Here is a 72089-nt window from a genome sequence, read left to right on the forward strand (position 1 = left end):
TAATAGAATTGTAAAAGTTGCAGTAAAAGTTCACGGAGCGGTCTTGCAAAGGAGGGGTAGACAGGAGCAGAACTGCCGCAGCGGCTGCTGACGTCAGAACGACCGCGCTGGGATTAGACAGTGGGTCAGAAGTGTGGAACGCTCCGGATTGGTGCATTAGTGTGAAGTCGCGCTGGGATTGGAGAAGTACAGGGTGACGTAAACGCTCTTCATTGGTGCGTTAGTGTGAGTCGCGCTGGGATTAAAGGACTGAGACAGTGACGTAGACGCTCTTGATTGGTGCGTTAGCGTGAAGTTGTGCTGTGAGTGGACGAAATAGCGGTATAGTCGTAAGAGACTAGCGATACACAAAAAAACAAGAAAATGTATTACCAGCCACCAGATAGAGAAAAGAAATCCTGGTTTGGTAAAGTTAAAAGGTGGTTCAAGAAGGACAAGCAGGTCAAAACTAGGGAAGGACAGTTAATTCCTCCACCGAAAACCCCCGCAGCTCTAATGATTGCGAAGTATGGATATCATACTTGTATTTGGGTAGATAATTGGGTAAAATATACCAAGGACGATGGAGTCTTGTCATTTCCAGAACATGGATCTTTTAATTTGGCTGTTTTAAGCAACTTGCGCAAAAAAATGATGTACTTAGAACCAAGACCTAGACCGACACAGTTTGAGGCATTGACAGAGTGGGAAGACGAAGCACATGAGCGAGAAAAAAAGAAATGGTAGAGGTTACAGATATATGTTTGGCAGGTGATATGGACATGAAACGCATGATGATCGGATGAAAAGATGGAGGAATGCAAGTATGACTGAGGGTTTGTTTCCTGTAAGAGCAGTAGGAGAGAATGAAGGTAGAAAATGTGTGGAAAAGAGGAATAATGTGGAATCAAGAGGTTACGGAGCAAATGATTCAGATGATGATGTGTTGGATGATGTGTATTATAAAAATCCACCACCGTACCGACCAGAACCAGAAATGTTGACACCAAATGCCCCAATGAGAGAAACATTACGAATTATCAAGACAGAGACTATGTCACCAGATTTAGAAAAAAGAAATTCGATCAGAGAGGCAGAAAAGAGATTTGAGAATAAAATAGATAACGAAAATTCAACAGAATTGGCAAAAACCACTCTAGAATTAACAGAGAAAATAAGATAATTAACTAAGAATCTGGAAGCTGTAACAGTCCCAGTGACTATAGGTCCAGTAATGCCTGTTTTTGAGAAGCAAAAGGATAGCGAACATTGTTTAACAGTACCATACCGGAACAATAATGTGATCGAGAGCCCAGAACGGAGTCAAATTGAGAATCCATGGGGACCGACAGTAAATATGTTTGAACCACACGTTTCAAATAATCCCTTTATTAATCAGAATTATGCTAAAAGAAATAGAATGACAGTAGAAACTTTGTTAGAACCCCAAAGAAGTCCAGAACAGAGTAGTGTAGAGAACCCAGTAGGACCATCTGTGGAAGAACTGAGTGAATGGTTAAAGGGGTTGCAGAGACCAGATAAAGATTCTCAGTCGATAGATGTGGCAAAATTACGGATGGTATTGCAAGAATTGATTCTAGGGACTATTCCGGTAGAAAAATGTAAGTTTTATCAGGATAAGGAGCTGTTATTCCTGTGTAAAAGTGTGACATGGAGAGCAAGGAATCTGCATGAAAGACTAGGAGAAGTTGCGAATGAAATGGGTATAGATATTGATAAGGTAAAAGCCTTACAGAAACCCTATCGAGTTGATTTTACTGAAAAAGACATTGAAAATTTGAACACCACAGGACAGATAGGTCAGATTAAGGACATAATCATTGTTTTGAGAAAATGGGGAGATGTGGATAAATGGAGAAGTAAATGGTATAGAAAACGAAATGATGCCCCAGACAGAACAGTTTTGGCATTCCCTGTTAGAGAAAAAGAAAAGGTAGTGACTGAATACCCCATGAGAGAGATCCCAGGAGGAGGATATGTACATGTCCCATGGACAAGACAGGACATTTTGTCATTTACGAATGATTTCCCTCGACTACGCGAAAAGCCCATCGAGTGGTACAGACAGGTAGACAGATTTGTAAAATTATCAAAAGTATTGTGGATAGACTTAAATAGTCTATTCGACATAATAGTACCAGCAGATTTGTGGTCTGAGCGCAAGTTGATGATCAACTGGCCAACTCAGGAGTACCCTAGGCATCCTAAGACAGGAGCCCCAGACCCTGAAGTAATGAAAAAGTATGAACAGGTTATGGTATTTTTGAAAAACAAAGTGCCCCCTAAAGAGACAGATTGGGTAAATATTGATCGAACGCATCAGGAAGCAAAGGAATCAGTACATGCATACTATGAGAGACTAATTCAAGCCTTTAAACAGTTCAGTGGAGATGAGAACTTAAGTGATAAGGATTTGAGTCATTTCGTATACAGATTTGTATATAGTTTACGCCCAGAAATTGGTGACATGATAAAACAGCAGTACTCAAAGTAGTTCTGTCACAGACACCTTGTAGGTGTATTCATGAAGCCCTCACCCACCAACCTAGTTGGTGGCATGCTTCATCATCGGGCCCACCCAGTGACACCTAGTATGTCCCGGGTGTGCTACGACGCCTGATTACAGCGGAGCTGGTATATTGCTGAGAGTGCCGTGAGGTTGGGTGAATTGTGATTTAAAACGGCTTGGTGGTGGTCCCAGTACCCAAGGGTAAATTACATTTTAATAACTGGGCCGACACCAGCGGTTAAAAGTAAGGCTACAGGACGTGTAAGGGTGGAGAGTTACTGCCCCCTGCGTCCTTCAGATGGTCGACATGTTTCAGCCAGTGCCTTAGAGTATTCTGGCTTTCCTCAGGACCGTTTTTAAAAGGGTGTGGTGAAAATAAAACAGACTTAGTGTTGTGGTACAGACTATGTGATACACTCACTAAGGCGTTTTTCTATGTGTGAGAGGGGAATTCCCTTCTCATGCATACGCTTTGGGTTATTAGCCAAGGCTTCCTGGAGGGAAGCGGTAAGGGGATGACCAGTCTTTCTGGTCAGTGCCTGCCTTGTACCTGTTGTCCCGCCGTCGTCCTCCTGTAGACAAACGCCTTAGTGAGTGTATCACATAGTCTGTACCACAACACTAAGTCTGTTTTATTTTCACCACACCCTTTTAAAAACGGTCCCGAGGAAAGCCAGAATACTCTAAGGCACTGGCTGAAACATGTCGACCATCTGAAGGACGCAGGGGGCAGTAACTCTCCACCCTTACACGTCCTGTAGCCTTACTTTTAACCGCTGGTGTCGGCCCAGTTATTAAAATTTAATTTACCCTTGGGTACTGGGACCACCACCAAGCCGTTTTAAATCACAATTCACCCAACCTCACTGCACTCTCAGCAATATACCAGCTCCGCTGTAATCAGGCGTCGTAGCACACCCGGGACATACTAGGTGTCACTGGGTGGGCCCGATGATGAAGCATGCCACCAACTAGGTTGGTGGGTGAGGTCTTCATGAATACACCTACAAGGTGTCTGTGACAGAACTACTTTGAGTACTGCATCACTTTGGTCAACTTAAGCTAGTCTTCTTTGTTTAATCACATATAAATCCCTCGGGGACATGGACTAGCTTTCTAGTCCTCTCTCTCCCTCTTGTTACACGCATGATAAAACAGCATACAGTTGATTGGCAGAATAAGAAAATAGATGAAGTATTAAGACATGCTAAATATTTCATTGACGAAATTGAGGCTCAACAGCGAAAATTAAAAGAGAAGGCAATGTGGGCACAAGTAAAGGTAGCAGAAAGGCAGGAAGCACAAATGGTCAAACAAGCAAATAACCCAGGAACTAAACTGAGATTTGGCTCAGGAGAAGGGAAAGGTAATATAGAAGAAGCTAAAAAGAAGTTCCCATGCCATAATTGCGGTAGGTTAGGGCATTGGAAATCCGAGTGTAAATACCCTCCAAGTACTAATAATGAAAATGCATCATTGAATCCGCAGGTGCAGAATGAGGTGAGTGGTCAACTGCAGCAACAGCAGCAGGTGGTTACTTCACAGAATCAGGTGCCAAAACCACCTTTCCCGCAGAGCAGAAACACTCAGAAGTATAGTAATGAATCGGGATTCTACAATGAAGAAAAGGTAAATAAACCGCCGCAAGCTCGCGCCGTTTCACAGTATTGGCTGCAACGCGATGAGAGTGACTCAGAGGAAAGCTATTGACGGTGCCGAAAAGAGGAAGAAGAGTGCGTACTTGGCGCAACTCTAGAAGTAGACCAGACAGAACCATTTGTAGATGGGAAGGTTAATGATGAAAATATTACTTTCTTAGTGGATACCGGTGCTACTCGATCAACTGTTAGATCAGCTGATGTTAAGAATCTTCCTCTTTCGGATGAAACAATCCAAGTGGTTGGTGTGTCCAACAGACAGTTAAAAACATTTTTGACAGAACCAGTGAAAGTCAGTATAGGGAAATTTACAGAAATGCACCGCTTTGTGGTGTGTGACACCAGTCCAGTGAATTTATTAGGTAGGGACCTGTTGTGCAAGATGAATTGCACTATATTCTGTACTCCAGATGGAATAGCTTTTGAAACCCCAGATGAGGATGTGCTATATAAAATGACTATAGCTAATAGAGAAAATTAGGTAACTTAGACCTATGCAATATTCAACCCTGATGAATTACCTAAAGAATTAAAACAGTCAGTGAAGGCAGAAGTGTGGGATTTTACTGGAGAAGATGTAGGGTTAATGAGAAATGTAGATCCAGTCAGGATAACTGTAAAGGAAGGAATAAGTGATCCAAACGTCCCTCAGTACAGATTGACACCGGAGATAATTGAAGGGGTTACTCCAATAATTGAGAAAATGATCAAGCAAGGAATTTTGAGAGAGATTATGAGTAGTCCATGTAATTCACCGATAATGGGACTGAAAAAGCCTAATGGAAAATTCAGGATAGTGCAAGATTTGAGAAAGGCAAACAAAATTGTGGTATCATGCTGTCCTATTGTGCCGAACCCATCAGTAATTCTGTACCAGATTCCCCATGATGCGGAATGGTATACAGTAATTGATCTATGTCATGCATTTTTCTCTATCCCATTGCACCACGACAGTCAGCCAATTTTTGCATTTCGTTTTGGATAGTGGATTTTGGTATGGTGCCGAATCCCACAGGGGTATACAGAGAGCCCCTCAATATTCAATCAATTGTTGAAGAAATCGTTGGAAAGTCTGCAAATGCCTGAGAGTTCAGTACTAGTGCAGTATATCGACGACCTTTTGGTGGCGTCGAAAACACGTGAAGCTTGCGAGGTAGACACAATAGCACTATTGAATCATTTGGCAGACGGAGGGTTGAAAGTGTCACCAACAAAATTACAGTATTGCCAGAAAGAAGTGCTATATTTGGGACATAAAATTGAGAAAGGACTGAGAAAAATAACAATAGACAGAATCAGAATTATAAAAGGAATGAGAGCCCCCATGACCCAAAGAGAAGTGAGAATGTTTCTGGGAATGGTGGGGTATTGTCGTCAGTGGATTAGTAACTTTTCCCTGATTGCAAAGCCCTTAGTGCGATTAACAAGGAGTGATGTAAAAGATCCCCTTGAATTGAACAAGGAAGAATTGGCAGCATTCAAAAAATTAAAAGAGGGATTGTGTGAATCACCAGCACTGGGCATGCCTGACTATGAGAAAGAGTTCGAGTTGTATTGCAGTGAGAGAAATGGATGTGCACTCTCTGTGTTGATCCAGAAGCATGGAAGATTGAGGAGACCAATCGCATATTTTTCCTCAATGCTTAACCCAGTGGCTGCAGCTTTACCTGGGTGTCTGAAAGCAGTGGCTGCAACAGGTCGAAGTTTGGAGCAGAGTGAAGGTATTGTGATGGGGTATCCATTGAAAGTGTTTGTTCCTCATGATGTGGCGATTCTTTTAACAAGGAGTCATACTCAGTATATGACACATAGTCGGCTGACTAAGTATGAGAAGGTCATATTAGGTGCAACGAATGTGAGCCTTGCGAGATGTGTGAACGTGAATCCTGCAACGTTGTTACCTGACGCTGAGAATGTGGAAGTGAGAGATGAAGCAGATCATGACTGTTTGGATGTGCTTGAGTATTGCACAAAGCCATGACCAGATATAAAGGATGTACCACTGCCTGAGAGTGATTTTGTGTTGTTTGTTGATGGGTCATGTTTGAGAACAGATGAAGGAGTGCTAAGCGCAGCATATGCAGTATGCACGGTTGCAGCAGTGATGGAAGCATCTTATCTGAAAGGAGTGAGGTCAGCTCAAGTAGCTGAACTTGTTGCTTTGACCAAAGCATGTAAAATTGGGAAAAGTGTGAGAGTGACTGTGTTAACGGATAGCCAGGATTGCTTCGGGGTCGTCCATGATTTTGGCCAGCTTTGGCTGCAAAGAGGTTTCCTGACCTCAAGTGGAACCCCTATAAAGAATGCTGAAGTGGTTGGGAAGTTGATTGAGGCGATACAGCTGCCTAACCAATTGGCTGTGGTAAAATGTGCTGCCCATAGTTAGGGAAGCGATTACATCACTACTGGGAATAGGTATGCTAATGATATGGCACAATATTATGCACGGAACCAGAATTCAGTCAATCGGGCTAAGGAGAGAGAAATGTCTTCTTGCTCAATAATGTTTACTAACGCAGTAGGAACTTTGGAGGAAGTGAGACAATTGCAGGAAGAGTCAGGAGATGAGGAAATGAAACAATGGATAAAAGCAGGGTGTGCACCAAGAGAGAAGGACCGTGTGTGGGTCTATCGAGATGGAAGACCAGTAATGCCTGATGGCATGATGTCTACAATGGCACGTATGTATCATGGCCAGGGACATATAGGGAGAGACGCCATGATAAGGTCTTTTAAGCAGACATGGTACAATCCAAAATTCAGACTTGTAGCAGAAAGCCTGTGTCAGATGTCTGATATGTCAGCAATACAATCCTGGGAGAAAGACAGTGATGAGTCTAGGGACCATAGGACAGGAAGATGGACCTTTTACCAGAATGTAGGTTGACTTCATTGAAATGCCTCCGTGTAACAGACTTAGGTATGTCCTGGTTGTAGTTTACCTGTTCTCCAGGTGGGTGGAAGCATACCCAACAAGAAGAAATGATGGGTTGACAGTGGCAAAGCTACTTTTGAGAGATATCATCCCTAGGTTTGGGTTCCCAGTGACTCTTGAATCAGACAGAGGAGGACATTTTCATAACGAGATTGTAAAATTGATTAGCGAAGCATTGAATGTACAACAGAAACTACATTGTGCCTACCGGCCAGAGGCTTCTGGTGTAGTTGAACAGATGAATGGTACAATCAAAAACAGAATTGGAAAAATGTGTTTAGCCACTGGTATGAAATGGCCTGATGTCTTGCCTCTTGTTTTAATGACCATTAGAGCAACACCAGACAGAACCACAGGGTTAAGTCCTCATGAAATAATCATGGGACGAGAGATGAGGCATGTTTATATTCCAGTCAACAAGCTGATGACAATAACTGATGACATGGTGTTGGAATACTGTAAAGGCCTGGCTGACGCAGTTCATTCTGTGTTTCATCAGGTTGGAGCGGATGCCACCACCCTTCAAAGGAAGCCAGCCCATGATCTGAGCCCAGGAGACTGGGTAAGGATAAAAGTCCACAGAAGAAGAAACTGTTGGGTTCCAAGGTGGGGAAAACCAAGACAAGTTATTCTGACCACAACAACAGCTGTGAAGTGTGCTGGAGTGAAAAACTGGATCCATGCAAGCCATACTTTGAGGATACCAAATCCAGTTGACAGCAAAGGAAGAGAGTACTATGACGAATCAGAGTCAAGTACTGAATCAGATAACGAAGAGCAAAGAACACAAGAAAATCCTGAAAGGGGGGAAAAGGAACCTGATCAGATATTAGTCCCCAGAAGTAGCTCTCTGAGAAGACGATTGCAGATTTCTGATATCAGTTCAGATTCTGAAGACGAACAGGGAAGTCAAGGTCTCAGAAAATAACACAGAAAGGAGAAAGGAAAAGACAACCAAGAAGCAGTGAAAGAAATTCTAGAGAAGGAAGTTTCAGATGAAAAACCAAGAGAAATTCCACCCGAAATAATAGATCAAAGTGGAATAGGGACAGGTACAGAGAGAGAGGAACAGATTGCGGAAGACCCCCGAGGAGGTGTAGGGAACTGCAACATCCAGCTAGGTGAAGGGACAAGTAGCCAGCAGGAAGATTGTGTGTCGGAGACCCGAGGAGGGACAGAAGTAGGGAAAAAAGTGGTGGAAAAAGAAGTTGTCGAAAAGAAAAAGCAAGTTGAGACAGAATCTGAAGAGAGTGAAAATGAGATACCAGAAGGACGAGTTCTAAGAAAAAGAGCTTGGAGAGAGGAAAAGAACAATAAAGAAAGTAAACAGAAAAGAGTAAAAAAGGATGAAATGTGGCCAAATAAAATAAAGAGATTAAGATATCGTCTGACACGAGTAAAATCACCAAGAGAAGATCATGTGAATGAAGTGACAAGCCAAGACAAATCAAAAGAAGAAGAGGTTAATCAAGAAGAGGGGAAAAGAACAAGAAAACCCAACCAGAAGTATAAGTCACCAGAATGGACATATGTGGCACTGCATGAAACGGAGGAAGAGGCAGATAGTCAAGGAAATCCAGAGGAGGCTGTACTGAAAGTGGTTGAAGAAGAGGAAGAAGCAGGAATCCTGAGAGTTATCTTATCCGACATTGGAGAAGAAGAAACGGAAGATCAGGAAATTCTGTATTTGGATGCATTGAAAGAAGTGAAAAATGATGAAATGCCAAACTGAGAAAAATTAGAAAACTACGGATGAAGAAGTAACAATTGAATCAAACGATAGATACTGGTAGAACTAAGTAGGGCCTTAGAAGCCTAAGGTTAGAGAACTAGTGGTGAAATAAAAGAGGCTAAGTCAAAAGACACAGTCCAAACTAACAAGATGGCTAGCATAGAAAGTAGCAAAAGTAAATGTACATTCATGAAGAGATGGTGTAAAATGTGTTGTTCTTGTACAGGATTAATAATGCTTCTATGGAGTATACTTGCTCTAATAATTTCTTTTAAGGTCACTATAGATACACTAGAAGGACACACTGAGAACATTACTAACATAAAAAAGATTCCAAAGGTAGTTCCGACTAGAATAGATAATAATTATTTACATAAGGATAGGTCTATTAATGATTTTTCAAATAATGTTTTTCAAAGTTATTGTATAATTATGTAAAGACCATGGACGTAAGGTATTGCTACGTATGTATGCAGTTACCTGCTTCTGTGTCAGAGGGAGTGACATATCATCACCTTCCAGCAACATATGGAATAGCATGTAGTGTGATAGCAAGCTTATTTTATGAAACAGGTAAATTAGAATATTATTTTTCAGATGTAGATAACATTTTTTCGCAAGTGCCTGCTAATAATAAACTGAACAAAGTGAGACCTGCTAAGGTATTAGGTGAATTTTTTTTAGTAACTAAGGAGCTAACATTAGAGTATATATTTAAAAATAATTTGACATGCAGTTTGAAGAATGAAGAAAAGACATTCCTAGACATAGTTGAGGAAAGGAGATTGAAAATGAGAAGAAAAGGATCTGAAGGAAAAGGGAAGAAAACAGTCTGGGATGTAGAAATGGAAAAACATATGAAGGGAGAGCCTAATCCAACTTTGGCTTTAGATTGGCCTCAGAAAGGGAAACTGTGTATCAGAAGAAATCAAACAGCATATGATAATCATTTTGTAGGGAATAGTGAGTGCCATGATACATATCAAATCATAGGTGGATGGGAATTTAAAGGTGGAAGAGATCCAGTCTTTCCTGGACTTTATTTTATCTATGGGAACAGGGCATATTATCGTTTGCCAGACCATTGGTATGGCACATGTTACGTAGGCCTGGTCTTTCCAAAAATCTTTCACATGGACAGAGATAAAGATGGTGTACATAGGTTAGGTAATCAATTAACACGTAGTAAAAGAGAATCTTGGGCAGAAATTGTAGGTGACATTTTTGGAGCATTGATACCAGCAGTGGGAATATCTCTGAATGCGAACAATATTAGAAGATTATCAACAGTAGTGGATCGCTTGTCAACAAGCACCGCTGGAGGATTTTTATTGGTTAATACTGAAATGGTTGCCATGCGTGCTATGGTAATGCAAAATCGACTTGCCCTTGATATCTTGTTGGCAAAAGAGGGTGGAGTCTGTGGAATGCTGAAAGTTCAACATTGTTGCACTTACATTCCAGACGAAAGCAAAGACCTTAAGGTTTACATTAAAAATATTACTGAATTGCATGACGAAATTGTACCACTGGAGGTTGAAAGTGTTTGGGAAAAGATTGTGAAAAATATTGCTGCTATTAAAAATTTCTTAACAAAAATAGGTAGTACAGTTATAGGTAAGATCTTATTCCCATTAACTTGTGTGATTTTCGTCTTACTAATATTAAGATTAGGATGTATATGTTGTAAAAACAAGAAAACAAAGAATAAAATAAAAAGAGAAAAACTAAAAAGAAAGAAGGATGTAGATGGAGACTTAACAGAGATAACTTTAGAAGAGTGGAAAGAAAGTTTGTATAAAAAAGCAAAAAGAGATGAAGAAGAAACTGAACTATAATTAAGAGCAAGAATACATTTCGATTTTCCGTAAAAGGATGAATCAATTTAGTGTTATGGTGGTGATAAAATCACCAAAGGGGGGATTGCTGGAGTGGGGTTTTCTTTTAAAATTGTATACCATCTCCATTTTGCATGTTTAGATTAATAAGATTAATTAATTAATTGTAATTATACTAATGGTTTGCTGTGTGAATTAATCAACATTACTAATATAAGAAATATACGTAGGAATTGCAGTGGTATGGCCTAACTAATGACGTAAACTAAATTTGTATGCATATTAATAATATATATTCAGAAATTGCATGATTATATGTTGCTTTTGTGATGTATCTGTGATTTGTGCTTTATTAATGTGATTATGACCCGCATTAAGTGTTGCTTCTGCTAGATAAATACATACACATATGGGTATTAGTAAGGGGATAACAGATTATTAGTCATTTCTATGTATTAATTATATTTTTGTGTTTCTTTGCTTAAGTTGACCATTTGGTGGCCACAAAATGGCCAACGTCCCTGTTAGACGAGAACAACTCCATTATGAGCATCTCTGGGTGAAGTGCGCATGCGTCACCATCAGCTGCCGCAGCCTTTGCATGACCCCGACTCAACTGTGACAACCAAGGCTATTTCCTGGGCTTACGGCCAAGCTGCTCTGAAAGAAACAATGAAAAGATACTATTGCGTGGATTGGAACTATATCTAAAGACACATTATATGTATGGGAAAGAAGTCGAACTTTCCCCAACGGACCAATCAAATTTGTTCAAAAGTTCAATAGTTACATTTTGGAATGTAAATTTACTATAAAAAGGGTAGATTAGAGAGGGGCCTTAGCTTTTGCCTTTCAATTGTTCGAGATCCTTCAGAAGATTTGCGATTTACTGACGGAGAGGACGGTGACACTGCGGGACAGCTGTTTCCAAAGACTCTGACAGTATGAACCGATGACCGGGATTTTGACTTAGAGGGCGACTTTTAGCCAGAATAGGTAACTGTGATGATCTAATTTGCTTGATTAAAACCCAGAGACTCGAATTCAATTATTTAGATAAAATGTAATATTCATTACAAAGAACTGTGTTGGGTCGTTATTATTTGAGAAAATGTATTTATGTAAATGATGTTATAGATTTCGTTATCACTTCAACCTGCAGCTAGTAGATCCATGGCCTATACATGGGAGGAGTACTAAAGATGGAGTTTAGATCTTTATGAATAGGGTTATGTGAGTACTCTCTCCGATTACAGCGAGTGGAACGATCACCTCTTTTGAAACAGGTTATTTGATGGGTATATGTTGGTGTTATGGGCCCCACCAGCGTATGTAGTATTGTTTGTGATCTATGACCTGTGACGAAGAGAGGGATTTTGCATTCCGCGCTGCATCAGTTTTTCTTGGTAGCAGAGATATGGTTTACTACTGTTTTGGTTTAGACATCATTGCTTGTAAATAGCTTATTGATTATTGATTGGTATTGATTTATGTACTAACACTATATGTTGAGTTGCGTCGAGTTATATGTTGTTAGCATGGCTTCTGGGATGTAGGAAGTCGGAAGTTTGTAACAGTTCCGTAGCAGAGCAGAGGTAAGCGCTGCTCTCGGGAAAGACGGAATTGTTGTTGCCCTGTAGGTACACAGGGGAAATGTGTGACAAGTGAAGTTGCACGGCGCATTGTCTGGGTTCGATTCGGCGCCATCGTCGTGTGTTGGCACTAGAAATATTCTCGTGTGAGAGAAGTGTGTATGAAAGCGAAGGTTACCTGTGAAATTTTGGTCTTTAAGTACCAGGAAACCAATTGGCATACCGATAACGCTTATCACTGAAAAGGTAGCAGGTGTTCTCTGAGCTTGTTAGAAGGACAAAGTAGAGGGAAGTGCTGCTTTGTTAACGTGTGTCATAATTCTGTAGTAGGACAGACTGTTCGCTGTTCTCAGAAAAGACAGGATTCTGTACGTATGTACTACATTTTCTTGTATGAACGAGTGTGAATGTAAAGGCATTCGGGTTGATTGCAAAACTCTAGGTTTATTTCTAAAATACCAGAGAAACATTTAGCTAATGCTTGCTAGAAGGGTGAAGTAGAGGGATGTGCTACTTTATCAACGGAAGTAACGATTCCGTAGTAGGGCAGAGGTAAGCGCTGCTCTCGGGAAAGACGGAATACTCGTGAGAAAGGTCTATTGCTATTCTTTGGTTAGCGGAGCAGATAATGGAGATGTTTTAGTGTTGTTACTAATAGAATTGTAAAAGTTGCAGTAAAAGTTCACGGAGCGGTCTTGTAAAGGAGGGGTAGACAGGAGCAGAACTGCCGCAGCGGCTGCTGACGTCAGAACGACCGCGCTGGGATTGGACAGTGGGTCAGAAGTGTGGAACGCTCCAGATTGGTGTGTTAGTGTGAAGTCGCGCTGGGATTGGAGAAGTACAGGGTGACGTAAACGCTCGTCATTGGTGCGTTAGTGTGAGTCGCGCTGGGATTAGAGGACTGAGAAAGTGACGTAGACGCTCTTGATTGGTGCGTTAGCGTGAAGTTGTGCTGTGAGTGGACGAAATAGCGGTATAGTCGTAAGAGACTAGCGATACACAAAAAACCAAGAAAATGTATTACCAGCCACCAGATCGAGAAAGAAATCCTGGTTTGGTAAAGTTAAAAGGTGGTTCAAGAAGGACAAGCAGGTCAAAACTAGGGAAGGACAGTTAATTCCTCCACCGAAAACCCCCGCAGCTCTAATGATTGCGAAGTATGGATATCATACTTGTATTTGGGTAGATAATTGGGTAAAATATACCAAGGACGATGGAGTCTTGGCATTTCCAGAACATGGTTGTTTTAATTTGGCTGTTTTAAGCAACTTGCGCAAAAAAATTATGTACTTAGAACCAAGACCTAGACCGACGCAGTTTGAGGCATTGACAGAGTGGGAAGACGAAGCACATGAGCGAGAAAAAAAGAAATGGTAGAGGTTACAGATATATGTTTGGCAGGTCATATGGACATGAAACGCATGATGATCGGATGAAAAGATGGAGGAATGCAAGTATGACTGAGGGTTTGTTTCCTGTAAGAGCGGTAGGAGAGAATGAAGGTCGAAAATGTGTGGAAAAGAGGAATAATGTGGAATCAAGAGGTTACGGAGCAAATGATTCGGATGATGGTGTGTTGGATGATGTGTTTTATAAAAATCCACCACCGTACCGACCAGAACCAGAAATGTTGACACCAAATGCCCCAATGAGAGAAACATTACGAATTATCAAGACAGAGACTATGTCACCAGATTTAGAAAAAAGAAATTCCATCAGAGAGGCAGAAAAGAGATTTGAGAATAAAATAGATAACGAAAATTCAACAGAATTGGCAAAAACCACTCTAGAATTAACAGAGAAAATAAGAGAATTAACTAAGAATCTGGAAGCTGTAACAGTCCCAGTGACTATAGGTCCAGTAATGCCTGTTTTTGAGAAGCAAAAGGATAGCGAACATTGTTTAACAGTACCATACCGGAACAATAATGTGATCGAGAGCCCAGAACGGAGTCAAATTGAGAATCCATGGGGACCGACAGTAAATATGTTTGAACCACACATTTCAAATAATCCCTTTATTAATCAGAATTATGCTGAAAGAAATAGAATGACAGTAGAAACTTTGTTAGAACCCCAAAGAAGTCCAGAACAGAGTAGTGTAGAGAACCCAGTAGGACCATCTGTGGAAGAACTGAGTGAATGGTTAAAGGGGTTGCAGAGACCAGATAAAGATTCTCAGTCGATAGATGTGGCAAAATTACGGATGGTATTGGAAGAATTGATTGTAGGGACTATTCCGGTAGAAAAATTAAAGTTTTATCAGGATGAGGAGCTGTTATTCCTGTGTAAAAGTGTGACATGGAGAGCAAGGAATCTGCATGAAAGACTAGGAGAAGTTGCGAATGAAATGGGTATAGATATTGATAAGGTAAAAGCCTTACAGAAACCCTATCGAGTTGATTTTACTGAAAAAGACATTGAAAATTTGAACACCACAGGACAGATAGGTAAGATTAAGGACATAATCATTGTTTTGAGAAAATGGGGAGATGTGGATAAATGGAGAAGTAAATGGTATAGAAAACGAAATGATGCCCCAGACAGGACAGTTTCGGCATTCCCTGTTAGAGAAAAAGAAAAGGTAGTGACTGAATACCCCATGAGAGAGATCCCAGGAGGAGGATATGTACATGTCCCATGGACAAGACAGGACATTTTGTCATTTACGAATGATTTCCCTCGACTACACGAAAAGCCCGTCGAGTGGTACAGACAGGTAGACAAATTTGTAAAATTATCAAAAGTATTGTGGATAGACTTAAATAGTCTATTCGACATAATAGTACCAGCAGATTTGTGGTCTGAGCGCAAGTTGATGATCAACTGGCCAACTCAGGAGTACCCTAGGCATCCTAAGACAGGAGCCCCAGACCCTGAAGTAATGAAAAAGTATGAACAGGTTATGGTATTTTTGAAAAACAAAGTGCCCCCTAAAGAGACAGATTGGGTAAAGATTGATCGAACGCATCAGGAAGCAAAGGAATCAGTACATGCATACTATGAGAGACTAATTCAAGCCTTTAAACAGTTCAGTGGAGATGAGAACTTAAGTGATAAGGATTTGAGTAATTTCGTGTACAGATTTGTATATGGTTTACGCCCAGAAATTGGTGACATGATAAAACAGCATACAGTTGATTGGCAGAATAAGAAAATAGATGAAGTATTAAGACATGCTAAATATTTTATTGACGAAATTGGGGCTAAACAGCGAAAATTAAAAGAGAAGGCAATGTGGGCACAAGTAAAGGTAGCAGAAAGGCAGGAAGCACAAATGGTCGAACAAGCAAATAACCCAGGAACTAAACTGAGATTTGGCTCAGGAGAAGGGAAAGGTAATATAGAAGAAGCTAAAAATAAGTTCCCATGCCATAATTGCGGTAGGTTAGGGCATTGGAAATCCGAGTGTAAATACCCTCCAAGTACTAATATTGAAAATGCATCATTGAATCCGCAGGTGCAGAATGAGGTGAGTGGTCAACTGCATCAACAGCAGCAGGTGGTTACTTCACAGAATCAGGTGCCAAAACCACCTTTCCCGCAGAGCAGAAACACTCAGAAGTATAGTAATGAATCGGGATTCTACAATGAAGAACAGGTAAATAAACCGCCGCGTGGTTGGTGTGTCCAACAGACAGTTAAAAACATTTTGGACAGAACCAGTGAAAGTCAGTATAGGGAAATTTACAGAAATGCACCGCTTTGTGGTGTGTGACACCAGTCCAGTGAATTTATTAGGTAGGGACCTGTTGTGCAAGATGAATTGCACTATATTCTGTACTCCAGATGGAATAGCTTTTGAAACCCCAGATGAGGATGTGCTATATAAAATGACTATAGCTAATAGAGAAAATTAGGTAACTGAGACCTATGCAATATTCAACCCTGATGAATTACCTAAAGAATAAAAACAGTCAGTGAAGGCAGAAGTGTGGGATTTTACTGGAGAAGATGTAGGGTTAATGAGAAATGTAGATCCAGTCAGGATAACTGTAAAGGAAGGAATAAGTTATCCAAACGTCCCTCAGTACAGATTGACACCGGAGATAATTGAAGGGGTTACTCCAATAATTGAGAAAATGATCAAGCAAGGAATTTTGAGAGAGATTATGAGTAGTCCATGTAATTCACCGATAATGGGACTGAAAAAGCCTAATGGAAAATTCAGGATAGTGCAAGATTTGAGAAAGGCAAACAAAATTGTGGTATCATGCTGTCCTATTGTGCCGAACCCATCAGTAATTCTGTACCAGATTCCCCATGATGCGGAATGGTATACAGTAATTGATCTATGTCATGCATTTTTCTCTATCCCATTGCACCACGACAGTCAGCCAATTTTTGCATTTCGTTTTGGATAGTGGATTTTGGCATGGTGCCGAATCCCACAGGGGTATACAGAGAGCCCCTCAATATTCAATCAATTGTTGAAGAAATCGTTGGAAAGTCTGCAAATGCCTGAGAGTTCAGTACTAGTGCAGTATATCGACGACCTTTTGGTGGCGTAGAAAATACGTGAAGCTTGCGAGGTAGACACAATAGCACTATTGAATCATTTGGCAGACGGAGGGTTGAAAGTGTCACCAACAAAATTACAGTATTGCCAGAAAGAAGTGCAATATTTTGGACATAAAATTGAGAAAGGACTGAGAAAAATAACAATAGACAGAATCTGAATTATAAAAGGAATGAGAGCCCCCATGACCCAAAGAGAAGTGAGAATGTTTCTGGGAATGGTGGGGTATTGTCGTCAGTGGATTAGTAACTTTTCCCTGATTGCAAAGCCCTTAGTGCGATTAACAAGGAGTGATGTAAAAGATCCCCTTGAATTGAACAAGGAAGAATTGGCAGCATTCAAAAAATTAAAAGAGGGATTGTGTGAATCACCAGTACTGGGCATGCCTGACTATGAGAAAGAGTTTGAGTTGTATTGCAGTGAGAGAAATGGATGTGCACTCTCTGTGTTGATCCAGAAGCATGGAAGATTGAGGAGACCAATCGCATATTTTTCCTCAATGCTTAACCCAGTGGCTGCAGCTTTACCTGGGTGTCTGAAAGCAGTGGCTGCAACAGGTCGAAGTTTGGAGCAGAGTGAAGGTATTGTGATGGGGTATCCATTGAAAGTGTTTGTTCCTCATGATGTGGCGATTCTTTTAACAAGGAGTCATACTCAATATATGACACATAGTCGGCTGACTAAGTATGAGAAGGTCATATTAGGTGCAACGAATGTGAGCCTTGCGAGATGTGTGAACGTGAATCCTGCAACGTTGTTACCTGACGCTGAGAATGTGGAAGTGAGAGATGAAGCAGATCATGACTGTTTGGATGTGCTTGAGTATTGCACAAAGCCACGACCAGATATAAAGGATGTACCACTGCCTGAGAGTGATTTTGTGTTGTTTGTTGATGGGTCATGTTTGAGAACAGATGAAGGAGTGCTAAGCGCAGCATATGCAGTATGCACGGTTGCAGCAGTGATGGAAGCATCTTATCTGAAAGGAGTGAGGTCAGCTCAAGTAGCTGAACTTGTTGCTTTGACCAAAGCATGTAAAATTGGGAAAAGTGTGAGAGTGACTGTGTTAACGGATAGCCAGGATGGCTTCGGGGTCGTCCATGATTTTGGCCAGCTTTGGCTGCAAAGAGGTTTCCTGACCTCAAGTGGAACCCCTATAAAGAATGCTGAAGTGGTTGGGAAGTTGATTGAGGCGATACAGCTGCCTAACCAATTGGCTGTAGTAAAATGTGCTGCCCATAGTTAGGGAAGCGATTACATCACTACTGGGAATAGGTATGCTAATGATATGGCACAATATTATGCACGGAACCAGAATTCAGTCAATCGGGCTAAGGAGAGAGAAATGTCTTCTTGCTCAGTAATGTTTACTAACGCAGTAGGAACCTGGAAGGAAGTGAGACAATTGCAGGAAGAGTCAGGAGATGAGGAAATGAAACAATGGATAAAAGCAGGGTGTGCACCAAGAGAGAAGGACCGTGTGTGGGTCTATCGAGATGGAAGACCAGTAATGCCTGATGGCATGATGTCTACAATGGCACGTATGTATCATGGCCAGGGACACATAGGGAGAGACGCCATGATAAGGTCTTTTAAGCAGACATGGTACAATCCAAAATTCAGACTTGTAGCAGAAAGCCTGTGTCAGAGATGTCTGATATGTCAGCAATACAATCCTGGGAGAAAGACAGTGATGAGTCTAGGGACCATAGGACAGGAAGGTGGACCTTTTACCAGAATGTAGGTTGACTTCATTGAAATGCCTCCGTGTAACAGACTGAGGTATGTCCTGGTTGTAGTTTACCTGTTCTCCAGGTGGGTGGAAGCATACCCAACAAGAAGAAATGATGGGTTGACAGTGGCAAAGCTACTTTTGAGAGATATCATCCCTAGGTTTGGGTTCCCAGTGACTCTTGAATCAGACAGAGGAGGACATTTTCATAACGAGATTGTAAAATTGATTAGCGAAGCATTGAATGTACAACAGAAACTACATTGTGCCTACCGGCCAGAGGCTTCTGGTGTGGTTGAACAGATGAATGGTACAATCAAAAACAGAATTGGAAAAATGTGTTTAGCCACTGGTATGAAATGGCCTGATGTCTTGCCTCTTGTTTTAATGACCATTAGAGCAACACCAGACAGAACCACAGGGTTAAGTCCTCATGAAATAATCATGGGACGAGCGATGAGGCATGTTTATATTCCAGTCAACAAGCTGATGACAATAACTGATGACATGGTGTTGGAATACTGTAAAGGCCTGGCTGACGCAGTTCATTCTGTGTTTCATCAGGTTGGAGTGGATGCCACCACCCTTCAAAGGAAGCCAGCCCATGATCTGAGCCCAGGAGACTGGGTAAGGATAAAAGTCCACAGAAGAAGAAACTGTTGGGTTCCAAGGTGGGGAAAACCAAGACAAGTCATTCTGACCACAACAACAGCTGTGAAGTGTGCTGGAGTGAAAAACTGGATCCATGCAAGCCATACTTTGAGGATACCAAATCCAGTTGACAGCAAAGGAAGAGAATACTATGACGAATCAGAGTCAAGTACTGAATCAGATAACGAAGAGCAAAGAACACAAGAAAATCCTGAAAGGGGGGAAAAGGAACCTGATCAGATATTAGTCCCCAGAAGTAGCTCTCTGAGAAGACGATTGCAGATTTCTGATATCAGTTCAGATTCTGAAGACGAACAGGGAAGTCAAGGTCTCAGAAAAGAACACAGAAAGGAGAAAGGAAAAGACAACCAAGAAGCAGTGAAAGAAATTCTAGAGAAGGAAGTTTCAGATGAAAAACCAAGAGAAATTCCACCCGAAATAATAGATCAAAGTGGAATAGGGACAGGTACAGAGAGAGAGGGACAGATTGCGGAAGACCCCCGAGGAGGTGTAGGGAACTGCAACATCCAGCTAGGTGAAGGGACAAGTAGCCAGCAGGAAGATTGCGTGTCGGAGACCCGAGGAGGGACAGAAGTAGGGAAAAAAGTGGTGGAAAAAGAAGTTGTCGAAAAGAAAAAGAAAGTTGAGACAGAATCTGAAGAGAGTGAAAATGAGATACCAGAAGGACGAGTTCTAAGAAAAAGAGCTTGGAGAGAGGAAAAGAACAATAAAGAAAGTAAACAGAAAAGAGTAAAAAAGGATGAAATGTGGCCAAATAAAATAAAGAGATTGAGATATCGGCTGACACAAGTAAAATCACCAAGAGAAGATCAGGTGAATGAAGTGACAAGCCAAGACAAATCAAAAGAAGAAGAGGTTAATCAAGAAGAGGGGAAAAGAACAAGAAAACCCAACCAGAAGTATAAGTCACCAGAATGGACGTATGTGGCACTGCATGAAACGGAGGAAGAGGCAGATAGTCAAGGAAATCCAGAGGAGGCTGTACTGAAAGTGGTTGAAGAAGAGGAAGAAGCAGGAATCCCGAGAGTTATCTTATCCGACATTGGAGAAGAAGAAACGGAAGATCAGGAAATTCTGTATTTGGGTGCATTGAAAGAAGTGAAAAATGATGAAATGCCAAACTGAGAAAAATTAGAAAACTACGGATGAAGAAGTAACAATTGAATCAAACGATAGATACTGGTAGAACTAAGTAGGGCCTTAGAAGCCTAAGGTTAGAGAACTAGTGGTGAAATAAAAGAGGCTAAGTCAAAAGACACAGTCCAAACTAACAAGATGGCTAACAAAAGTAAATGTACATTCATGAAGAGATGGTGTAAAATGTGTTGTTGTTGTACAGGATTATTAATGCTTCTATGGAGTATACTTGCTCTAATAATTTCTTTTAAGGTCACTATAGATACACTAGAAGGACACACTGAGAACATTACTAACATAAAAAAGATTCCAAAGGTAGTTCCGACTAGAATAGATAATAATTATTTACATAAGGTTTAGGTCTATTAATGATTTTTCAAATAATGTGTTTTCAAAGTTATTGTATGAATATGTAAAGACCATGGACGTAAGGTATTGCTACGTATGTATGCAGTTACCTGCTTCTGTGTCAGAGGGAGTGACATATCATCACCTTCCAGCAACATATGGAATAGCATGTAGTGTGATAGCAAGTTTATTTTATGAAACAGGTAAATTAGAATATTATTTTTCAGATGTAGATAACATTTTTTCGCAAGTGCCTGCTAATAATAAACTGAACAAAGTGAGACCTGCTAATGTATTAGGTGAATTTTTCTTAGTAACTAAGGAGCTAACATTAGAGTATATATTTAAAAATAATTTGACATGCAGTTTGAAGAATGAAGAAAAGACATTCCTAGACATGGTTGAGGAAAGGAGATTGAAAATGAGAAGAAAAGGATCTGAAGGAAAAGGGGAGAAAACAGTCTGGGATGTAGAAATGGAAAAACATATGAAGGGAGAGTCTAATCCAACTTTGGCTTTAGATTGGCCTCAGAAAGGGAAACTGTGTATCAGAAGAAATCAAACAGCATATGATAATCATTTTCTAGGGAATAGTGAGTGCCATGATACATATCAAATCATAGGTGGATGGGGATTTAAAGGTGGAAGAGATCCAGTCGTCCCTGGACTTTAGTTCATCTATGGGAACAGGGCATATTATCGTTTGCCAGACCATTGGTATGGCACATGTTACGTAGGCCTGGTCTTTCCAAAAATCTTTCACATGGACAGAGATAAAGATGGTGTACATAGGTTAGGTAATCAATTAACACGTAGTAAAAGAGAATCTTGGGCAGAAATTGTAGGTGACATTTTTGGAGCATTGATACCAGCAGTGGGAATATCTCTGAATGCGAACAATATTAGAAGATTATCAACAGTAGTGGATCGCTTGTCAACAAGCACCACTGGAGGATTTTTATCGGTTAATACTGAAATGGTTGCCATGCGTGCTATGGTACTGCAAAATCGACTTGCCCTTGATATCTTGTTGGCAAAAGAGGGTGGAGTCTGTGGAATGCTGAAAGTTCAACATTGTTGCACTTACATTCCAGACGAAAGCAAAGACCTTAAGGTTTACATTAAAAATATTACTGAATTGCATGACGAAATTGTACCACTGGAGGTTGAAAGTGTTTGGGAAAAGATTGGGAAAAATGTTGCTGCTATTAAAAATTTCTTAACAAAAATAGGTAGTACAGTTATAGGTAAGATCTTATTCCCATTAACTTGTGTGATTTTCGTCTTACTAATATTAAGATTAGGATGTATGTGTTGTAAAAACAAGAAAACAAAGAATAAAATAAAAAGAGAAAAACTAAAAAGAAAGAAGGATGTAGATGGAGACTTAACAGAGATAACTTTAGAAGAGTGGAAAGAAAAGTTGTATAAAAAAGCAAAAAGAGATGAAGAAGAAACTGAACTATAATTAAGAGCAAGAATACATTTCGATTTTCCGTAAAAGGATGCATCAATTTATTGTTATGGTGGTGATAAAATCACCAAAGGGGGGATTGCTGGAGTGGGGTTGTCTTTTAAAATTGTATACCATCTCCATTTTGCATGTTTAGATTAATAAGATTAATTAATTAATTGTAATTATACTAATGGTTTGCTGTGTGAATTAATCAACATTACTAATATAAGAAATATACGTAGGAATTGCAGTGGCATGGCCTAACTAATGACGTAAACTAAATTTGTATGCATATTAATAATATATATTCAGAAATTGCATGATTATATGTTGCTTTTGTGATGTATCTGTGATTTGTGCTTTATTAATGTGATTATAACCCGCATTAAGTGTTGCTTCTGCTAGATAAATACATACACATATGGGTATTAGTAAGGGGATAACAGATTATTAGTCATTTCTATGTATTAATTATATTTTTGTGTTTCTTTGCTTAAGTTGACCATTTGGTGGCCACAAAATGGCCGACGTCCCTGTTAGACGAGAACAACTCCATTATGAGCATCTCTGGGTGAAGTGCGCATGCGTCACCATCAGCTGCCGCAGCCTTTGCATGACCCCGACTCAACTGTGACAACCAAGGCTATTTCCTGGGCTTACGGCCAAGCTGCTCTGAAAGAAACAATGAAAAGATACTATTGCGTGGATTGGAACTATATCTAAAGACACATTATATGTATGGGAAAGAAGTTGAACTTTCCCCAACGGACCAATCAAATTTGTTCAAAAGTTCAATAGTTACATTTTGGAATGTAAATTTACTATAAAAATGGTAGATTAGAGAGGGGCCTTAGCTTTTGCCTTTCAATTGTTCGAGATCCTTCAGAAGATTTGCGATTTACTGACGGAGAGGACGGTGACACTGCGGGACAGCTGTTTCCAAAGACTCTGACAGTATGAACCGATGACCGGGATTTTGACTTAGAGGGCGACTTTTAGCCAGAATAGGTAACTGTGATGATCTAATTTGCTTGATTAAAACCCAGAGAATCGAATTCAATTATTTAGATAAAATGTATTATTCATTACAAAGAACTGTGTTGGGTCGTTATTATTTGAGAAAATGTATTTATGTAAATGATGTTATAGATTTCGTTATCACTTCAACCTGCAGCTAGTAGATCCATGGCCTATACATGGGAGGAGTACTAAAGATGGAGTTTAGATCTTTATGAATAGGGTTATGTGAGTACTCTCTCCCATTACAGCGAGTGGAACGATCACCTCTTTTGAAACAGGTTATTTGATGGGTATATGTTGGTGTTATGGGCCCCACCAGCGTATGTAGTATTGTTTGTGATCTATGACCTGTGATGAAGAGAGGGATTTTGCATTCCGCGCTGCATCAGTTTTTCTTGGTAGCAGAGATATGGTTTACTACTGTTTTGGTTTAGTGATCATTGCTTGTAAATAGCTTATTGATTATTGATTGGTATTGATTTATGTACTAACACTATATGTTGAGTTGCGTCGAGTTATATGTTGTTAGCATGGCTTCTGGGATGTAGGAAGTCGGAAGTTTGTAACAGTTCCGTAGCAGAGCAGAGGTAAGCGCTGCTCTCGGGAAAGACGGAATTGTTGTTGCCCTGTAGGTACACAGGGGAAATGTGTGACAAGTGAAGTTGCACGGCGCATTGTCTGGGTTCGATTCGGCGCCATCGTCGTGTGTTGCCACTAGAAATATTCTCGGTGTGAGAGAAGTGTGTATGAAAGCGAAGGTTACCTGTGAAATTTTGGTCTTTAAGTACCAGGAAACCAATTGGCATACCGATAACGCTTATCACTGAAAAGGTAGCAGGTGTTCTCTGAGCTTGTTAGAAGGACAAAGTAGAGGGAAGTGCTGCTTTGTTAACGTGTGTCATAATTCTGTAGTAGGACAGACTGTTCGCTGTTCTCAGAAAAGACAGGATTCTGTACGTATGTACTACATTTTCTTGTATGAACGAGTGTGAATGTAAAGGCATTCGGGTTGATTGCAAAACTCTAGGTTTATTTCTAAAATACCAGAGAAACATTTAGCTAATGTTTGCTAGAAGGGTGAAGTAGAGGGCATTGCTACTTTATCAACGGAAGTAACGATTCCGTAGTAGGGCAGAGGTAAGCGCTGCTCTCGGGAAAGACGGAATTCTCGTGAGAAAGGTCTATTGCTATTCTTTGGTTAGCGGAGCAGACAATGGAGATGTTTTAGTGTTGTTACTAATAGAATTGTAAAAGTTGCAGTAAAAGTTCATGGAGCGGTCTTGTAAAGGAGGGGTAGACAGGAGCAGAACTGCCGTAGCGGCTGCTGACGTCAGAACGACCGCGCTGGGATTGGACAGTGGGTCAGAAGTGTGGAACGCTCCAGATTGGTGTGTTAGTGTGAAGTCGCGCTGGGATTGGAGAAGTACAGGGTGACGTAAACGCTCGTCATTGGTGCGTTAGTGTGAGTCGCGCTGGGATTAGAGGACTGAGACAGTGACGTAGACGCTCTTGATTGGTGCGTTAGCGTGAAGTTGTGCTGTGAGTGGACGAAATAGCGGTATAGTCGTAAGAGACTAGCGATACACAAAAAACCAAGAAAATGTATTACCAGCCACCAGATAGAGAAAAGAAATCCTGGTTTGGTAAAGTTAAAAGGTGGTTCATGAAGGACAAGCAGGTCAAAACTAGGGAAGGACAGTTAATTCCTCCACCGAAAACCCCCGCAGCTCTAATGATTGCGAAGTATGGATATCATACTTGTATTTGGGTAGATAATTGGGTAAAATATACCAAGGACGATGGAGTCTTGGCATTTCCAGAACATGGTTGTTTTAATTTGGCTGTTTTAAGCAACTTGCGCAAAAAAATTATGTACTTAGAACCAAGACCTAGACCGACGCAGTTTGAGGCATTGACAGAGTGGGAAGACGAAGCACATGAGCGAGAAAAAAAGAAATGGTAGAGGTTACAGATATATGTTTGGCAGGTCATATGGACATGAAACGCATGATGATCGGATGAAAAGATGGAGGAATGCAAGTATGACTGAGGGTTTGTTTCCTGTAAGAGCGGTAGGAGAGAATGAAGGTAGAAAATGTGTGGAAAAGAGGAATATTGTGGAATCAAGAGGTTACGGAGCAAATGATTCAGATGATGATGTGTTGGATGATGTGTTTTATAAAAATCCACCACCGTACCGACCAGAACCAGAAATGTTGACACCAAATGTCCCAATGAGAGAAACATTACGAATTATCAAGACAGAGACTATGTCACCAGATTTAGAAAAAAGAAATTCCATCAGAGAGGCAGAAAAGAGATTTGAGAATAAAATAGATAACGAAAATTCAACAGAATTGGCAAAAACCACTCTAGAATTAACAGAGAAAATAAGAGAATTAACTAAGAATCTGGAAGCTGTAACAGTCCCAGTGACTATAGGTCCAGTAATGCCTGTTTTTGAGAAGCAAAAGGATAGCGAACATTGTTTAACAGTACCATACCGGAACAATAATGTGATCGAGAGCCCAGAACGGAGTCAAATTGAAAATCCATGGGGACCGACAGTAAATATGTTTGAACCACACATTTCAAATAATCCCTTTATTAATCAGAATTATGCTGAAAGAAATGGAATGACAGTAGAAACTTTGTTAGAACCCCAAAGAAGTCCAGAACAGAGTAGTGTAGAGAACCCAGTAGGACCATCTGTGGAAGAACTGAGTGAATGGTTAAAGGGGTTGCAGAGACCAGATAAAGATTCTCAGTCGATAGATGTGGCAAAATTACGGATGGTATTGGAAGAATTGATTGTAGGGACTATTCCGGTAGAAAAATTAAAGATTTATCAGGATGAGGAGCTGTTATTCCTGTGTAAAAGTGTGACATGGAGAGCAAGGAATCTGCATGAAAGACTAGGAGAAGTTGCGAATGAAATAGGTATAGATATTGATAAGGTAAAAGCCTTACAGAAAATCTATCGAGTTGATTTTACTGAAAAAGAAATTGAAAATTTGAACACCACAGGACAGATAGGTCAGATTAAGGACATAATCATTGTTTTGAGAAAATGGGGAGATGTGGATAAATGGAGAAGTAAATGGTATAGAAAACGAAATGATGCCCCAGACAGGACAGTTTCGGCATTCCCTGTTAGAGAAAAAGAAAAGGTAGTGACTGAATACCCCATGAGAGAGATCCCAGGAGGAGGATATGTACATGTCCCATGGACAAGACAGGACATTTTGTCATTTACGAATGATTTCCCTCGACTACACGAAAAGCCCGTCGAGTGGTACAGACAGGTAGACAAATTTGTAAAATTATCAAAAGTATTGTGGATAGACTTAAATAGTCTATTCGACATAATAGTACCAGCAGATTTGTGGTCTGAGCGCAAGTTGATGATCAACTGGCCAACTCAGGAGTACCCTAGGTATCCTAAGACAGGAGCCCCAGACCCTGAAGTAATGAAAAAGTATGAACAGGTTATGGTATTTTTGAAAAACAAAGTGCCCCCTAAAGAGACAGATTGGGTAAAGATTGATCGAACGCATCAGGAAGCAAAGGAATCAGTACATGCATACTATGAGAGACTAATTCAAGCCTTTAAACAGTTCAGTGGAGATGAGAACTTAAGTGATAAGGATTTGAGTAATTTCGTGTACAGATTTGTATATGGTTTACGCCCAGAAATTGGTGACATGATAAAACAGCATACAGTTGATTGGCAGAATAAGAAAATAGATGAAGTATTAAGACATGCTAAATATTTTATTGACGAAATTGGGGCTAAACAGCGAAAATTAAAAGAGAAGGCAATGTGGGCACAAGTAAAGGTAGCAGAAAGGCAGGAAGCACAAATGGTCGAACAAGCAAATAACCCAGGAACTAAACTGAGATTTGGCTCAGGAGAAGGGAAAGGTAATATAGAAGAAGCTAAAAATAAGTTCCCATGCCATAATTGCGGTAGGTTAGGGCATTGGAAATCCGAGTGTAAATACCCTCCAAGTACTAATATTGAAAATGCATCATTGAATCCACAGGTGCAGAATGAGGTGAGTGGTCAACTGCATCAACAGCAGCAGGTGGTTACTTCACAGAATCAGGTGCCAAAACCACCTTTCCCGCAGAGCAGAAACACTCAGAAGTATAGTAATGAATCGGGATTCTACAATGAAGAACAGGTAAATAAACCGCCGCATGGTTGGTGTGTCCAACAGACAGTTAAAAACATTTTGGACAGAACCAGTGAAAGTCAGTATAGGGAAATTTACAGAAATGCACCGCTTTGTGGTGTGTGACACCAGTCCAGTGAATTTATTAGGTAGGGACCTGTTGTGCAAGATGAATTGCACTATATTCTGTACTCCAGATGGAATAGCTTTTGAAACCCGAGATGAGGATGTGCTATATAAAATGACTATAGCTAATAGAGAAAATTAGGTAACTGAGACCTATGCAATATTCAACCCTGATGAATTACCTAAAGAATAAAAACAGTCAGTGAAGGCAGAAGTGTGGGATTTTACTGGAGAAGATGTAGGGTTAATGAGAAATGTAGATCCAGTCAGGATAACTGTAAAGGAAGGAATAAGTTATCCAAACGTCCCTCAGTACAGATTGACACCGGAGATAATTGAAGGGGTTACTCCAATAATTGAGAAAATGATCAAGCAAGGAATTTTGAGAGAGATTATGAGTAGTCCATGTAATTCACCGATAATGAGACTGAAAAAGCCTAATGGAAAATTCAGGATAGTGCAAGATTTGAGAAAGGCAAACAAAATTGTGGTATCATGCTGTCCTATTGTGCCGAACCCATCAGTAATTCTGTACCAGATTCCCCATGATGCGGAATGGTATACAGTAATTGATCTATGTCATGCATTTTTCTCTATCCCATTGCACCACGACAGTCAGCCAAGTTTTGCATTTCGTTTTGGAGAGCGGATTTTGGCATGGTGCCGAATCCCACAGGGGTATACAGAGAGCCCCTCAATATTCAATCAATTGTTGAAGAAATCGTTGGAAAGTCTGCAAATGCCTGAGAGTTCAGTACTAGTGCAGTATATCGACGACCTTTTGGTGGCGTCGAAAATACGTGAAGCTTGCGAGGTAGACACAATAGCACTATTGAATCATTTGGCAGACGGAGGGTTGAAAGTGTCACCAACAAAATTACAGTATTGCCAGAAAGAAGTGCAATATTTTGGACATAAAATTGAGAAAGGACTGAGAAAAATAACAATAGACAGAATCTGAATTATAAAAGGAATGAGAGTCCCCATGACCCAAAGAGAAGTGAGAATGTTTCTGGGAATGGTGGGGTATTGTCGTCAGTGGATTAGTAACTTTTCCCTGATTGCAAAGCCCTTAGTGCGATTAACAAGGAGTGATGTAAAAGATCCCCTTGAATTGAACAAGGAAGAATTGGCAGCATTCAAAAAATTAAAAGAGGGATTGTGTGAATCACCAGTACTGGGCATGCCTGACTATGAGAAAGAGTTTGAGTTGTATTGCAGTAAGAGAAATGGATGTGCACTCTCTGTGTTGATCCAGAAGCATGGAAGATTGAGGAGACCAATCGCATATTTTTCCTCAATGCTTAACCCAGTGGCTGCAGCTTTACCTGGGTGTCTGAAAGCAGTGGCTGCAACAGGTCGAAGTTTGGAGCAGAGTGAAGGTATTGTGATGGGGTATTGTGAGAAGTTGGCCTGGTATATGATGCTCACTAGTTAAAGTGATCACCTTGTACCATGCCAAGCAACCCTTATGGTGTGGTTGTAAGTCAACCTTTTCGGACTAGCTGCCCTAGTGGTAGCGTAGGCTAAGCAGTCTTTGAGGCTAAACTCGTGAAGCGTGTTAAGCCAGCTGTTTTACCAAATGTAACCCCCTTTTATACCAATGAAAGGACACCACACAGATATATATTCAAAATATATATGTATTTATTTCTCAAAGTAACCCCTAGTCTCTTTATGAGCACAGGAGCACAAATCGTCAAACAAGATTATCACAGAATACACAGAAGTTGCACGTTATATGGATAGGCCCTGGTGGCCACTCAAACCATATACTAAAATAGTGGTATAAGTACCACGAACAGAAAAGGGAAAAGGCCTAGGGCCTCTAGAATCGCTGGGCCTACAAGGAGCTAACGTCAGTTAGTGACCAGGAGGTCCACGGGTGGCGTGTGCAGAGCAAATAGTCACACGCGTGCTCCCATAGGTTTCAATGGGTGCGTAAAAAGTACAAAGTTACTGCAAAGAGGATCTTCCGGATGGACTAGGAACTCAAGATTTGGAACACAGGCACTAGAGATGTAATACTACACTTGGGCACAGGTGTGCCAGCTTTACCTCACCCACAGGAAGCGGGTGCATAGGCCTCGAAGTGCGTCGGGTTTCTTCTATCTGTTCCGTGGAGCTTGAAGACAAAGATGCTGCAGGCGGTCGGTCCGGGAGAGATGCAGTGGATCCAAGAGTGGATCGGAGATGTTGAAGACCTGTAAGCAGAGGGGACAGTGTTCACAGTCACTAGCCAGTGACCAGCGTGGCACCAGGTGGGTACCAGGCGATGTCGGGTGCAAACAGGTGATGAGGGGTAGCTTGTCTCCGCAGCCACGTGGTCCCTGAAGGTCGACGACGTCCAGGAGTCGGCTCACGAGCTGTCCCACGCAGGCTCTCGCTGTCGGCGACCTGATCGAAGCAAACAAGCCTTGGCAAAAGCAATTGTAGGAGGATTCGGAAATCAGCTGTTGGTTCTGACCAGCAAGGTCAGAGGGATTGCTCCTTTGGAGGGGAGCAAGGGCCAGTCTGGAGCAACCAGACCAGCAGTGTATTTCGTAGAGTTCGTCGCCAAGATGGCCACTGGCCAGCGGGCCAGCAACCGGTTAGGCGCGTCGAGTGGCAAAATGCAGAAGGGCCCCACGCAGATCGTGGAGATGCTGGAGGGCTCACCTTTGGTGCAGATGCTGCTCGGGGGTTGGGCTTCTCAGATCCCAAAGCACAACTTGGAGGGAGCCTCGGTTGTTGCACTTGTCAGCTTGTCGTAGTCGTTCCAAGATGGCTGGCTCCACGTGTCTCGGTGCCTCCACGGGTCTCTTCTTCTCAGGGACTGTGGATCGGGCGGTGAGAGGTCTGGAGGTCCAGGTCTTGTCAGTCTCTGGGCTCGGGCTCCGGCGGGAGGCGGCGGCAAAGCAGACGTTGATGCGCTGGATGGTGCTTGCGTTAGCAAGGTGGTCACTCCCTGACCACAGGGGAGATTTTCTTCAGTCTTCTGTGCAGCAGAATGTCGAAGTTCCCGTCTTCTTCTTAGTTTCAAGTTGATTCCAGGATGTCTGAAGTCTTAGGACACAGCTCCTACCTTTAAGCGGATTCTAGGGGCCGGACTACCTGCTAGGTCCCTCCCTATGGGTGGGACCAGGAAGGGGGGTGGTTACACCCCCAATCCTTTGTCCAGCTCGCCCCAGGCCCGGGACTGGTGTGCCCCAGGACCGGTTTGAACTGGCATATGCACCGAGGCTCCTTGTGAGCCACAGGCATGTCTGGTTTCTTTCAAGCCCTACCTGACCAATACACAAAATCCTGTCTGGGGTGGTGCACGCACCTCCCCTGGCAGGAAACCCTTTGTCCACACCTCCCAAGCTGGAAGGACTCCCAGCAGCAGGAGGGCAGACTTGTGTCTGTGGTGGCAGCATCCATTTTGTGGAGCTGAGGCTATGTCTGATTTTACCCGGGTTTCAGGCACTGTACATGTCGTGTCCCTCTAGAAGGGTGGAATGCTAACCCCGTCGCCAGAATTGGCGAGGGGTTAGTATTCCAATTCGTATGACACCTTACTCGACATGTTTTGATAAAGCCAAACCAAAGATAGCATTTAACCGCGAGGTTCATAATGCACTTAAGAGTATATGGTATGACGATATCTGGAAACAGTAGAAGGAAGTTGTTCCGACCACTGCAGATAGGCTCAGCTCATGCCAGAGCACCATCTCACATGGAACCAAGCACTCTGCCTTCAGGATTGTTAAGGCCTGCCATAGGAGTGACTTATAGGTTACCAGGTGTCCCATTTAAGGTTAGGTATAGGTATACTACACCTAAGTAAGAGGTGATTACACCAACTTACCCCAGCTGAGTGATCAGCCAGTTGTGTCAGATTGTTAGGCCAAGCCTGGGGTGGCATAATACATGCTGCAGCCCTTGGCAGGCCTTGGGTACACCAATGCCCTGGGTACCTAGTGTACACTGGTACAGGGGCTGACAGGGTGATCCACTTCCAATTGGTTATGCACCTAGGGTGCATAGTTTTAATTTAGTAGAGAGAACAGCAGGCTGGGGGTCTGATTGGCAGGCCCACAGCCTCAATATGTCAAAAACCAGTGAAGCAAAAAGCAAAAATTTGGGGTGACCATAGGATAGCAGACCCTACTCTCCTACACAACCCCCCCCCAAACGCTGGGACATTAAACTAGCCTTGACCAGTCTCGTCTTCATGTCCTAAGTGGAAGTACCTGGAGAGACCATCTGCATTCCCATGGTCAGTACCTGGCCGGTGCTCCACTGTAAAGTCCATCCCCTGTAGGGAAATGGACCACCTAAGCAGTTTGGGGTTTTCACCCTTCATCTGATTTAGCCACAAGAGGGGCTTATGGTCGGTCTGAATCTTGAAGTGAGTGCCAAACAAGTATGGCCTCAGCTTCTTCAGGGCCCACACCACAGCAAAGGCCTCCCTCTCAATAGCTGACCAATTCTTCTCTCTGGGGGTCAACCTTCTGCTAATAAAAGCAATGGGTTGGTCTTGACCATCTACATTAAGTTGTGACAGCACAGCTCCCACACCCAACTCAGAAGCATCTGTTTGGACAATAAACTCTTTGGAGTAGTCAGGACTTTTCAGGATAGGTGCAGAGCACATGGCCTTCTTCAGGTCATCAAATGCCTTTTGACAGCTTACTGTCCACTGAACCTTTTTGGGCATCTTCTTGGATGTCAGATCATTAAGAGGAGTCACAATGGACCCATAGTTCTTAACAAACTTCCTGTAGTACCCAGTCAAGCCCAAGAAAGCTCGAACTTGAGTCTGGGTGGTTGGAGGGGACCAGTCCTTGATGGATTGTATCTTACTCTCCAGTGGTTGAACTTGGCCTCCACCTACAAGGTGGCCCAAATATACAACCTTACTCTGCCCTATCTGGCACTTAGTAGCCTTGATAGTGAGGCCTGCCCTCTGCAGGGCCTCAAGAGCCTTCTTCAGGTGGATCAGGTGATCCTCCCAGGTGGAGCTAAAGACAGCAATGTCATCGAGATATGCTGCACAAAAGTCATCCAACCCAGTAAGGACTTGGTTCACCAGCCTTTGGAAGGTGGCAGGTGCATTCTTCAGACCAAAGGGCATCACCACAAACTGATAATGCCCACCTGGGGTTGAGAATGCTGTTTTGGCCTTAGACTCCTCAGCTAATCTGATTTGCCAATAGCCAGCTGTTAAGTCAAATGTGCTCAAAAACTTTGCAGAAGCTAGTTTGTCTATGAGCTCATCTGCCCTTGGAATAGGGTGTGCATCTGTCCTGGTGACAGCATTGAGTCCTCTGTAATCCACACAGAACCTCATCTCTCTCTTGCCATCTTTGGTGTGAGGTTTGGGGACCAGAACCACTGGGCTAGCCCAGGGGCTTTCTGAGGGTTCAATGACACCTAATTCCAGCATTTTATGTACCTCAGCCTTTATACAGTCCCTGACGTGGTCAGGTTGTCTGTAAAGCTTGTTCTTTACAGGCAGACTGTCACCAGTGTCCACCACATGGGTACACCAGTCAGTTTGACTAGGTATCAAGGAAAACATATGTGAAAATGATTGTAGAACCTGTCTACATTCAGTCTGCTGATGGGCAGTGAGGTTGCCTCCAAGGGTCACTCCTTCAACTGAGCCATCTTCAGGGTTCTGAGACAACAGGTCTGGGAGAGGGTCACTCTCTTCCTCCTGTCCCTCATCTGTAGCCATGAGCAAGCCCATGTCTGCCCTGTCAACATATGCTTTAAGCCTGTTAACATGGAGTACCCGGTGGGGACTCCTGGGAGTTCCTAGGTCCACCAAGTAGGTGACCTCCCCCTTCTTTTCCAGGATTGTATGGGGTCCAGACCATTTGTCTTGGAGTGCTGCTGGGGCCACTGGCTCCAACACCCATACCCTCTGTCCTGGCTGATACTCAACCAAGACAGCCTTTTGGTCATGCCAAGCTTTCTGTAAGGCCTGGCTTGCCTCAAGGTTTTTGGATGCCTTCTCCATATACTCAGCCATCCTGGAGCGGAGACCAAGTACATAGTCCACTATGTCTAGCTTAGGCTTTTTGAGAGGTAACTCCCATCCTTCCTTCACCAAACACAGTGGGCCTCTCACAGGGTGCCCAAACAACAATTCAAAGGGGCTGTAGCCAACTCCTTTTTGTGGGACCTCTCTGTAAGCAAACAGAAGGCAGGGTAGAAGGATGTCCCATCTTCGCCTGAGCTTTTCAGGTAATCCTTTGATCATACCCTTTAGGGTCTTGTTGAATCTCTCAACAAGCCCATTGCATTGTGGGTGATAAGGGGTGGTGAACTTGTAGTTGACACCACATTCCTTCCACATAGCTGTCAAGTATCCTGACATAAAGTTGGTACCTCTGTCAGATACTACCTCCTTAGGAAACCCCACTCTGGAGAATACTCCCAGCAGGGCCCTGGCCACAACAGGTGCTGTAGTGGTCCTAAGGGGAATTGCCTCTGGATACCTGGTGGCATGATCCACTACCACCAGTATAAATCTGTGCCCAGATGCAGTGGGAGGATCCATGGGACCCACTATGTCTATTCCCACTCTTTCAAAGGGGACCCCCACCACAGGTAGTGGGATTAGGGGGGCCTTTGTTGTGCCACCTGATTTGCCACTGGCTTGGCAGGTGACACAGGAGCGACAAAACTCCTTTGTATCTTCATTCATATGAGGCCAGTGAAAGTGAGGGACAAGCCTGTCCCAAGTCTTATTCTGGCCTAAGTGTCCTGCTAAAGGAATATCATGGGCCAAGGTAAGAAGGAAGCCCCTAAATTGCAGAGGTATAACCAACCTCCTGGTAGCACCAGGCTTGGGGTCTCTAGCCTCTGAATAAAGGAGCCCTTCATCCCAATACACTTTATGGGTACCTTGAGCATTCCCAGCAGCCTCAGCAGCAGCCAGCTGTCTGAGGGGTTCAAGAGAGGGACAGGATAACTGAGCCTGCCTCAAGTCAGCCCTTGAAGGTCCCCCTGTCCCCAGAAACTCAACCTGATCAGGTTCAAGCTCTTCAGGGACAGTTCCTTCAGGGTCCTCTAGATCAGCTTCCTGGGAAGGCTGATCATCACTCTGAGGCAGGGGGGAAGGCACAGCCTTGACCCTCCTGTTCTTCTTCTTGGTAGGTGCTTGGTCCATTGTTCCAGGATCCAAGACCTGAGGTTCAGTGAGGCACTTTTTGGCCTGTGACCTGGTCACAGCAAGGACATGTGATGATATACCTAACATCTCTGCATGAGTCCTGTACTCCACTTCTGACCATAGAGAACTCTCTAGGTCATTGCCCAACAAACATTCTACTGGGAGGTCTGCACTAACCACAACCCTTTTGAGGCCAGTTACCCCTCCCCATGAGAAGTTAACAACTGCCACACTATGTGAAGTAGTGGCATTGCTGGCATTGGTCACCAGGTAGTTCTCACCTGGTATGTACTGTCCAGGGTCCACAAAGCCTGGTGTCACCATAGTGACACTGGCACATGTGTCCCTGTAGGCTTGAGCCACTTTGTCATTAATTAAAGGAGTCTGTCTGTACTTGCCCAGGTTACTGGGGCTCACAGTCAGGGACAAATCAATGTCCCCATCACAGATCAAGACTGCCTGTGTAAGGGTTCTGTCTAAGTCAGAATCTCCTTCCGTTCCCATAGTGATTCCCACTACACCCTTTGTCTGGGGACCAACACTGCTAACAGTAGTACTGGGAGCAGGTGCCTTAGGGGCAACAGTGTTGGGGGCTCCACCCTTTTTGCAATCACTAGTCCAGTGAGTTGTATTTTTACAATGATTGCACCAGGGTTTCTTCTGACCTTCTTTCTTCTTCTTGGACTGTTGGGACCCACCCTCCTTAGCAGTAGTTTGGGGCCCTGTTGAAGACTTCTGGTCTTTAGGTTTCTGATCTCCACCCTTTTGGTCTGTTTTCTTCTGATCACCCCCTTGGCCCTGGTTCTGGTTCTTTTGCTTAACCCTGGTTCTGACCCATTTGTCTGCCTTCTTTCCCAATTCTTGGGGAGAGGTCAGATCAGAGTCAACCAAGTGTTGATGCAGTTGCTGGTTTTGACAGTTATTTAAAATCTGTTCTCTCATCATCAAATTATACAATCCTGTAAAATCAGATACCTTACTTCCCAGCAACCAACCCTCCAAAGCCTTAGTGGCACATTCAACATATTCAGACCAGTCCTGAGTCTGTGTCTTTTGGGTGTCTCTGAACATTAACCTGTACTGTTCAGTGGTTAAGCCTAACCCATCTACCAGAACACTCTTCAGGACTCTGTAGTTCCTGACATCCTCTTCTCTAACAGTGAGGAGTCTGTCTCTGCCTCTTCCTTCAAAGGAGAGCCAGAGGATTGCTGCCCACTGGTCTTCAGGAACCTGCTGTACTTTGCAGGCTCTCTCAAGAGCAGTTATCCATTTGTGGATGTCATCCCCACTTTTGTAGGGGGGCACAACCTTAGACAGGTTCCTATTGTCAAAGACCCTATCTTTGTCCTTAGGGACAATGCTGCCACCAGTGGGTATAGACCCACTCTCTCTAGGTTGCCTAGCCTTGTTCAGTTTTTCTTACATCAGGGCTACTTCTAGCTCCTGCTTCCTGATCCTCAGCTGGGCTTCCTGCATTCTGGCCTCATGTTCCCTCCTCTGAGGGGTGGTCATCCTTTTCCTGGAGTGACCTTGAGAGCCTCTAGAGCCATGAGAAGCATTGGAGTCACCTGAGCGATTCCTTTGCCTCCCAAGCCCTGTGTTAAGTCCACTGGGGAGATCCAATGGGGTGAACCCATTGTCAGTCCCCAATAGCCTTAGTTTAGCTGGGCCAAGTATAATACTTGGCACTGGGCTAGTTCTCCCTTCATCATCACTACTTTCTGTATCCTCACCACTTTCCTCCCCTGTAGTATGGTTCTCATCTAAGGGATGGCTATTGGAACTGGGTACCTCTGTAGTATCTTCAGAAGGGGGGCCTCCTGTTCCTGACCCTAAGGGGGCTAACTGGGAAGCTTTCTTGAGTGCTCTCTGATTCTCATCATTCTGTAAGAGCTCTCTGAGCTCAGCAGAGTTTGGGTTCTTGGGCTGTTTAAGGCCTCTAAGAGTTGCCAAATGCCTGAGCTCATTCTGATTAAGGGTAGCAAAGCTGGATGTTGCCCTCTGGGGGTCACTCTCAACAGAGATGGGTACAGTGGACCCCTCTGCCCCGGCCATTGCTCTTAAGTGTGGGTGGATGTGTTGCAATCTACCTACACTTGGGTTTACCTACTAAACCTATCTAGTAGTTGTAGTCAGGGTGTGCTACTCCCTTTGCTCTACAACAACTAAGTTCAGTAGAACTTATGTATATCTAATCTTGTTTTATATGTACCTACAGGTACCTATGTGATCTTTCAATTGGTAACCAAGAGATTACAATGGTAAAACACAGCAAGCTCAAATCCAACCGCTGCTCACCAATGTGAGAAGTTGGCCTGGTATATGATGCTCACTAGTTAAAGTGATCACCTTGTACCATGCCAAGCAACCCTTATGGTGTGGTTGTAAGTCAACCTTTTCGGACTAGCTGCCCTAGTGGTAGCGTAGGCTAAGCAGTCTTTGAGGCTAAACTCGTGAAGCGTGTTAAGCCAGCTGTTTTACCAAATGTAACCCCCTTTTATACCAATGAAAGGACACCACACAGATATATATTCAAAATATATATGTATTTATTTCTCAAAGTAACCCCTAGTCTCTTTATGAGCACAGGAGCACAAATCGTCAAACAAGATTATCACAGAATACACAGAAGTTGCACGTTATATGGATAGGCCCTGGTGGCCACTCAAACCATATACTAAAATAGTGGTATAAGTACCACGAACAGAAAAGGGAAAAGGCCTAGGGCCTCTAGAATCGCTGGGCCTACAAGGAGCTAACGTCAGTTAGTGACCAGGAGGTCCACGGGTGGCGTGTGCAGAGCAAATAGTCACACGCGTGCTCCCATAGGTTTCAATGGGTGCGTAAAAAGTACAAAGTTACTGCAAAGAGGATCTTCCGGATGGACTAGGAACTCAAGATTTGGAACACAGGCACTAGAGATGTAATACTACACTTGGGCACAGGTGTGCCAGCTTTACCTCACCCACAGGAAGCGGGTGCATAGGCCTCGAAGTGCGTCGGGTTTCTTCTATCTGTTCCGTGGAGCTTGAAGACAAAGATGCTGCAGGCGGTCGGTCCGGGAGAGATGCAGTGGATCCAAGAGTGGATCGGAGATGTTGAAGACCTGTAAGCAGAGGGGACAGTGTTCACAGTCACTAGCCAGTGACCAGCGTGGCACCAGGTGGGTACCAGGCGATGTCGGGTGCAAACAGGTGATGAGGGGTAGCTTGTCTCCGCAGCCACGTGGTCCCTGAAGGTCGACGACGTCCAGGAGTCGGCTCACGAGCTGTCCCACGCAGGCTCTCGCTGTCGGCGGTGTCGGCGACCTGATCGAAGCAAACAAGCCTTGGCAAAAGCAATTGTAGGAGGATTCGGAAATCAGCTGTTGGTTCTGACCAGCAAGGTCAGAGGGATTGCTCCTTTGGAGGGGAGCAAGGGCCAGTCTGGAGCAACCAGACCAGCAGTGTATTTCGTAGAGTTCGTCGCCAAGATGGCCACTGGCCAGCGGGCCAGCAACCGGTTAGGCGCGTCGAGTGGCAAAATGCAGAAGGGCCCCACGCAGATCGTGGAGATGCTGGAGGGCTCACCTTTGGTGCAGATGCTGCTCGGGGGTTGGGCTTCTCAGATCCCAAAGCACAACTTGGAGGGAGCCTCGGTTGTTGCACTTGTCAGCTTGTCGTAGTCGTTCCAAGATGGCTGGCTCCACGTGTCTCGGTGCCTCCACGGGTCTCTTCTTCTCAGGGACTGTGGATCGGGCGGTGAGAGGTCTGGAGGTCCAGGTCTTGTCAGTCTCTGGGCTCGGGCTCCGGCGGGAGGCGGCGGCAAAGCAGACGTTGATGCGCTGGATGGTGCTTGCGTTAGCAAGGTGGTCACTCCCTGACCACAGGGGAGATTTTCTTCAGTCTTCTGTGCAGCAGAATGTCGAAGTTCCCGTCTTCTTCTTAGTTTCAAGTTGATTCCAGGATGTCTGAAGTCTTAGGACACAGCTCCTACCTTTAAGCGGATTCTAGGGGCCGGACTACCTGCTAGGTCCCTCCCTATGGGTGGGACCAGGAAGGGGGGTGGTTACACCCCCAATCCTTTGTCCAGCTCGCCCCACGCCCGGGACTGGTGTGCCCCAGGACCGGTTTGAACTGGCATATGCACCGAGGCTCCTTGTGAGCCACAGGCATGTCTGGTTTCTTTCAAGCCCTACCTGACCAATACACAAAATCCTGTCTGGGGTGGTGCACGCACCTCCCCTGGCAGGAAACCCTTTGTCCACACCTCCCAAGCTGGAAGGACTCCCAGCAGCAGGAGGGCAGACTTGTGTCTGTGGTGGCAGCATCCATTTTGTGGAGCTGAGGCTATGTCTGATTTTACCCGGGTTTCAGGCACTGTACATGTCGTGTCCCTCTAGAAGGGTGGAATGCTAACCCCGTCGCCAGAATTGGCGAGGGGTTAGTATTCCAATTCGTATGACACCTTACTCGACATGTTTTGATAAAGCCAAACCAAAGATAGCATTTAACCGCGAGGTTCATAATGCACTTAAGAGTATATGGTATGACGATATCTGGAAACAGTAGAAGGAAGTTGTTCCGACCACTGCAGATAGGCTCAGCTCATGCCAGAGCACCATCTCACATGGAACCAAGCACTCTGCCTTCAGGATTGTTAAGGCCTGCCATAGGAGTGACTTATAGGTTACCAGGTGTCCCATTTAAGGTTAGGTATAGGTATACTACACCTAAGTAAGAGGTGATTACACCAACTTACCCCAGCTGAGTGATCAGCCAGTTGTGTCAGATTGTTAGGCCAAGCCTGGGGTGGCATAATACATGCTGCAGCCCTTGGCAGGCCTTGGGTACACCAATGCCCTGGGTACCTAGTGTACACTGGTACAGGGGCTGACAGGGTGATCCACTTCCAATTGGTTATGCACCTAGGGTGCATAGTTTTAATTTAGTAGAGAGAACAGCAGGCTGGGGGTCTGATTGGCAGGCCCACAGCCTCAATATGTCAAAAACCAGTGAAGCAAAAAGCAAAAATTTGGGGTGACCATAGGATAGCAGACCCTACTCTCCTACAGGTATCCATTGAAAGTGTTTGTTCCTCATGATGTGGCGATTCTTTTAACAAGGAGTCATACTCAGTATATGACACTTAGGGGCCTATGCATCAACAATGCCATTTGCGATTCCTTATTAGCGAAAAATAAGGAATCGCTAATAAGGAATAGCAAAAGGCTATGCATGTAGGAATCGCTATTCAAATAGCGATTCCTTAATATTCCTTATTACCGAATCGGTAATACCGAATCGGTAATAAGGAATACCTACCCATTCATTCCTATGGGCTTGGAGGCCCATAGGAATGAATGTAAAGCCAGTCTGTATTAGCGATTCGGTATTACCGAATCGATAATAGCGGGAGCACTTTCAAGGGTGCCAGGGTGTCAAAAGGACACCCTGTTGCACCCCTGAAAATGATATGTGCACATATGTTGCACACACACATGCTCTAAGGGCATGTGTGTGCGCAACATGAAACTTTGAAAAATGCACAAAAGTGCATTTTTCAAAGTTTTTGCAAATTACCATGCAGTTCATCTTCATGGTAATTTGCTCCCCCTATTAGCGAAATCGCTAATTTTTTAACTTTGATGCATTGCATTTAAGGAATCTCACTTTGGGATTCCTTAAATGCAATCGCTATTTAAGGAATCGGTATTTAAGGAATCCCTATTTAAAGAATTGCTATTTAAGGATTCCTTAAATAGCGATTTCTGCTTTTGGGTTGATGCATTGGGATTGGGTATTTTTTACTTAATACCGGGAGCTATTACCGAATCGGTATTTTACCGACTGGATTTTGGGTTGATGCATGAGGCTGATAGTCGGCTGACTAAGTATGAGAAGGTCATATTAGGTGCAACGAATGTGAGCCTTGCGAGATGTGTGAACGTGAATCCTGCAACGTTGTTACCTGACGCTGAGAATGTGGAAGTGAGAGATGAAGCAGATCATGACTGTTTGGATGTGCTTGAGTATTGCACAAAGCCACGACCAGATATAAAGGATGTACCACTGCCTGAGAGTGATTTTGTGTTGTTTGTTGATGGGTCATGTTTGAGAACAGATGAAGGAGTGCTAAGCGCAGCATATGCAGTATGCACGGTTGCAGCAGTGATGGAAGCATCTTATCTGAAAGGAGTGAGGTCAGCTCAAGTAGCTGAACTTGTTGCTTTGACCAAAGCATGTAAAATTGGGAAAAGTGTGAGAGTGACTGTGTTAACGGATAGCCAGGATGGCTTCGGGGTCGTCCATGATTTTGGCCAGCTTTGGCTGCAAAGAGGTTTCCTGACCTCAAGTGGAACCCCTATAAAGAATGCTGAAGTGGTTGGGAAGTTGATTGAGGCGATACAGCTGCCTAACCAATTGGCTGTAGTAAAATGTGCTGCCCATAGTTAGGGAAGCGATTACATCACTACTGGGAATAGGTATGCTAATGATATGGCACAATATTATGCACGGAACCAGAATTCAGTCAATCGGGCTAAGGAGAGAGAAATGTCTTCTTGCTCAGTAATGTTTACTAACGCAGTAGGAACCTGGGAGGAAGTGAGACAATTGCAGGAAGAGTCAGGAGATGAGGAAATGAAACAATGGATAAAAGCAGGGTGTGCACCAAGAGAGAAGGACCGTGTGTGGGTCTATCGAGATGGAAGACCAGTAATGCCTGATGGCATGATGTCTACAATGGCACGTATGTATCATGGCCAGGGACACATAGGGAGAGACGCCATGATAAGGTCTTTTAAGCAGACATGGTACAATCCAAAATTCAGACTTGTAGCAGAAAGCCTGTGTCAGAGATGTCTGATATGTCAGCAATACAATCCTGGGAGAAAGACAGTGATGAGTCTAGGGACCATAGGACAGGAAGGTGGACCTTTTACCAGAATGTAGGTTGACTTCATTGAAATGCCTCCGTGTAACAGACTGAGGTATGTCCTGGTTGTAGTTTACCTGTTCTCCAGGTGGGTGGAAGCATACCCAACAAGAAGAAATGATGGGTTGACAGTGGCAAAGCTACTTTTGAGAGATATCATCCCTAGGTTTGGGTTCCCAGTGACTCTTGAATCAGACAGAGGAGGACATTTTCATAACGAGATTGTAAAATTGATTAGCGAAGCATTGAATGTACAACAGAAACTACATTGTGCCTACCGGCCAGAGGCTTCTGGTGTGGTTGAACAGATGAATGGTACAATCAAAAACAGAATTGGAAAAATGTGTTTAGCCACTGGTATGAAATGGCCTGATGTCTTGCCTCTTGTTTTAATGACCATTAGAGCAACACCAGACAGAACCACAGGGTTAAGTCCTCATGAAATAATCATGGGACGAGCGATGAGGCATGTTTATATTCCAGTCAACAAGCTGATGACAATAACTGATGACATGGTGTTGGAATACTGTAAAGGCCTGGCTGACGCAGTTCATTCTGTGTTTCATCAGGTTGGAGCGGATGCCACCACCCTTCAAAGGAAGCCAGACCATGATCTGAGCCCAGGAGACTGGGTAAGGATAAAAGTCCACAGAAGAAGAAACTGTTGGGTTCCAAGGTGGGGAAAACCAAGACAAGTCATTCTGACCACAACAACAGCTGTGAAGTGTGCTGGAGTGAAAAACTGGATCCATGCAAGCCATACTTTGAGGATACCAAATCCAGTTGACAGCAAAGGAAGAGAGTACTATGACGAATCAGAGTCAAGTACTGAATCAGATAACGAAGAGCAAAGAACACAAGAAAATCCTGAAAGGGGGGAAAAGGAACCTGATCAGATATTAGTCCCCAGAAGTAGCTCTCTGAGAAGACGATTGCAGATTTCTGATATCAGTTCAGATTCTGAAGACGAACAGGGAAGTCAAGGTCTCAGAAAAGAACACAGAAAGGAGAAAGGAAAAGACAACCAAGAAGCAGTGAAAGAAATTCTAGAGAAGGAAGTTTCAGATGAAAAACCAAGAGAAATTCCACCCGAAATAATAGATCAAAGTGGAATAGGGACAGGTACAGAGAGAGAGGGACAGATTGCGGAAGACCCCCGAGGAGGTGTAGGGAACTGCAACATCCAGCTAGGTGAAGGGACAAGTAGCCAGCAGGAAGATTGCGTGTCGGAGACCCGAGGAGGGACAGAAGTAGGGAAAAAAGTGGTGGAAAAAGAAGTTGTCGAAAAGAAAAAGAAAGTTGAGACAGAATCTGAAGAGAGTGAAAATGAGATACCAGAAGGACGAGTTCTAAGAAAAAGAGCTTGGAGAGAGGAAAAGAACAATAAAGAAAGTAAACAGAAAAGAGTAAAAAAGGATGAAATGTGGCCAAATAAAATAAAGAGATTGAGATATCGGCTGACACGAGTAAAATCACCAAGAGACGATCAGGTGAATGAAGTGACAAGCCAAGACAAATCAAAAGAAGAAGAGGTTAATCAAGAAGAGGGGAAAAGAACAAGAAAACCCAACCAGAAGTATAAGTCACCAGAATGGACGTATGTGGCACTGCATGAAACGGAGGAAGAGGCAGATAGTCAAGGAAATCCAGAGGAGGCTGTACTGAAAGTGGTTGAAGAAGAGGAAGAAGCAGGAATCCCGAGAGTTATCTTATCCGACATTGGAGAAGAAGAAACGGAAGATCAGGAAATTCTGTATTTGGGTGCATTGAAAGAAGTGAAAAATGATGAAATGCCAAACTGAGAAAAATTAGAAAACTACGGATGAAGAAGTAACAATTGAATCAAACGATAGATACTGGTAGAACTAAGTAGGGCCTTAGAAGCCTAAGGTTAGAGAACTAGTGGTGAAATAAAAGAGGCTAAGTCAAAAGACACAGTCCAAACTAACAAGATGGCTAACAAAAGTAAATGTACATTCATGAAGAGATGGTGTAAAATGTGTTGTTGTTGTACAGGATTATTAATGCTTCTATGGAGTATACTTGCTCTAATAATTTCTTTTAAGGTCACTATAGATACACTAGAAGGACACACTGAGAACATTACTAACATAAAAAAGATTCCAAAGGTAGTTCCGACTAGAATAGATAATAATTATTTACATAAGGATAGGTCTATTAATGATTTTTCAAATAATGTGTTTTCAAAGTTATTGTATGAATATGTAAAGACCATGGACGTAAGGTATTGCTACGTATGTATGCAGTTACCTGCTTCTGTGTCAGAGGGAGTGACATATCATCACCTTCCAGCAACATATGGAATAGCATGTAGTGTGATAGCAAGCTTATTTTATGAAACAGGTAAATTAGAATATTATTTTTCAGATGTAGATAACATTTTTTCGCAAGTTCCTGCTAATAATAAACTGAACAAAGTGAGACCTGCTAATGTATTAGGTGAATTTTTCTTAGTAACTAAGGAGCTAACATTAGAGTATATATTTAAAAATAATTTGACATGCAGTTTGAAGAATGAAGAAAAGACATTCCTAGACATGGTTGAGGAAAGGAGATTGAAAATGAGAAGAAAAGGATCTGAAGGAAAAGGGGAGAAAACAGTCTGGGATGTAGAAATGGAAAAACATATGAAGGGAGAGTCTAATCCAACTTTGGCTTTAGATTGGCCTCAGAAAGGGAAACTGTGTATCAGAAGAAATCAAACAGCATATGATAATCATTTTCTAGGGAATAGTGAGTGCCATGATACATATCAAATCATAGGTGGATGGGGATTTAAAGGTGGAAGAGATCCAGTCGTTCCTGGACTTTATTTCATCTATGGGAACAGGGCATATTATCGTTTGCCAGACCATTGGTATGGCACATGTTACGTAGGCCTGGTCTTTCCAAAAATCTTTCACATGGACAGAGATAAAGATGGTGTACATAGGTTAGGTAATCAATTAACACGTAGTAAAAGAGAATCTTGGGCAGAAATTGTAGGTGACATTTTTGGAGCATTGATACCAGCAGTGGGAATATCTCTGAATGCGAACAATATTAGAAGATTATCAACAGTAGTGGATCGCTTGTCAACAAGCACCACTGGAGGATTTTTATTGGTTAATACTGAAATGGTTGCCATGCGTGCTATGGTACTGCAAAATCGACTTGCCCTTGATATCTTGTTGGCAAAAGAGGGTGGAGTCTGTGGAATGCTGAAAGTTCAACATTGTTGCACTTACATTCCAGACGAAAGCAAAGACCTTAAGGTTTACATTAAAAATATTACTGAATTGCATGACGAAATTGTACCACTGGAGGTTGAAAGTGTTTGGGAAAAGATTGGGAAAAATTTTGCTGCTATTAAAAATTTCTTAACAAAAATAGGTAGTACAGTTATAGGTAAGATCTTATTCCCATTAACTTGTGTGATTTTCGTCTTACTAATATTAAGATTAGGATGTATGTGTTGTAAAAACAAGAAAACAAAGAATAAAATAAAAAGAGAAAAACTAAAAAGAAAGAAGGATGTAGATGGAGACTTAACAGAGATAACTTTAGAAGAGTGGAAAGAAAAGTTGTATAAAAAAGCAAAAAGAGATGAAGAAGAAACTGAACTATAATTAAGAGCAAGAATACATTTCGATTTTCCGTAAAAGGATGCATCAATTTATTGTTATGGTGGTGATAAAATCACCAAAGGGGGGATTACTGGAGTGGGGTTGTCTTTTAAAATTGTATACCATCTCCATTTTGCATGTTTAGATTAATAAGATTAATTAATTAATTGTAATTATACTAATGGTTTGCTGTGTGAATTAATCAACATTACTAATATAAGAAATATACGTAGGAATTGCAGTGGCATGGCCTAACTAATGACGTAAACTAAATTTGTATGCATATTAATAATATATATTCAGAAATTGCATGATTATATGTTGCTTTTGTGATGTATCTGTGATTTGTGCTTTATTAATGTGATTATAACCCGCATTAAGTGTTGCTTCTGCTAGATAAATACATACACATATGGGTATTAGTAAGGGGATAACAGATTATTAGTCATTTCTATGTATTAATTATATTTTTGTGTTTCTTTGCTTAAGTTGACCATTTGGTGGCCACAAAATGGCCGACGTCCCTGTTAGACGAGAACAACTCCATTATGAGCATCTCTGGGTGAAGTGCGCATGCGTCACCATCAGCTGCCGCAGCCTTTGCATGACCCCGACTCAACTGTGACAACCAAGGCTATTTCCTGGGCTTACGGCCAAGCTGCTCTGAAAGAAACAATGAAAAGATACTATTGCGTGGATTGGAACTATATCTAAAGACACATTATATGTATGGGAAAGAAGTCGAACTTTCCCCAACGGACCAATCAAATTTGTTCAAAAGTTCAATAGTTACATTTTGGAATGTAAATTTACTATAAAAATGGTAGATTAGAGAGGGGCCTTAGCTTTTGCCTTTCAATTGTTCGAGATCCTTCAGAAGATTTGCGATTTACTGACGGAGAGGACGGTGACACTGCGGGACAGCTGTTTCCAAAGACTCTGAAGGTATGAACCGATGACCGGGATTTTGACTTAGAGGGCGACTTTTAGCCAGAATAGGTAACTGTGATGATCTAATTTGCTTGATTAAAACCCAGAGAATCGAATTCAATTATTTAGATAAAATGTAATAATCATTACAAAGAACTGTGTTGGGTCGTTATTATTTGAGAAAATGTATTTATGTAAATGATGTTATAGATTTCGTTATCACTTCAACCTGCAGCTAGTAGATCCATGGCCTATACATGGGAGGAGTACTAAAGATGGAGTTTAGATCTTTATGAATAGGGTTATGTGAGTACTCTCTCCCATTACAGCGAGTGGAACGATCACCTCTTTTGAAACAGGTTATTTGATGGGTATATGTTGGTGTTATGGGCCCCACCAGCGTATGTAGTATTGTTTGTGATCTATGACCTGTGACGAAGAGAGGGATTTTGCATTCCGCGCTGCATCAGTTTTTCTTGGTAGCAGAGATATGGTTTACTACTGTTTTGGTTTAGTGATCATTGCTTGTAAATAGCTTATTGATTATTGATTGGTATTGATTTATGTACTAACACTATATGTTGAGTTGCGTCGAGTTATATGTTGTTAGCATGGCTTCTGGGATGTAGGAAGTCGGAAGTTTGTAACAGTTCCGTAGCAGAGCAGAGGTAAGCGCTGCTCTCGGGAAAGACGGAATTGTTGTTGCCCTGTAGGTACACAGGGGAAATGTGTGACAAGTGAAGTTGCACGGCGCATTGTCTGGGTTCGATTCGGCGCCATCGTCGTGTGTTGCCACTAGAAATATTCTCGGTGTGAGAGAAGTGTGTATGAAAGCGAAGGTTACCTGTGAAATTTTGGTCTTTAAGTACCAGGAAACCAATTGGCATACCGATAACGCTTATCACTGAAAAGGTAGCAGGTGTTCTCTGAGCTTGTTAGAAGGACAAAGTAGAGGGAAGTGCTGCTTTGTTAACGTGTGTCATAATTCTGTAGTAGGACAGACTGTTCGCTGTTCTCAGAAAAGACAGGATTCTGTACGTATGTACTACATTTTCTTGTATGAACGAGTGTGAATGTAAAGGCATTCGGGTTGATTGCAAAACTCTAGGTTTATTTCTAAAATACCAGAGAAACATTTAGCTAATGTTTGCTAGAAGAGTGAAGTAGAGGGCATTGCTACTTTATCAACGGAAGTAACGATTCCGTAGTAGGGCAGAGGTAAGCGCTGCTCTCGGGAAAGACGGAATTCTCGTGAGAAAGGTCTATTGCTATTCTTTGGTTAGCGGAGCAGACAATGGAGATGTTTTAGTGTTGTTACTAATAGAATTGTAAAAGTTGCAGTAAAAGTTCATGGAGCGGTCTTGTAAAGGAGGGGTAGACAGGAGCAGAACTGCCGTAGCGGCTGCTGACGTCAGAACGACCGCGCTGGGATTGGACAGTGGGTCAGAAGTGTGGAACGCTCCAGATTGGTGTGTTAGTGTGAAGTCGCGCTGGGATTGGAGAAGTACAGGGTGACGTAAACGCTCGTCATTGGTGCGTTAGTGTGAGTCGCGCTGGGATTAGAGGACTGAGACAGTGACGTAGACGCTCTTGATTGGTGCGTTAGCGTGAAGTTGTGCTGTGAGTGGACGAAATAGCGGTATAGTCGTAAGAGACTAGCGATACACAAAAAACCAAGAAAATGTATTACCAGCCACCAGATAGAGAAAAGAAATCCTGGTTTGGTAAAGTTAAAAGGTGGTTCATGAAGGACAAGCAGGTCAAAACTAGGGAAGGACAGTTAATTCCTCCACCGAAAACCCCCGCAGCTCTAATGATTGCGAAGTATGGATATCATACTTGTATTTGGGTAGATAATTGGGTAAAATATACCAAGGACGATGGAGTCTTGGCATTTCCAGAACATGGTTGTTTTAATTTGGCTGTTTTAAGCAACTTGCGCAAAAAAATTATGTACTTAGAACCAAGACCTAGACCGACGCAGTTTGAGGCATTGACAGAGTGGGAAGACGAAGCACATGAGCGAGAAAAAAAGAAATGGTAGAGGTTACAGATATATGTTTGGCAGGTCATATGGACATGAAACGCATGATGATCGGGTGAAAAGATGGAGGAATGCAAGTATGACTGAGGGTTTGTTTCCTGTAAGAGCGGTAGGAGAGAATGAAGGTAGAAAATGTGTGGAAAAGAGGAATATTGTGGAATCAAGAGGTTACGGAGCAAATGATTCAGATGATGATGTGTTGGATGATGTGTTTTATAAAAATCCACCACCGTACCGACCAGAACCAGAAATGTTGACACCAAATGCCCCAATGAGAGAAACATTACGAATTATCAAGACAGAGACTATGTCACCAGATTTAGAAAAAAGAAATTCCATCAGAGAGGCAGAAAAGAGATTTGAGAATAAAATAGATAACGAAAATTCAACAGAATTGGCAAAAACCACTCTAGAATTAACAGAGAAAATAAGAGAATTAACTAAGAATCTGGAAGCTGTAACAGTCCCAGTGACTATAGGTCCAGTAATGCCTGTTTTTGAGAAGCAAAAGGATAGCGAACATTGTTTAACAGTACCATACCGGAACAATAATGTGATCGAGAGCCCAGAACGGAGTCAAATTGAAAATCCATGGGGACCGACAGTAAATATGTTTGAACCACACATTTCAAATAATCCCTTTATTAATCAGAATTATGCTGAAAGAAATGGAATGACAGTAGAAACTTTGTTAGAACCCCAAAGAAGTCCAGAACAGAGTAGTGTAGAGAACCCAGTAGGACCATCTGTGGAAGAACTGAGTGAATGGTTAAAGGGGTTGCAGAGACCAGATAAAGATTCTCAGTCGATAGATGTGGCAAAATTACGGATGGTATTGGAAGAATTGATTGTAGGGACTATTCCGGTAGAAAAATTAAAGATTTATCAGGATGAGGAGCTGTTATTCCTGTGTAAAAGTGTGACATGGAGAGCAAGGAATCTGCATGAAAGACTAGGAGAAGTTGCGAATGAAATGGGTATAGATATTGATAAGGTAAAAGCCTTACAGAAAATCTATCGAGTTGATTTTACTGAAAAAGAAATTGAAAATTTGAACACCACAGGACAGATAGGTCAGATTAAGGACATAATCATTGTTTTGAGAAAATGGGGAGATGTGGATAAATGGAGAAGTAAATGGTATAGAAAACGAAATGATGCCCCAGACAGGACAGTTTCGGCATTCCCTGTTAGAGAAAAAGAAAAGGTAGTGACTGAATACCCCATGAGAGAGATCCCAGGAGGAGGATATGTACATGTCCCATGGACAAGACAGGACATTTTGCCATTTACGAATGATTTCCCTCGACTACGCGAAAAGCCCGTCGAGTGGTACAGACAGGTAGACAGATTTGTAAAATTATCAAAAGTATTGTGGATAGACTTAAATAGTCTATTCGATATAATAGTACCAGCAGATTTGTGGTCTGAGCGCAAGTTGATGATCAACTGGCCAACTCAGGAGTACCCTAGGCATCCTAAGACAGGAGCCCCAGACCCTGAAGTAATGAAAAAGTATGAACAGGTTATGGTATTTTTGAAAAACAAAGTGCCCCCTAAAGAGACAGATTGGGTAAAGATTGATCGAACGCATCAGGAAGCAAAGGAATCAGTACATGCATACTATGAGAGACTAATTCAAGCCTTTAAACAGTTCAGTGGAGATGAGAACTTAAGTGATAAGGATTTGAGTCATTTCGTATACAGATTTGTATATGGTTTACGCCCAGAAATTGGTGACATGATAAAACAGCATACAGTTGATTGGCAGAATAAGAAAATAGATGAAGTATTAAGACATGCTAAATATTTTATTGACGAAATTGGGGCTAAACAGCGAAAATTAAAAGAGAAGGCAATGTGGGCACAAGTAAAGGTAGCAGAAAGGCAGGAAGCACAAATGGTCGAACAAGCAAATAACCCAGGAACTAAACTGAGATTTGGCTCAGGAGAAGGGAAAGGTAATATAGAAGAAGCTAAAAATAAGTTCCCATGCCATAATTGCGGTAGGTTAGGGCATTGGAAATCCGAGTGTAAATACCCTCCAAGTACTAATAATGAAAATGCATCATTGAATCCGCAGGTGCAGAATGAGGTGAGTGGTCAACTGCATCAACAGCAGCAGGTGGTTACTTCACAGAATCAGGTGCCAAAACCACCTTTCCCGCAGAGCAGAAACACTCAGAAGTATAATAATGAATCGGGATTCTACAATGAAGAACAGGTAAATAAACCGCCGCGCGCTCGCGCCGTTTCACAGTATTGGCTGCAACGCGATGAGAGTGACTCAGAGGAAAGCTATTGACGGTGCAGAAAAGAGGAAGAAGAGTGCGTACTTGGCGCAACTCTAGAAGTAGACCAGACCGAACCATTTGTAGATGGGAAGGTTAATGATGAAAATATTACTTTCTTAGTGGATACTGGTGCTACTCGATCAACTGTTAGATCAGCTGATGTTAAGAATCTTCCTCTTTCGGATGAAACAATCCAAGTGGTTGGTGTGTCCAACAGACAGTTAAAAACATTTTGGACAGAACCAGTGAAAGTCAGTATAGGGAAATTTACAGAAATGCACCGCTTTGTGGTGTGTGACACCAGTCCAGTGAATTTATTAGGTAGGGACCTGTTGTGCAAGATGAATTGCACTATATTCTGTACTCCAGATGGAATAGCTTTTGAAACCCCAGATGAGGATGTGCTATATAAAATGACTATAGCTAATAGAGAAAATTAGGTAACTGAGACCTATGCAATATTCAACCCTGATGAATTACCTAAAGAATTAAAACAGTCAGTGAAGGCAGAAGTGTGGGATTTTACTGGAGAAGATGTAGGATTAATGAGAAATGTAGATCCAGTCAGGATAACTGTAAAGGAAGGAATAAGTTATCCAAACGTCCCTCAGTACAGATTGACACCGGAGATAATTGAAGGGGTTACTCCAATAATTGAGAAAATGATCAAGCAAGGAATTTTGAGAGAGATTATGAGTGGTCCATGTAATTCACTGATAATGGGACTGAAAAAGCCTAATGGAAAATTCAGGATAGTGCAAGATTTGAGAAAGGCAAACAACATTGTGGTATCATGCTGTCCTATTGTGCCGAACCCATCAGTAATTCTGTACCAGATTCCCCATGATGCGGAATGGTATACAGTAATTGATCTATGTCATGCATTTTTCTCTATCCCATTGCACCACGACAGTCAGCCAAGTTTTGCATTTCGTTTTGGAGAGCGGATTTTGGCATGGTGCCGAATCCCACAGGGGTATACAGAGAGCCCCTCAATATTCAATCAATTGTTGAAGAAATCGTTGGAAAGTCTGCAAATGCCTGAGAGTTCAGTACTAGTGCAGTATATCGATGACCTTTTGGTGGCGTCGAAAACACGTGAAGCTTGCGAGGTAGACACAATAGCACTATTGAATCATTTGGCAGACGGAGGGTTGAAAGTGTCACCAACAAAATTACAGTATTGCCAGAAAGAAGTGCAATATTTGGGACATAAAATTGAGAAAGGACTGAGAAAAATAACAATAGACAGAATCAGAATTATAAAAGGAATGAGAGCCCCCATGACCCAAAGAGAAGTGAGAATGTTTCTGGGAATGGTGGGGTATTGTCGTCAGTGGATTAGTAACTTTTCCCTGATTGCAAAGCCCTTAGTGCGATTAACAAGGAGTGATGTAACAGATCCCCTTGAATTGAACAAGGAAGAATTGGCAGCATTCAAAAAATTAAAAGAGGGATTGTGTGAATCACCAGCACTGGGCATGCCTGACTATGAGAAAGAGTTCGAGTTGTATTGCAGTGAGAGAAATGGATGTGCACTCTCTGTGTTGATCCAGTAGCATGGAAGATTGAGGAGACCAATCGCATATTTTTCCTCAATGCTTAACCCAGTGGCTGCAGCTTTACCTGGGTGTCTGAAAGCAGTGGCTGCAACAGGTCGAAGTTTGGAGCAGAGTGAAGGAATTGTGATGGGGTATCCATTGAAAGTGTTTGTTCCTCATGATGTGGCGATTCTTTTAACAAGGAGTCGTACTCAGTATATGACACATAGTCGGCTGACTAAGTATGAGAAGGTCATATTAGGTGCAACGAATGTGAGCCTTGCGAGATGTGTGAACGTGAATCCTGCAACGCTGTTACCTGATGCTGAGAATGTGGAAGTGAGAGATGAAGCAGATCATGACTGTTTGGATGTGCTTGAGTATTGCACAAAGCCACGACCAGATATAAAGGATGTACCACTGCCTGAGAGTGATTTTGTGTTGTTTGTTGATGGGTCATGTTTGAGAACAGATGAAGGAGTGCTAAGCGCAGCATATGCAGTATGCACGGTTGCAGCAGTGATGGAAGCATCTTATCTGAAAGGAGTGAGGTCAGCTCAAGTACCTGAACTTGTTCCTTTGACCAAAGCATGTAAAATTGGGAAAAGTGTGAGAGTGACTGTGTTAACGGACAGCCAGTATGGCTTCGGGGTCGTCCATGATTTTGGCCAGCTTTGGCTGCAAAGAGGTTTCCTGACCTCAAGTGGAACCCCTATAAAGAATGCTGAAGTGGTTGGGAAGTTGATTGAGGCGATACAGCTGCCTAACCAATTGGCTGTGGTAAAATGTGCTGCCCATAGTCAGGGAAGCGATTACATCACTACTGGGAATAGGTATGCTAATGATATGGCACAATATTATGCACGGAACCAGAATTCAGTCAATCGGGCTAAGGAGAGAGAAATGTCTTCTTGCTCAGTAATGTTTACTAACGCAGTAGGAACCTGGGAGGAAGTGAGACAATTGCAGGAAGAGTCAAGAGATGTGGAAATGAAACAATGGATAAAAGCAGGGTGTGCACCAAGAGAGAAGGACCGTGTGTGGGTCTATCGAGATGGAAGACCAGTAATGCCTGATGGCATGATGTCTACAATGGCACGTATGTATCATGGCCAGGGACACATAGGAAGAGACGCCATGATAAGGTCTTTTAAGCAGACCTGGTACAATCCAAAATTCAGACTTGTAGCAGAAAGCCTGTGTCAGAGATGTCTGATATGTCAGCAATACAACCCTGGCTTCTCTAAGGAGATGGTGTGTTAAAGGGGTGGGTCAGTAGCCAGGTGTGGGGAAGGAATTGTGGGGGAAGGCTGTGTGTTGAGGTGATCTTGATAGAATTTGTAAAGCTTGGGGCACTGCTCGTAGGAGCCATGTTTAAGTTCCTGTTGGGAGGGAGTCTCTTACAGAGGTAGAACACGATGATACTAGCTGCTGTGTGTGAAGGTGGGCTGGAGACAGGATTTTAGGGATGGGCACTTCTTGTTGTCGAGTTATCCATGTTTATGAAGAAGCCTCTTACAGAGAGGTATAACACGGTGGTATCAGGAGGGCGTTTGTGGAGGTGGTATGGAGGCAGACTATGGTGCCAGCCTAGTTCGCGAGGTACCTATTTTTACGTAGGTTGGGAGCCTCTTTAAGCTAAAGAATAGGGTGGTACCCGGGGCTGTGGAGGTGGTGGAGGGAGGGGAAGAGGAGGCACTCCTAGTTGGCGAGATGTCACGCCTGTGTCTGTAGTGAGCCTTTTACACATGTTGAACGGGTTGGTGAGGGGCGCTTAGAGATGTGGGTCATGGGTATGGCAAGGGGTTTGCATGAGGGGGTTACGTGTGTATGAGGGGGACAACGGAAGACTCTTACCTATGTGAGACATTGACACGGTGGCGTTTCCCACCCTGGGCTCGTTGTAAATTACCACAGCAGCGGCATTCCTGCCGGTGGCGTTGAAGACCTTTTCTTTAAAAGTGCAGCCTCCTCGGGCCACCAGCGCGATCCCCGACCCGGCAACGCCCTCTTCTCCTTCGCCGGCGGGATGAGGCCAGGCGGCGGCCCCAGGCACATAGTACTCCGTGTCTGCAGCACAGGGGGCACCTCGCGGGCCAGCGTGGCCCTCGGGACACCCACCAGGCCCTGCACGCTGTCCTTGGGCAAGCTGTTCCTGTAGCGGCCGCTCTCCATGCTCCCTAGCACAGTTAGGTCACTGACCGGATCCGTGTAGGCCATGTTTATCAGCGCCGTGTACCACTCCAGGGAGCGGCCCAGACAGGGCGCTGAGCAACTCAACATAATCAGCACAGTGGTCAGGGGAGCCCGCACCCCCGCCATGGCCTTGGTGGAAAACTGGGGCTCTACCAATTTCGGGGTGACAGGAAGCAGCAAACCGGGTACAAGGCAGACGATGGTGGGAGGAAACTACGGGGCCCGGAAATGTGATAGCAGAACAGGTCAAACTGGAGAAAGGGAGCAAGAGACACAGCCAAACACCATAGGAGCCGGGCACCGGCAGCCTAACCTAAAAGCCTGAACATGAAGCTTCCACTTAACGCTAATGATGAAACAGCGGGCTGCTGGCTGTTAACAGCATTAAGCACGAACTTCCGGCCACCCACACCATTCAGATTATTGAAAACCCTCAGGTCTTTCCATAAACAAACCGAGCGCAGTATCCCTAAAGCGGGCACCACGCTCCAAATTAAAGTAAAAAATAAACACGGAGCGCGGTGTTGCTGAAGCGGGCACCGCGTGAGGCTGCCGCAATCGCAAAGGCAGACGCTTGTTTATATATATTTACATCGCGCTTTCACTTTAAGTGAAAGCGCGATGCAAAAATAAACACTCGGCTGCCTTTGCGAAAGCCGAGTGAAAGAAAATAGTGCTCATCTACCAGATAAAGCCACCCTGTAATTTCTGCTAGTAAACGATCCAATCCGGATGGGCGGAGCCAAAAGGAGACAGGCCAGTAACAAAAAACCCTGAGTCTCAATCACAAGACATCGTTTAACATAAATGATGACGCTACCCAATAAGAAACATGGGCGTGGCTTCGAGTCCTTTTCTAAAATCCACTCTACCACAATATCTCTCGCAGAGTGAGGAGCGCATGCACGCTCTAGCGCTAGGTCTGCGAGACCTAAAAAGGAGATGCTGATGAGTAAAGATGACCTTTACCAAAGAGATGGAGTACGCGGCCAAGGAGGAAGGCCTGGCTGTGAGAAGTTGGCCTGGTATATGATGCTCACTAGTTAAAGTGATCACCTTGTACCATGCCAAGCAACCCTTATGGTGTGGTTGTAAGTCAACCTTTTCGGACTAGCTGCCCTAGTGGTAGCGTAGGCTAAGCAGTCTTTGAGGCTAAACTCGTGAAGCGTGTTAAGCCAGCTGTTTTACCAAATGCAACCCCCTTTTATACCAATGAAAGGACACCACACAGATATATATTCAAAATATATATGTATTTATTTCTCAAAGTAACCCCTAGTCTCTTTATGAGCACAGGAGCACAAATCGTCAAACAAGATTACAGTAGACTACACAGAAGTTGCACTTTATATGGATAGGCCCTGGTGGCCGCTCCAACCATATACTAAAATAGTGGTATAAGTACCACGAACAGAAAAGGGAAATGGCCTAGGGCCTCTAGAATCGCTGGGCCTACAAGGAGCTAACTTCAGTTAGTGACCAGGAGGTCCACGGGTGGCGTGTGCAGAGCAAATAGTCACACGCGTGCTCCCATAGGTTTCAATGGGTGCGTAAAAAGTACAAAGTTACTGCAAAGAGGATCTTCCGGATGGACTAGGAACTCAAGATTTGGAACACAGGCACTAGAGATGTAATACTACACTTGGGCACAGGAGTGCCAGCTTTACCTCACCCACAGGAAGCGGGTGCATAGGCCTCGAAGTGCGTCGGGTTTCTTCTATCTGTTCCGTGGAGCCTGAAGACAAAGATGCTGCAGGCGGTCGGTCCGGGAGAGATGCGGTGGATCCAAGAGTGGATCGGAGATGTTGAAGACCTGTAAGCAGAGGGGACAGTGTTCACAGTCACTAGCCAGTGACCGGCGTGGCACCAGGTGGGTACCAGGCAATGTTGGGTGCAAACAGGAAGAAAGGTGTAGCTTGTCTCTGCAGCCACGTGGTCCCGGGAGGTCGACGACATCCAGGAGTCGGTTCACGAGCTGGCCCACGCAGGCTCTCGCTGTCGGCGGTGTCGGCGACTTGATCGAAGCAAACAAGCCTTGGCAAAAGCAATTGTTGTAGGAGATGAAATAAGCTGATGGTTCTGACCAGCAAGGTCAGAGGGACTGCTCCTTTGGAGGGGAGCAAGGGCCAGTCTGGAGCAACCAGACCAGCGGTGTAGTTCGTGAAGTTCGTCGCCAAGATGGCTACTAGCCAGCGGGCCAGCAACCGGTTAGGTGCGTCGAGTGGCAAAATGCAGAAGGGCCCCACGCAGATCGTGGAGATGCTGGAGGGCTCACCTTTGGTGCAGATGCTGCTCGGGTGTTGGGCTTCTCAGATCCCAAAGCACAACTTGGAGGGAGCCTCGGTTGTTGCACTTGTCAGCTTGTCGTGGTCGTTTCAAGATGGCTGGCTCCACGTGTCTCGGTGCCTCCACGGGTCTCCTCTTTTCAGGGACTGTGGATCGGGCGGTGAGAGGTCTGGAGGTCCAGGTCTTGTCAGTCTCTGGGCTCGGGCTCCGGCGGGAGGCGGCAGCAAAGCAGACGTTGATTCGCTGGATGGTGCTTGCGTTAGCAAGGTGGTCACTCCCTGACCACAGGGGAGATTTCCTTCAGTCTTCTGTGCAGCAGAATGTCGAAGTTCCGGTCTTCTTCTTAGTTTCAAGTTGATTCCAGGATGTCTGAAGTCTTAGGACACAGCTCCTACCTTTAAGCGGATTCTAGGGGCCGGACTACCTGCTAGGTCCCTCCCTATGGGTGGGACCAGGAAGGGGGGTGGTTACACCACCAATTCTTTGTCCAGCTCGCCCCAGGCCCGGGACTGGTGTGCCCCAGGACCGGTTTGAACTGGCATATGCACCGAGGCTCCTTGTGAGCCACAGGCATGTCTGGTTTCTTTCAAGCCCTACCTGACCAATACACAAAATCCTGTCTGGGGTGGTGCATGCACCTCCCCTGGCAGGAAACCCTTTGTCCACACCTCCCAAGCTGGAAGGACTCCCAGCAGCAGGAGGGCAGACTTGTGTCTGTGGTGGCAGCATCCATTTTGTGGAGCTGAGGCTATGTCTGATTTTCCCCGGTTTCAGGTACTGTACATGTCGTGTCCCTCTAGAAGGGTGGAATGCTAACCCCGTCGCCAGAATTGGCGAGGGGTTAGTATTCCAATTCGTATGACACCTTACTCGACATGTTTTGATAAAGCCAAACCAAAGTTAGCATTTAACCGCGAGGTTCATAATGCACTTAAGAGTATATGGTATGACGATATCTGGAAACAGTAGAAAGAAGTTGTTCCGACCACTGCAGACAGGCTCAGCTCATGCTAGAGCACCATCTCACATGGAACCAAGCACTCTGCCTTCAGGATTGTTAAGGCTTGCCATAGGAGTGACTTATAGGTTACCAGGTGTCCCATTTAAGGTTAGGTATAGGTATACTACACCTAAGTAAGAGGTGATTACACCAACTTACCCCAGATGAGTGATCAGCCAGTTGTGTCAGATTGTTAGGCCAAGCCTGGGGTGGCATAATACATACTTCAGCCCCTGGCAGGCCTTGGGTACACCAATGCCCTGGGTACCTAGTGTACACTGGTACAGGGGCTGACAGGGTGATCCACTTCCAATTGGTTATGCACCTAGGGTGCATAGTTTTAATTTAGTAGAGAGAACAGCAGGCTGGGGGTCTGATTGGCAGGCCCACAGCCTCAATATGTCAAAAACCAGTGAAGCAAAAAGCAAAAATTTGGGGTGACCATAGGATAGCAGACCCTACTCTCCTACACAACCCCCCCCCCAAACGCTGGGACATTAAACTAGCCTTGACCAGTCTCGTCTTCATGTCCTAAGTGGAAGTACCTGGAGAGACCATCTGCATTCCCATGGTCAGTACCTGGCCGGTGCTCCACTGTAAAGTCCATCCCCTGTAGGGAAATGGACCACCTAAGCAGTTTGGGGTTTTCACCCTTCATCTGATTTAGCCACAAGAGGGGCTTATGGTCGGTCTGAATCTTGAAGTGAGTGCCAAACAAATATGGCCTCAGCTTCTTCAGGGCCCACACCACAGCAAAGGCCTCCCTCTCAATAGCTGACCAATTCTTCTCTCTGGGGGTCAACCTTCTGCTAATAAAAGCAATGGGTTGGTCTTGACCATCTACATTAAGTTGTGACAGCACAGCTCCCACACCCAACTCAGAAGCATCTGTTTGGACAATAAACTCTTTGGAGTAGTCAGGACTTTTCAGGATAGGTGCAGAGCACATGGCCTCCTTCAGGTCATCAAATGCCTTTTGACAGCTTACTGTCCACTGAACCTTTTTGGGCATCTTCTTGGATGTCAGATCATTAAGAGGAGTCACAATGGACCCATAGTTCTTAACAAACTTCCTGTAATACCCAGTCAAGCCCAAGAAAGCTCGAACTTGAGTCTGGGTGGTTGGAGGGGACCAGTCCTTGATGGATTGTATCTTACTCTCCAGTGGTTGAACTTGGCCCCCACCTACAAGGTGGCCCAAATACACAACCTTACTCTGCCCTATCTGGCACTTAGTAGCCTTGATAGTGAGGCCTGCCCTTTGCAGGGCCTCAAGAGCCTTCTTCAGGTGGATCAGGTGATCCTCCCAGGTGGAGCTAAAGACAGCAATGTCATCAAGATATGCTGCGCAAAAGTCATCCAACCCAGTAAGGACTTGGTTCACCAGCCTTTGGAAGGTGGCAGGTGCATTCTTCAGACCAAAGGGCATCACCACAAACTGGTAGTGCCCACCTGGGGTTGAGAATGCTGTTTTGGCCTTAGACTCCTCAGCTAATCTGATTTGCCAATAGCCAGCTGTCAAGTCAAATGTGCTCAAAAACTTTGCAGAAGCTAGTTTGTCTATGAGCTCATCTGCCCTTGGAATAGGGTGTGCATCTGTCCTGGTGACAGCATTGAGTCCTCTGTAATCCACACAGAACCTCATCTCTCTCTTGCCATCTTTGGTGTGAGGTTTGGGGACCAGAACCACTGGGCTAGCCCAGGGGCTCTCTGAGGGTTCTATGACACCTAATTCCAGCATTTTATGTACCTCAGCCTTTATACAGTCCCTGACGTGGTCAGGTTGTCTGTAAAGCTTGTTCTTTACAGGCAGACTGTCACCAGTGTCCACCACATGGGTACACCAGTCAGTTTGACTAGGTATCAAGGAAAACATATGTGAAAATGATTGTAGAACCTGTCTACATTCAGTCTGCTGATGGGCAGTGAGGTTGCCTCCAAGGGTCACTCCTTCAACTGAGCCATCTTCAGGGTTCTGAGACAACAGGTCTGGGAGAGGGTCACTCTCTTCCTCCTGTCCCTCATCTGTAGCCATGAGCAAGCCCATGTCTGCCCTGTCAACATATGCTTTAAGCCTGTTAACATGGAGTACCCTGTGGGGACTCCTGGGAGTTCCTAGGTCTACCAAGTAGGTGACCTCTCCCTTCTTTTCCAGGATTGTATGGGGTCCAGACCATTTGTCTTGGAGTGCTGCTGGGGCCACTGGCTCCAACACCCATACCTTCTGTCCTGGCTGAAACTCAACCAAGACAGCCTTTTGGTCATGCCAAGCTTTCTTGAAGGCCTGGCTTGCCTCAAGGTTTTTGGATGCCTTCTCCATATACTCAGCCATCCTGGAGCGGAGACCAAGTACATAGTCCACTATGTCTTGCTTAGGCTTTTTGAGAGGTAACTCCCATCCTTCCTTCACTAAACACAGTGGGCCTCTTACAGGGTGCCCAAACAACAATTCAAAGGGGCTGTAGCCAACTCCTTTTTGTGGGACCTCTCTGTAAGCAAACAGAAGGCAGGGTAGAAGGATGTCCCATCTTCGCCTGAGCTTTTCAGGTAATCCTTTGATCATACCCTTTAGGGTCTTGTTGAATCTCTCAACAAGCCCATTGCATTGTGGGTGATAAGGAGTGGTGAACTTGTAGTTGACACCACATTCCTTCCACATAGCTGTCAAGTATCCTGACATGAAGTTGGTACCTCTGTCAGAAACTACCTCCTTAGGAAACCCCACTCTGGAGAATACTCCCAGCAGGGCCCTGGCCACAACAGGAGCTGTAGTGCTCCTAAGGGGAATTGCCTCTGGATACCTGGTGGCATGATCTGTGGTAAATAATTTAATTACCGGAACTTAATTTGATGCGGAAAATTAATAATAATAGCTCAGTAAAATAAGAGGCAGAATCCGTGGTATTAGAGGTTCGGAACGGGCTTTATTCCAAAATCAATTCGAATTGAGGACTCCATATTCCGTCACCACGAAGGTTCAGGAAGTGAAGGACAATACTTTATTGACAGACAATCATATTTATAGAAGAGGCATTATAGTGAAACAGATGCAGGAGGCGTAACAGTTGATAACAAAGATAAAAACATACATGCGTAACTAAAAATGGGTGTAACTAGGCGTAACTAAAGAACGTCTTTAGGTATGATGTCATAAATGGGTGGTTCCATGAAAGAATTTCGCAATGTCAGCAAAAATACTTGGCAGAGATGCGCGCGCAGCAGCATGACGTGTGATTGACGTGTAACTAGAGGGTGAAGGGGACTTGACATTTAGCTCTACATGTGGAGACAGAAGTCTGGGGTTATGTCAACCTAATCCCAAATCATATCTAACATCCTATGTTTAAAGAACTGTGTTATCCAAAAAGAGAGGTCTCTTAGGATAGAATCTTATTCTATACTGACTATACTGACTGTTAGTGCGTGTACAAGCGTCTAAGTGTCTACACTAGATGCGAGGGCAGAAATCTTCCATAGTAACAGGGCTATGAATTACTTGCATAAAGACAGAGAAGCCGGGCCCTTTTACACGGTAGCTAGAGGAATGTTTACTTAAACTGCTAGACAGGAATGCATTGGATGAGGAGCGGAGCAGAGCAGATAATCTTGAAGGTGAAATACAGTTTTTGGCAGGCAGATAGGCCGACAGGCCGAGTCAGGCACCGTTAGCCGCGCAGGGAGTAGGACAAAGTTCATGGATACAGATGCGAGCTCAGACTGGAGCTTTCAGAGGCAGAAGGCAGGAAAAGGCTTAATGGCAGAATCAGGGCCTACTCGCCTGGACTGTAAAATGGGATAAATGAACCATATAAAGCCGGTGGCCTTTCATACTTAGGAATAGAATATCCGGCCCATTCATGGCGGATCTGAAAGAGGACATGTTGACGGTGGACGCACATGTGTTTGCGTCTTCATAACTGGAACTGGAGGGAACATACATGTACTTGTGATTTATACATGAAACCGTTGGGGTCCAAGATAGGGGACATAACTGATCATAAAAATCCATATTTCCACAGATCCACTACCACCAGTATAAATCTGTGCCCAGATGCAGTGGGTGAATCCATGGGACCCACTATATCTATTCCCACTCTTTCAAAGGGGACCCCCACCACAGGTAGTGGTATTAGGGGGGCCTTTGTTGTGCCACCTGATTTGCCACTGGCTTGGCAGGTCACACAGGAGCGACAAAACTCCTTTGTATCTTCATTCATATGAGGCCAGTGAAAGTGAGGGACAAGCCTGTCCCAAGTCTTGTTCTGGCCTAAGTGTCCTGCTAAAGGAATATCATGGGCCAAGGTAAGAAGGAAGCCCCTAAATTGCAGAGGTATAACCAACCTCCTGGTAGCACCAGGCTTGGGGTCTCTAGCCTCTGAATAAAGGAGCCCTTCATCCCAATACACTTTATGGGTACCTTGAGCATTCCCAGCAGCCTCAGCAGCAGCCAGCTGTCTGAGGGGTTCAAGAGAGGGACAGGATAACTGAGCCTGCCTCAAGTCAGCCCTTGAAGGTCCCCCTGTCCCCAGAAACTCAACCTGATCAGGTTCAAGCTCTTCAGGGACAGTTCCTTCAGGGTCCTCTAGATCAGCTTCCTGGGAAGGCTGATCATCACTCTGAGGCAGGGGGGAAGGCACAGCCTTGACCCTCCTGTTCTTCTTCTTGGTAGGTGCTTGGTCCATTGTTCCAGGATCCAAGACCTGAGGTTCAGTGAGGCACTTTTTGGCCTGTGACCTGGTCACAGCAAGGACATGTGATGATATACCTAACATCTCTGCATGAGTCCTGTACTCCACTTCTGACCATAGAGAACTCTCTAGGTCATTGCCCAACAAACATTCTACTGGGAGGTCTGCACTAACCACAACCCTTTTGAGGCCAGTTACCCCTCCCCATGAGAAGTTAACAACTGCCACACTATGTGAAGTAGTGGCATTGCTGGCATTGGTCACCAGGTAGTTCTCACCTGGTATGTACTGTCCAGGGTCCACAAAGCCTGGTGTCACCATAGTGACACTGGCACATGTGTCCCTGTAGGCTTGAGCCACTTTTTCATTTATTAAAGGAGTCTGTCTGTACTTGCCCAGGTTACTGGGGCTCACAGTCAGGGACAAATCAATGTCCCCATCACAGATCAAGACTGCCTGTGTCAGGGTTCTGTCTAAGTCAGAATCTCCTTCAGTTCCCATAGTGATTCCCACTACACCCTTTGTCTGGGGACCAACACTGCTAACAGTAGTACTGGGAGCAGGTGCCTTAGGGGCAACAGTGTTGGGGGCTCCACCCTTCTTACAATCACTAGTCCAGTGAGTTGTATTCTTGCAATGATTGCACCAGGGTTTCTTTTGACCTTCTTTCTTCTTTCCCTTAGTTTGTTGTTGGGACCCACCCTCCTTAGCAGTAGTTTGGGGCCCTGTTGAAGACTTCTGGTCTTTAGATTTCTGATCTCCACCCTGTTGGTCTGTTTTCTTCTGATCACCCCCTTGGCCCTGGTTCTGGTTCTTTTGCTTAACCCTGGTTCTGACCCATTTGTCTTCCTTCTTTCCCAATTCTTGGGGAGAGGTCAGATCAGAGTCAACCAAGTGTTGATGCAGTTGCTGGTTTTGACAGTTATTTAAAATCTGTTCTCTCATCATCAAATTATACAATCCTGTAAAATCAGATACCTTACTTCCCAGCAACCAACCCTCCAAAGCCTTAGTGGCACATTCAACATATTCAGACCAGTCCTGAGTCTGTGTCTTTTGGGTGTCTCTGAACATTAACCTGTACTGTTCAGTGGTTAAGCCTAACCCATCAACCAGAACACTCTTCAGGACTCTGTAATTTCTGACATCCTCTTCTCTAACAGTGAGGAGTCTGTCTCTGCCTCTTCCTTCAAAGGAGAGCCAGAGGATTGCTGCCCACTGGTCTTCAGGAACCTGCTGTACTTTGCAGGCTCTCTCAAGAGCAGTCATCCATTTGTGGATGTCATCCCCACTTTTGTAGGGGGGCACAACCTTAGACAGGTTCCTATTATCAAAGACCCTATCTTTGTCCTTGGGGACAATGCTGCCACCAGTGGGTATAGACCCACTCTCTCTAGGTTGCCTAGCCTTACTCAGTTTTTCTTCCATCAGGGCTACTTCTAGCTCCTGCTTCCTGATCCTCAGCTGGGCTTCCTGCATTCTGGCCTCAGGTTCCCTCCTCTGAGGGGTGGTCATCCTTTTCCTGGAGTGACCTTGAGAGCCTCTAGAGGCATGAGAAGCATTAGAGTCGCCTGAGCGATTCCTTTGCCTCCCAAGCCCCTGGTTAAGTCCACTGGGGAGATCCAATGGGATGATCCCATTGTCAGTCCCCAATAGCCTTAGTTTAGCTGGGCCAAGTATAACACTTGGCACTGGGCTAGTTCTCCCTTCATCATCACTACTCTCTGTATCCTCCCCACTTTCCTCCTCTGTAGTATGATTCTCATCTAAGGGATGGCTATTGGAAAGGGGTACTTCTGTAGCATCTTCAGAAGGGGGGCCTCCTGTTCCTGACCCTAAGGGGGCTAACTGGGAAGCTTTCTTGAGCTCTCTCTGATTTTCATCATTTTGCAAGAGTTCTCTGAGCTCAGCAGAGGTAGGGTTCTTGGGCTGTTTAAGGCCTCTAAGAGTTGCCAAATGCCTGAGCTCATTCTGGTTAAGGGTAGCAAAGATGGATGGTGCCCTCTGAGGGTCACCCTCAACAGAGATAGGTACATTGGACCCCTCTGCCCCAGCCATTGCTCTTAAGTGTGGGTGGATGTGTTGCAATCTACCTACACTTGGGTTTACCTACTAAACCTATCTAGTAGTTGTAGTCAGGGTGTGCTACTCCCTTTGCTCTACAACAACTAAGTACAGTAGAACTTATGTATATCTAATCTTGTTTTATATGTACCTACAGGTACCTATGTGATCTTTCAATTGGTAACCAAGAGATTACAATGGTAAAACACAGCAAGCTCAAATCCAACCGCTGCTCACCAATGTGAGAAGTTGGCCTGGTATATGATGCTCACTAGTTAAAGTGATCACCTTGTACCATGCCAAGCAACCCTTATGGTGTGGTTGTAAGTCAACCTTTTCGGACTAGCTGCCCTAGTGGTAGCGTAGGCTAAGCAGTCTTTGAGGCTAAACTCGTGAAGCGTGTTAAGCCAGCTGTTTTACCAAATGCAACCCCCTTTTATACCAATGAAAGGACACCACACAGATATATATTCAAAATATATATGTATTTATTTCTCAAAGTAACCCCTAGTCTCTTTATGAGCACAGGAGCACAAATCGTCAAACAAGATTACAGTAGACTACACAGAAGTTGCACTTTATATGGATAGGCCCTGGTGGCCGCTCAAACCATATACTAAAATAGTGGTATAAGTACCACAAACAGAAAAGGGAAAAGGCCTAGGGCCTCTAGAATCGCTGGGCCTACAAGGAGCTAACTTCAGTTAGTGACCAGGAGGTCCACGGGTGGCGTGTGCAGAGCAAATAGTCACACGCGTGCTCCCATAGGTTTCAATGGGTGCGTAAAAAGTACAAAGTTACTGCAAAGAGGATCTTCCGGATGGACTAGGAACTCAAGATTTGGAACACAGGCACTAGAGATGTAATACTACACTTGGGCACAGGAGTGCCAGCTTTACCTCACCCACAGGAAGCGGGTGCATAGGCCTCGAAGTGCGTCGGGTTTCTTCTATCTGTTCCGTGGAGCCTGAAGACAAAGATGCTGCAGGCGGTCGGTCCGGGAGAGATGCGGTGGATCCAAGAGTGGATCGGAGATGTTGAAGACCTGTAAGCAGAGGGGACAGTGTTCACAGTCACTAGCCAGTGACCGGTGTGGCACCAGGTGGGTACCAGGCAATGTCGGGTGCAAACAGGAAGAAAGGTGTAGCTTGTCTCTGCAGCCACGTGGTCCCGGGAGGTCGACGACGTCCAGGAGTCGGTTCACGAGCTGTCCCATGCAGGCTCTCGCTGCAATTGTTGTAGGAGATGAAATAAGCTGATGGTTCTGACCAGCAAGGTCAGAGGGACTGCTCCTTTGGAGGGGAGCAAAGGCCAGTCTGGAGCAACCAGACCAGCGGTGTATTTTGTGAAGTTCATCGCCAAGATGACTACTAGCCAGCGGGCCAGCAACCGGTTAGGCGCGTCGAGTGGCAAAATGCAGAAGGGCCCCACGCAGATCGTGGAGATGCTGGAGGGCTCACCTTTGGTGCAGATGCTGCTCGGGTGTTGGGCTTCTAAGATCCCAAAGCACAACTTGGAGGGAGCCTCGGTTGTTGCACTTGTCAGCTTGTCGTGGTCGTTTCAAGATGGCTGGCTCCACGTGTCTCGGTGCCTCCACGGGTCTCCTCTTTTCAGGGACTGTGGATCGGGCGGTGAGAGGTCTGGAGGTCCAGGTCTTGTCAGTCTCTGGGCTCGGGCTCTGGCGGGAGGCGGCGGCAAAGCAGATGTTGATTAGCTGGATGGTGCTTGCGTTAGCAAGGTGGTCACTCCCTGACCACAGGGGAGATTTCCTTCAGTCTTCTGTGCAGCAGAATGTCGAAGTTCCCGTCTTCTTCTTAGTTTCAAGTTGATTCCAGGATGCCTGAAGTCTTAGGACACAGCTCCTACCTTTAAGCGGATTCTAGGGGCCGGACTACCTGCTAGGTCCCTCCCTATGGGTGGGACCAGGAAGGGGGGTGGTTACACCCCCAATCATTTGTCCAGCTCGCCCCAGGCCCGGGACTGGTGTGCCCCAGGACCGGTTTGAACTGGCATATGCACCGAGGCTCCTTGTGAGCCACAGGCATGTCTGGTTTCTTTCAAGCCCTACCTGACCAATACACAAAATCCTGTCTGGGGTGGTGCATGCACCTCCCCTGGCAGGAAACCCTTTGTCCACACCTCCCAAGCTGGAAGGACTCCCAGCAGCAGGAGGGCAGACTTGTGTCTGTGGTGGCAGCATCCATTTTGTGGAGCTGAGGCTATGTCTGATTTTACCCGGGTTTCAGGTACTGTACATGTCGTGTCCCTCTAGAAGGGTGGAATGCTAACCCCGTCGCCAGAATTGGCGAGGGGTTAGTATTCCAATTCGTATGACACCTTACTCGACATGTTTTGATAAAGCCAAACCAAAGTTAGCATATAACCGCGAGGTTCATAATGCACTTAAGAGTATATGGTATGACGATATCTGGAAACAGTAGAAGGAAGGGGTTCCGACCACTGCAGACAGGCTCAGCTCATGCTAGAGCACCATCTCACATGAACCAAGCACTCTGCCTTCAGGATTGTTAAGGCCTGCCATAGGAGTGACTTATAGGTTACCAGGTGTCCCATTTAAGGTTAGGTATAGGTATACTACACCTAAGTAAGAGGTGATTACACCAACTTACCCCAGCTGAGTGATCAGCCAGTTGTGTCAGATTGTTAGGCCAAGCCTGGGGTGGCATAATACATGCTTCAGCCCCTGGCAGGCCTTGGGTACACCAATGCCCTGGGTACCTAGTGTACACTGGTACAGGGGCTGACAGGGTGATCCACTTCCAATTGGTTATGCACCTAGGGTGCATAGTTTTAATTTAGTAGAGAGAACAGCAGGCTGGGGGTCTGATTGGCAGGCCCACAGCCTCAATATTTCAAAAACCAGTGAAGCAAAAAGCAAAAATTTGGGGTGACCATAGGATAGCAGACCCTACTCTCCTACACTGGCCCATAATGCGGTTGGAATGACGGAGTTGATGTGTCGCGTCCTCGAGGGAGGTAAGCTTATAGATGTTGGCACACAGAGTATACGCACTACAGTAGTTTAAGTCAACATTCTATTGAGGCACAAAACAATCTAAATCAAGAAATGCTCCACAGAGAAAAAGTACTTTTCAGCTCTACATGAAAGCAGTGTTTCTTTTTCTTTAAACGCTGACATTTTGTATGAGTCTGAGAACTAGAAAGTCTTCTTTGACTCTCTGTATTGTTTTTTCAAAAAACTTAGCAAATTTGTAACCTGAAGCAATTGACGGTCACTGTTCACTCAAGATCTTCACGGCATTTCCTCAGCATACATTTATTTATAACATTTATAGAGCGCATCGTCACCATACAGGTATCTTGGCGCTGAGAGCCTCAACCCCGACAAATAAAATTGCTATTATGAGGTTGGGATGGTGCATTATAGATTACATGGAGAAGAGCCAGGTTTACAAGGCTTTACTAAAGTGCTGTAGGTCAGATGAAGATCTTAGAGTGGCTGATTAATTTTTCCATAGCTTGTCCGCTCTGATAATAAAGGCTCACCCTGCCTTTCGAAATTTTGCCGCGCACGTTAGATTTGCAGTTGCTAAGCCAAGGCATCTCCCTGGGGCATATGTAGGGGCATAGGGCCGTTACCCTGCTTTGAAGGCTGTGCCTAGTGATTTGAAGGCTATCCGGTGAAATTCCTTCATCGCGTTGGATGTAGACGATCATCTTGGTCTGTTTAGTGCCAGTTTTGCAGCTGATGCCTGGACTCCGTTTAGTCTATTTATCAGATAGTCCGGTATTCCTAGCAGCAGAGCATTGCAATAGTCAAGCCTACTTCATATTACGCTACGCACAAACAAGGTTTTAGCATGGGATGGCTACAGTGGTATAAGTTTCCTTAGGTCACGGAGAAGTGCAAAGCAGGTGCCCACAACTTTATTTACATGTTTCTCAATGGACAGCTTGTTGTCAAAGGTGACCTCCAAGTTGCGTTCCATTTCTGAGTGTTTTAGCTCTTCACCAGTCATTAGTGACCAGGAATGTAAAGGGGTTTCATGGGGATTTTGTTAGCTGAACAACCCAGAACCTAATTTTTAACCCTATTGAATTTTAGCAAGTTCTTGTCTAGCCAGTTGATAATGTCGCTCATACAGTTGTAGAAGGCGTCCAAAGCGTCCTGCTTATTGCTTTTAATAGACGGACTCAATTGTGTGTCGTCAGAGTAGCTGACATGCCCAGGACCATTTTGTATTTTACTGTATCCAAAAAAGGCAGATAGGTCGAGTAATATCCAAATTGCTGACTGGCCGCTGTTCACCCTCATCTGGAGTTCATTGATAGCTAGAAGGAAAGCAGATTCCGTTCCATGCCCTGGTCTGAAACTAAACTGATCTTCCTCTAGGAGATGATGGTCTTCCATATGCTGGGACAGTTTTCTGTTGACAAAACCTTCCAAGATTTTTACAGGAAAGGGCAGAAGCGATATTAGCCTATAGTTACTGAGGACCCTGGGGTCCACAGAAGTCTTATTTAATAAGGGGGTGACTGTAGTCTTTTTCCAGGTCCATGTAACAATGCCTGACTCCAATGATTTGATTGCAGATCTGCAGTAAGGGGGGATTTGTTCATCTGCTCTCTCTTTCCAGACTCTGCGATAGGGGGTCTAGGAGTGAGCCGGAAGAAGTGGACATAGCTATAGCTCGATAACAATGCTCACTCATAGGTTTGTAAAATTTTAACTTGATCAAATGACTGTCAGGGATGTTCACTATGACAGATGCAATCGTCTTCATTAGTACTGATTCATCCATCTTGAATAGGATAGGTGTTGATGTTTCATTTCTCCCATCAGATTGAGAATCATTAATGCCAAAAGCCGTCCGATGGAGAGTGCTAAAAATGTCCTCCAAAATCTTTTTAATGTTATTTTCAAAGAAATTAGCAAGATTATCACAGAGTGATTGTGAGGGTTATATTTCCTGTTTTATACACTCTGGGTTAGATAGTTCGTGCATGATACCAAACTTCTTTTAGCACTGTGAGGGACTTCTAGATTAACATTGGCGTAGTAATCAGTTTTTTACTTTATTGACCTCTCTCTTGCATTCATTTAATGATCTCATTATAGGCGTTTTTTTGCATCCGCTGTATAGGATCTGTGCAACTTTCTAGTTTCTTACAGGCTTGCTTTGATGTTTTTAATGATGCACTATACCAGGGGGCTGAGGGCCTGTGTTGAGTTTTCAAAATTTTAAAGGGTTTTTGTTTATCTAATGTTTCCAAGATTCTCTCTGCTAATGCTTCATAGTTGTCATCTACTGTTTTCCTGGAATTACACATAGTGGACTGATTGAAAGTTTTTTTTTTGTGTAGGCCTATTTAGTCTCTAAGACTCTTCCTTTTCGAATTCTGGCTGCATCAATATTTGGGGTGTTTTATTTCCCTTTTATTGATGTAATAGGTTACTAACACATGGTTGGTCCAACATAAGGGTATGATGACATCAATTGTTATTATTCTCTCTGGAGAAAAAATAAGATGTGACCGCCTAGGTGAGTAGGACCATGTACTAGTTGCCGCAGTACATGGCCCTACTGCATAGGCTTTGTAGGAGCCTTGCAGTTCCTTGAATGGGAGTGATAAGTTCACCTCTGTCCACAAGTTAAAATCACCCCAGGATGAAAAAGTTTGAGTGGGCTAGAACCATATTAGAAATAGCCTCTTTGAATAGTTTCAGATATGGGCTCCTAGGGCCTGCAGGTCAGTAGCACAGCATCCACGAAAATAAAAAATCCATGGTAAAATTAAAAAGCCAGGTGTGGTTTTCCTGTTTTCTTTGAAAAGGGCTGCTTATTTTTCCATAGGGCTGCCAGATGTAAAGGCATTGGCGGAGTCAGAAGTACAAAAGCAACACCGTTTTTTAAATTCATGAATATGTTCTTTTCTCTTACCCTGTCATGCAGGATGGCATGTAAAACTATTCAGACAACGCCAGTAGATTAAGAAAGGATTTTTTGTGAGTTGAATGGATACATAAATGACACCGCCAGGAGCAAATGTAGTTGAATGGTTTGCCCAGTCTGTCTGGCTCAACCGCTTTCCAGGAAACCCTCCTAACGCTGACATTCCATGACCTTATCGGGTAACTACCTGATCAGCAGGATACCACACCCTGCTGTACCCTTAGTCAGTGGCGACTGTAAGAAGACAGTAAAAAGAGGCATCCATCTGTGCTACCTAGTCCATGCCTGCTAAAGAGCGGGCATGGACTAGGTAGCGCAGATGGGTGCTCCTTTTGACGACTGACCCTCTCTGTGACCATGATGCTGGTATCTACAAAAAACTAGGATTTCAAGTTCCCACCAACCAACAAACCAACCAACCAACAAACGGGTAGGACAGACGGAAAGGGCCTAATTCAGAGCCTTTCTGACTATCTAAATTAGTCTCAAGGTTAGATTGTTTAGAAACATACCACCACTAGGGATCCACATGCCCTGACAAATGCCCCAGACCTTTTAGGCTATTTACCAAGGGGCAGAAACATGTTGGCAGGTTGTGGATGGATGTGAGCCATTGCACTCTAGATACTCACCCAACTTCGTCTGTGCTTTCCAGTAAGATTTATGTAAGAACTCCCTCCTGTCTAGTCGGTCTTCGAGGAGGTTGAGTCCGCTTTGGTGGCACTGTCCTACCGGGGTGGGAAGAGGACTCCTATGATGAAGCATGACACTAAAAAGTGTGTGAGGTTTCCTCTTTCCCTAAGGATGACTTTTCACAGACAGTAATCTAAGGTTGAAGCTCCTATGAGTTTATATGCATGTAAAATGCAAAAAATCTTTTAGCATCAAATATACGGCTTATCGTTTCTAGATAAGTTCCACCGTACTAATACTTTTGTGTTATGTGCAATTAATGAAGGAACGTACAGTGTCATACCTTTCTCCTGTCCTTTAGTTGTTTTTCCATCATCTTGTAACCTTCCATAAGGACTGTCCCTCTTACGTGTGTTGTTACTTAGTAGGCTTTAATTACAGCCTCCGAGCACTATTTCCTTAAATTGTTTTCACCTGCCTGCTGTTGCAGGCAAGACACGTTCTCTCCTAACGTTTTTTTGTTATAGCACAGCACGTCACAGTGGCAGCCGCACCTTTGGTTTATTTGCGGTGCCGAAGGCGGGCGCATGTTTTTAATTTTTTTAATTCTATTTATTCTCTATTTTGTTGTTGTATACAAGCGCTCCATGCTGCGCTTTCACGTTAATAGAGGCCACATCCCTTTCTTTCGATGAGCCTCGTCTAAAGTAAGGTCCGCGGTCGCTATTAAAGTGAAATCGTGGCATGGGGCACTTAATAATTTGTCAACCTGCCTAAAGATAGGGGTGTGACCTATATTAATGTGAAAGCGCAGCATGGTTGTCTTGTAAAGAAAAAAATATTCGCAATGCAATAGGTCTCGCATTTGCGAGAATTTAAACTATTGTCATTTACAATGCCAATAGCTCAAACTCTCGTAAATGTGAGACCTATTGCATTGCAAATGCTTGTTAGTTCTTGCTGTGCAGCTAATAGCACTCTGGATGCTGGAAGTTTTCTGTCTATACTTCTAGTGTGACTAATGAAACCCTGGGATGCAAAGTGAGGTGAAGCTAGGAGTGTGACTGAAGTGAGTGACACTGGATCACTTGACAATAAGGCTCTCTTCTGTACTTTTTTATGTCTGCCTATCTCAATTTATCTCCCCTTCTCTCCTCGTCAATATGATGGCCTCTGCATGTTTTTGTCACAGTTAGTATGGCTATAAATCAGCAACCAACACCACAGCAACACCTTGGCTGGGTCAGGGAAATAGGTGGCTATCAAACTCTCATGGTAATACCAATCTACAGTACCTGCAAGACGAATACTACACTTAAGGAGAGGACTTTTGCTTT

General features: G+C 44.0%; 1 protein-coding gene across 3 annotated transcripts; it reads left to right on the top strand.

The window, feature by feature from the left end:
* The first annotated feature begins 13859 nt into the window (after positions 1-13859).
* On the top strand, positions 13860-46123 carry LOC146871196 (uncharacterized). 3 transcript variants are annotated; one of them, XM_085650528.1, is made up of 3 exons: positions 13860-15865; positions 27195-27335; positions 45630-46123. In XM_085650528.1, exons 1-3 carry the CDS (start codon positions 13892-13894, stop codon positions 45669-45671), a joined length of 2157 nt encoding a protein of 718 aa, XP_085506654.1. In that variant the 5' UTR covers positions 13860-13891; the 3' UTR covers positions 45672-46123. The 3 variants fall into 3 exon arrangements, with proteins under 3 accessions (XP_085506654.1, XP_085506647.1, XP_085506657.1); XM_085650521.1 differs by lacking the exon at positions 45630-46123 and having other exon boundaries at positions 27195-27531; XM_085650531.1 differs by lacking the exons at positions 27195-27335; positions 45630-46123 and adding an exon at positions 22627-23168.
* The last annotated feature ends 25966 nt before the right edge of the window (positions 46124-72089 follow it).

Source organism: Triturus cristatus, chromosome 1_1 (genome assembly GCF_964204655.1).
Source record: "Triturus cristatus chromosome 1_1, aTriCri1.1, whole genome shotgun sequence".
NCBI lineage: Eukaryota > Metazoa > Chordata > Amphibia > Caudata > Salamandridae > Triturus > Triturus cristatus.

Coding starts and splice junctions, on each gene's coding strand:
- LOC146871196 (XM_085650521.1), top strand. CDS start 13,892: ATGTTGACACCAAATGCCCCAATGAGAGAAACATTACGAATTATCAAG. Junction 15,866..27,194: donor GATTCTACAATGAAGAACAG/GTAAATAAACCG, acceptor TTGAATCCACAG/GTGCAGAATGAGGTGAGTGG.